This window comes from Triticum urartu, chromosome 5A, assembly GCF_056163025.1.
Source record: "Triticum urartu cultivar PI428250 chromosome 5A, HENAU_Tu73, whole genome shotgun sequence".
NCBI lineage: Eukaryota > Viridiplantae > Streptophyta > Magnoliopsida > Poales > Poaceae > Triticum > Triticum urartu.
In genome coordinates this window covers 600223409-600295497 of record NC_141877.1, presented here as the reverse complement: position 1 = coordinate 600295497, position 72089 = coordinate 600223409, and the positions used below count along the sequence as shown (strand labels likewise).

The window sequence follows — 72089 nt, the reverse complement described above, 5'->3', positions numbered from 1 at the left end:
CTTACTGATTTACCGCTATCGTTTTGGGGATACGCTCTAGAGACGGCCGCATTCACGTTAAATAGGGCACCATCAAAATCCGTTGAGACGACGCCTTATGAACTGTGGTTTGGCAAGAAACCAAAGTTGTCGTTTCTAAAAGTTTGGGGCTGCGATGCTTATGTGAAAAAGCTTCAACCTGATAAGCTCGAACCCAAATCGGAGAAATGTGTCTTCATAGGATATCCAAAGGAAACTATTGGATACACCTTCTATCACAGATCCGAAGGCAAGACTTTTGTTGCTAAATTCGGAAACTTTCTGGAGAAGGAGTTTCTCTCGAAAGAAGTAAGTGGGAGGAAAGTAGAACTTGACGAGGTAACTGTACCTGCTCCCTTATTGGAAAGTAGTACATCACAGAAAACTGTTTCTGCGACACCTACACCAGTCAGTGAGGAATCTAATGATGACGATCATGAAACTTTAGAACAAGATACTACTGAACCTCGTAGATCAACCAGAGTAAGATCCGCACCAGAGTGGTACGGTAATCCTGTTCTGGAAGTCATGTTATTAGATCATGATGAACCTACGAACTATGAAGAAGCAATGGTGAGCCCAGATTCCGCAAAATGGCTTGAAGCCATGAAATCTGAGATGGGATCCATGTATGAGAACAAAGTATGGACTTTGGTTGACTTGCCCGATGATCGGCAAGCAATTGAGAATAAATGGATCTTCAAGAAGAAGACTGACGCTGACGGCAATGTTACTGTCTACAAAGCTCGACTTGTCGCAAAAGGTTTTCGGCAAGTTCAAGGGATTGACTACGATGAGACCTTATCACCCGTAGCGATGCTTAAGTCTGTCTGAATCATGTTAGCAATTGCTGCATTTTATGATTATGAAATTTGGCAGATGGATGTCAAAACTGCATTCCTGAATGGATTTCTGGAAGAAGAGTTGTATATGATGCAACCAGAAGGTTTTGTCGATCCAAAGGGAACTAACAAAGTGTGCAAGCTCCAGCGATCCATTTATGGATTGGTGCAAGCCTCTCGGAGTTGGAATAAACGTTTTGATAGTGTGATCAAAGCATTTGGTTTTATACAGACTTATGGAGAAGCCTGTATTTACAAGAAAGTGAGTGGGAGCTCTGTAGCATTTCTGATATTATATGTGGATGACATATTGTTAATTGGAAATGATATAGAATTTCTGGATAGCATAAAGGGATACTTGAATAAGAGTTTTTCAATGAAAGACCTCGGTGAAGCTGCTGACATATTAGGCATTAAGATCTATAGAGATAGACCAAGACGCTTAATTGGACTTTCACAAACAACATACCTTGACAAAATTTTGAAGAAGTTCAAAATGGATCAAGCAAAGAAAGGATTCTTGCCTGTGTTACAAGGTGTGAAATTGAGTAAGACTCAATGCCCGACCACTGCAGAAGATAGAGAGAATATGAAAGATGTTCCCTATGCATCAGCAATAGGATCTATCATGTATGCAATGTTGTGTACCAGACCTGATGTGTGCCTTGCTATAAGTCTAGCAGGGAGGTACCAAAGTAATCCAGGAGTGGATCACTGGACAGCGGTCAAGAACATCCTGAAATACCTGAAAAGGGCTAAGGATATGCTTCTTGTATATGGAGGTGACAAAGAGCTTGTCGTAAAAGGTTACGTTGATGCAAGCTTTGACACTGATCCGGACGATTCTAAATCGCAAATCGGATACGTGTTTACATTAAATGGTGGAGCTGTCAGTTGGTGCAGTTCTAAACAAAGCGTCGTAGCGGGATCTACATGTGAAGCGGAGTACATAGCTGCTTCGGAAGCAGCAAATGAAGGAGTCTGGATGAAGGAGTTCATATCCGATCTAGGTGTCATACCTAGTGCATCGGGTCCAATGAAAATCTTTTGTGACAATACTGGTGCAATTTCCTTGGCAAAGGAATCCAGATTTCACAAGAGAACCAAGCACATCAAGAGACGCTTCAATTCCATCTGGGATCTAGTCCAGGTGGGAGACATAGAGATTTGCAAGATACATACGGATCTGAATGTTGCAGACCCATTGACTAAGCCTCTTCCACGAGCAAAACATGATCAGCACCAAGGCTCCATGGGTGTTAGAATCATTACGGTGTAATCTAGATTATTGACTCTAGTGCAAGTGGGAGATTGAAGGAAATATGCCCTAGAGGCAATAATAAAGTTATTATTTATTTCCTTATAATCATGATAAATGTTTATTATTCATGCTAGAATTGTATTAACCGGAAACATAATACATGTGTGAATACATAGACAAACAAAGTGTCACTAGTATGCCTCTACTTGACTAGCTCGTTAATCAAAGATGGTTATGTTTCCTAACCATGAACAATGAGTTGTTATTTGATTAACGAGGTCACATCATTAGTTGAATGATCTGATTGACATGACCCATTCCATTAGCTTAGCACCCGATCGTTTAGTATGTTGCTATTGCTTTCTTCATGACTTATACATGTTCCTATAACTATGAGATTATGCAACTCCCGTTTGCCGGAGGAACACTTTGGGTGCTACCAAACGTCACAACGTAACTGGGTGATTATAAAGGAGCATTACAGGTGTCTCCAAAGGTAGATGTTGGGTTGGCGTATTTCGAGATTAGGTTTTGTCACTCCGATTGTCGGAGAGGTATCTTTGGGCCCTCTCGGTAATGCACATCACTTAAGCCTTGCAAGTATTGCAACTAAATGAGTTAGTTGTGGGATGATGTATTACAGAACGAGTAAAGAGACTTGCCGGTAACGAGATTGAACTAGGTATTGGAATACCGACGATCGAATCTCGGGCAAGTAACATACCGATGAGAAAGGGAACAACGTATGTTGTTATGCGGTCTGACCGATAAAGATCTTCCTAGAATATGTAGGAGCCAATATGGGCATCCAGGTCCCGCTATTGGTTATTGACCGGAGACGTGTTTCGGCCATGTCTACATTGTTCTCGAACCTGTAGGGTCCGCACGCTTAAGGTTAAGATGACAGTTATATTATGAGTTTATGCATTTTGATGTACCGAAGGTTGTTCGGAGTCCCGGATGTGATCACGGACATGACGAGGAGTCTCGAAATGGTCGAGACATAAAGATTGATATATTGGAAGCCTATGTTTGGATATCGGAAGTGTTCCGGGTGAAATCGGGATTTTACCGGAGTACCGGGAGGTTACCGGAACCCCCCGGGAGCCATATGGGCCTTAATGGGCTTTAGTGGAAAGGAGAAAGGGGCAGCCCAAGGTGGCCGCACGCCTCCCCCCTTCCCCTAGTCCTATTAGGACTAGGAGAGGTGGCTGGCCCCCCTCTCCCTCTTTCCCCCTCGGGGAATCCTAGTCCAACTAGGATTGGGGGGGGAGTCCTACTCCCGGGAGGAGTAGGACTCCTCCTGCGCCCTCCTCTTGACCGGCGGCCCCCTCCCCCTTGGCTCCTTTATATACTGAGGCAGAGGCACCCCAGAAACACACAAGTTGATCCATGTGATCTATTACTTAGCCGTGTGCGGTGCCCCCTGCCACCATATTCCTCGATAATACTGTGCGGAGTTTAGGCGAAGCCCTGCTGCTGTAGTGCATCAAGATCGTCACCACGCCCTCGTGCTGACGGAACTCTTCCCCGACACTTTGCTGGATCGGAGTCCGGGGATCGTCATCGAGCTGAACGTGTGCTCGAACTCAGAGGTGCCGTAGTTTCGGTGCTTGATCGGTTGGATCGTGAAGACGTACGACTACTTCCTCTATGTTGTGTCAGCGCTTCCGCAGTCGGTCTGCGTTGGGTACGTAGACAACACTCTCCCCTCTCGTTGCTATGCATCACATGATCTTGCGTGTGCGTAGGAAATTTTTTGAAATTACTACGAAACCCAACAGAGCCCCTGTCGAGTGCCTTGCCTTCTTCTTCGACTGCTCAGGCCCCTGTCGACCCGCCTTCAGTTATTGCGACCCATCATGTCCCAGAGGACGAGGTGAATGCTGCTAGGGAAGCCATATGCCAGGCGGGCATTATGATGGAGAAGATGAAGATGGTGCGGGACGCCAGCCAAGCCGCCTATGATACCAGCTCGGCTCTCCAGAGCAACGTTCAGGTTAGTCGGCTATCTGAAGATTCTTTCCGAAAATCTTTGCGTCTGTACACCAACTGGGTGCGTCGATTGAAGTTTTGGACTAGTGGAGAGTATGGTGGACTGCTGGCAATCGACTGTAGTCTTTGTATTTTGCCGAATGTATAAACCAAACTGGTAGTTTGTCTCTTCCACTCAACTTCGGCGGGCCGGTCGAGTGGGATCAGAACCGGTGGGGGCACGCTAAGTGCACCCACTGGGTGTAGTCCCCGAGACTATGGTGGACTGCTGGCAGTCGACTGTAGTCTGAGTTCTACTTTCTTTCTCTCTTTTTTTTGAACTCGACTTCGGCGGGCCGGTTGAGTGGGATCAGAACCGGTGGGGGCACGCTAAGTGTACCCGCTGGGTGTAGTCCCCGAGACTATGGTGGACTGCTGGCAGTTGACCGTAGTCTTAGTATTTATTGCCTTTGTTGTTTTTTTGCTGTAACGATAACTTCTCCCCTTTGATTTCAGAAATCTTGCGATCTTGGAGCTCGCTTTGTTGACTTGGAGAAGCAGCAGATTCAATTGAACCTTGATCTGGAGCTGGCCAAGACAGAGCTGCAAAAGGTCAGAGACGGCGCCGCAGGTAAGACGATTTTGTCGACTGGTTAGTTTTTAGGCTTGAGTATCCTTCTGCTATTTCCGAATCAATCACCATTTCTTTGCAGAAAAACTAAGAGAAGCTCTGGCGAAGAAGGATCAGGACTTGGCTGCTGCCCGTAAGGAGGCTGACGACAAGACCGCTCTGGCCGAACAGAAGCTAGCTTCGGTCGGCCAGTTAGAAGAAGAGAATACCAGGCTGAAGACCGCTCTGAATAAAGCCAACAGGGAGTGTACACGTTGGAAGAAGGATAACCTCAACCTGAACGAAAAGATGGAAGGCATCGCTCGTAGGAGGGACGATCTGGAGAGCTACTTGAGGAGCCTCGCCAAGAACTTGTACATCAAGCTTGAAGGTGCACATTCAGTTCCGACTGGTGTTTTTTTTGTGTCGACTCAGTGTATGAAAATTGACTTATCCTTGGATCGTGAATGCAGAGTTTTGCCAGAACTTTGAAGAGGAGACTGGGCGGATTGAACCAGGTTTGGATCCAATCAACTCTCCCGTGAAAGATGAAACTGCCATGAATCTGCTCCGACTGGAATCTCGCATCGACGGTGCCGTGGACTACTTGGCTCGACTGAAGGTCGCCATGTCATGGATCGACCCGGCACTTTGGCCAGAGGCTACGCTCCAAAACGATCTTGAGTCTCTGATGACTCGACTTAACGGAATCCCTGACCGAGTGCAGGAGTGGAAGAAGTCTTCTGCTTGGTGTGGCGCTGATGTGGCTCTGTCCTTGGTTCGTGTCCACTGCAAGGAGGTGCGACAAGACAAGCTGGCAGCAATCAAGGTCGCAAACACCCAGAAGCATGACTTCCGAACCTTTATGGAGACTTTCATTGTTGCAGCCACTCGGATAGCCGACGGCGTCGACCTGGATGAGCTCGTCGAGCCTGCCAGCCCTCCTCCCGCGGAGTGAACAAACTCTTATGTCCCACCTTAAATTTGCCTCAGAATGCCGAGTGGTTTTTGTAACCGTTAAACTTTTTCAGGTTGCATGCCTGAGTACTTCGATCTGTGATCTAGGACCTTTGGATCTTATCTGAACTTGATTTATCGTTGAATATCTTCATGAATTATCTGTCGAGTGGAACGTGTTCTTCACTCGAAATAACTTTGTATTTGTGGTGCAGCTCCGAAGGAGAAGGTAGTAGTCAATTTGCACCTCGTCGTCCTTGCGGATTGGGATGTGTTCCGTACTTAGGCGAGCACTGGGCTGCAGCTAAGCCTCCGAGTGGAAGGTCTGCTCTCCACTCGGTAGGATTTTAAAAACTTAGGCGAGTACTGGACTACAGCTAAGCCCCCGAGTGGGAGGTCTGCTCTCCACTCGGTAGGATTTTTTCAAACTTAGGCGAGTACTGGACTGCAGCTAAGCCCCCGAGTGGGAGGTCTGCTCTCCACTCGGTAGGATTTTTTCAAACTTAGGCCAGTAATGGACTGCAGCTAAGCCCTCGAGTGGGAGGTCTGCTCTCCACTCGGTAGGATTTTTTCAAACTTAGGCGAGTACTGGACTGTAGCTAAGCCCCCGAGTGGGAGGTCTTCTCTCCACTCGGTAAGATTTTTTTCAAACTTAGGCGAGTACTGGACTACAGCTAAGCCCCCGAGTGGGAGGTCTGCTTTCCACTCAGTAGGATTTTTTCAAACTTAGGCGAGCACTGGGCTGCAGCTAAGCCTCCGAGTGGAAGGTCTGCTCTCCACTCGGTAGGATTTTTAAACACTTAGGCGAGCACTGGGCTGCAGCTAGGCCTCCGAGTGGGAGTCTGGCTCACCACTCGGTAGGATTTTTAAACACTTAGGCGAGCACTGAGCTGCAACTAAGCCTCCGAGTGGGAGTCTGGCTCGCCACTCGGTAGGATTTTTTTACAAACTTAGGTGAAAACGGATTCGCAGCTAAGCCACCCACTGGGGGATTTCACATGCAAACAAAAGCAACAACAATTATAGGAAAAAATTTAACACTCTTGTCTTTGATAAATAGACTACAGAAGTTTTTCTTATTACATCTCATCCGAGTGAGAATTCAAGTGTGAAAGGGGCGGAGCAGTTCTGCATTCCAAGCTCGTGGCTCATCGATCTGGCGATCGACATTGTAAAGGTGATACGCTCCATTGTGGAGGACTCTGGTGACGATGAAGGGACCTTCCCAAGTAGGAGCGAGCTTGTGTGGTTTCTGTTGATCCACTCGGAGGACCAAATCTCCTTCTTGGAAGGCTCGACCCTTCACATTTCTGGCATAGAATCGACGCAAGTCTTGCTGATAAATGGTCGATCGGATCATAGCCATTTCTCTTTCTTGTTCCAGGAGGTTGACTGCGTCTTGCCGGGCTTGTTCTGCTTCATCTTCGGTATAAAGCTCGACTCGGGGTGCATTGTGAAGTAGATCACTCGGCGGGACTGCTTCCGCTCCGTAAACCAGAAAGAACGGAGTTCTTCCAGTCGACCGATTCGGGGTAGTCCTCAATCCCCACAGAACCGACGGAAGCTCGTCGACCCAAGCGCCTGCTGCGTGCTTGAGATCACGCATCAGCCGAGGCTTTAGTCCTTTGAGAATCAGACCATTTGCCCTTTCTGCTTGTCCATTTGACTGGGGGTGGGCGATCGATGCGTAGTCGACTCGTGTGCCTTGAGAGGCGCAAAAAGCTCTGAACTTGTCTGAATCAAAGTTTGACCCATTGTCGGTGATGATGCTATGCGGGACTCCATATCTGAATGTTAACTCTCTGACGAAACTGATAGCAGTGCAAGCATCAAGATTCTTGATAGGCTTAGCTTCAATCCATTTGGTAAACTTGTCGACTGCCACAAGCACATGTGTGAAACCGCTCCTGCCTGTTCTCAATGGGCCAACCATGTCTAGTCCCCAAACAGCGAAGGGCCAGACGAGTGGAATGGTCTTCAGGGCTGATGCAGGCTTGTGCGACATGTTGGAGTAGAACTGTCACCCTTCACACTTGTCGACTATCTCTTTTGCCATTTCATTCGCTCTTGGCCAGTAAAATCCCGCTCGGTATGCTTTAGCCACAATGGTCCGAGAGGACGCATGATGACCACAGGTCCCCGAGTGGATATCATCAAGGATTATCTGACCTTCTTCTGGTGTTATACACTTCTGACTGACTCCAGTCGCGCTTTCTCTATACAACTATCCCTTTATGACTGTAAAGGCCTTGGATCGACGGACGATCTGTCGAGCCTCTTCTTCGTCCTCCGGGAGTTCCTTTCTCAGGATATACGCGAGGTACGGTATCATCCAGTCAGGGGTGATTTCCCAAAACTTCCATGATTAGGTCGACCACTGCCAGAATTTCAACTTCAGTCGGATCTGTGGCACTCTTTGGCTGCGGGGCTTCATCTGTAAAAGGATCTTCTCGGACCGATGGCGAGTGGATGTGTTCCAAAAACACATTGTTGGGGATGGCTTGTCTCTTGGAGCCTATCTTTGCCAAATCATCAGCCGCTTGATTTTTCAGTCGGGGGATGTGATGAAGCTCTAACCCCTCGAATTTCTTCTCTAACTTTCTCACTGCATTGCAATAACCAGTCATAGCTGGACTTCTGATGTCCCATTCTTTCATCACCTGATTAACCACCAAATCTAAGTCGCCATAGACCATGAGGCGACTGACGCTGAGTGAAATGGCCATGCGCAACCCATACAAAAGTGCTTCATATTCTGCTTCGTTATTGGAGGAATCGAAGTGAATCTGGAGAACATATCTGAGCTTATCTCCTCGGGGGGAAACCAATACTACCCCAGCACCGGAACCATTCAGCATCTTAGATCCATCGAAGAACATGGTCCAGTGCTCCGAGTGAACTTGAGTCGGAAGTTGCTGTTCGATCCACTCGGCGACGAAATCTGCAATTGCTTGGGACTTGATAGCTTTCTTTGCCTCAAACTTGATATCTAGGGGAAGAAGTTCAATCGCCCATTTGGCCACTCGACCAGTTGCATCTCTGTTGTGCAAAATCTCTGATAGTGGAGCGTCGCTGACGACTGTAATGGAATGATCAGAGAAGTAATGTGCAACCTTCTTCGTGGTCATATAAATCCCATATACAAGCTTCTGGTAATGAGGATATCTTTGCTTTGAAAGAGTCAAAACTTCAGAAACATAATATACTGGGCGCTGAACTTTGAAGGCCTTTCCTTCTTCTTCCCGCTCGACCGTAAGTACTGTACTGACAACTTGTCCTGTGGCTGCAATGTAAATCAGCAAAGGCTCCTTGCTGATTGGGGCAGCAAGCACCGGCTGGGTGGAGAGCAGAGCTTTGAGCTCTGTAAACGCTGCATCAGCTTCTGGAGTCCACTCGAACTTGTCAGACTTCTTCATCAGTCGGTAAAGAGGCAATGCCTTTTCACCGAGGCGAGAGATGAATCGACTTAAAGCGGCCAAGCATCCTGTAAGCTTCTGGAGGTCATGCACACGCACAGGACGTTCCATCCGGAGTATAGTACCAATTTTTTCAGGATTGGCGTCGATTCCCCGTTCGGAAACGAGAAAACCGAGTAACTTCCCACCTGGAACTCCGAACATGCACTTTGACGGATTGAGCTTGATATCATACCTCCTGAGGTTGGCAAAGGTTTCAGCAAGGTCAGTCAGCAGGTCGGAACCCTTCCGTGACTTGACCACAATATCATCCATGTATGCCTCCACACTCCGACTGATTTGAGTGAGCAAACACTTCTGAATCATCCTCATGAACGTGGCTCCGGCATTCTTGAGGCCGAACGGCATGGTGACATAACAGAAGCACCCGAATGGAGTGATGAAAGCTGTTTTGATCTCGTCGGGCCCGTACAGACGGATCTGATGGTACCCGGAATAGGCGTCTAGGAAAGACAAACGCTCACATCCCGCAGTCGAGTCGACTATCTGGTCGATGCGGGGGAGAGGAAAATGATCTTTCGGGCAGGCCCGATTGACATGCTTGAAATCAATGCACATGCGAAGTGACTTGTCCTTCTTGGGGACCATGACAACATTGGCGAGCCACTCGGAGTGGTAAATTTCTCGGATGAACTCCACTGCTAAGAGCCGAGCCACCTCCTCGCCAATGGCCTTCCTCTTCTGGACGGCGGACCGTCGAAGATGTCGTTTCACAGGTTTAAATTTTGGGTCGACTCATAGACGGTGCTCAGCCAGCCCCTTGGGAACTCCAGGCATGTCAGCAGGCTTCCATGCGAAGATGTCCCAGTTCTCACGGAGGAACTGGATGAGCGCTTCTTCCTATTTGGAGTCGACCGTCATTGAGATGTGAGTCGGAGCAGCGTTTGGATCGGTCAGGTGAATGTGAACTGCCTTCGTTTCACCGGAAGACTAAAAAGCTAATTCTGAAGCAGGCTTCTTAGCTCGTAGCAACTCACTCGGATCTGCAGCCTTCTGATACTCTTGCAACTCGACCACCGCCATCTGAGCGTCAGCAATCTTTGAGCCTTTCTGAAAACACTCTTCTGCTTTCTTCCGATTGCCTGTAACAGTGATCACACCTTTGGGACCAGGCATCTTCAATTTGAGATACACATAACATGGTCGAGCCATGAAGCGTGCATAAGCTGGCCTGCCCAAAATAGCGTGATAAGCACTTTGGAAATCCACAACTTCGAATGTCAACTTTTCCTTGCGGTAATTCTTGGAATCACCAAAAACCACATCAAGAGCAAGTTGGCCGAGTGACTCGGCTTTATTCCTAGGAATGACTCCATGGAAACTCATGTTACTGGTGCTGAGCCTGGACATCGGAATGCCCATCCCTTTCAATGTTTCTGCATACAGTATGTTCAAACCGCTGCCTCCATCCATCAGGACTTTGGTCAGTCGAGTGCCTTCAACAACTGGGTCGACCACCAGAGCTTGCCTCCCAGGGGTGGCAATGTGCGTAGGGTGATCAGACTGGTCGAATGTGATGGCAGTCTGGGACCACTTCAGATAATTGGGTGTTGCCGGAGCAACCATATTTACCTCACGGTTAATAACCTTCAGTCAACTTTTGCTCTCAACATCAGCAAAAATCATCAGGGTGGAATTGACCTGGGGGTACCCATCATCACTATCTTCCTTGTCCTCAACTTTGTCCGACTCCTTTTCCTTATCTTTGGACTGCTTGCCCTGAAACTGCTGGATCAGAAGCCGACACTGTCGAGTGGTATGCTTTGGGTAAATGAGTTTACCCTCTTCATCTTTCTTGGTGTGGATGTGACACGGTAGATCTAAAACATCATTTCCATCTTGGTCTTTAACTTTCTTGGGGTTCCAAGGTCCTTTGGGTTTTCCCTTAAATTTTCCCTGGGCTACGGCCAGGGCCTCCCCAGGAGCAGCTGGCTCGGCTTTCCGCTTCTGTTTCCGACTGGAATTTCCTCCGGTTTCCTGGGCAACTGCTTTATGCTTGGCACTCCGGAGTCGATCCTCATCTTCACCATTAGTGTATTTGGTGGCAATCTCCATCATCCGATTCAGAGACATCTCTCCGGTTCGACCGAACTTCAGATTCAATTCTCTGTACTTAACGCCTTCTTTAAAGGCACAAACTGCTTGATGATCTGGTACATTTTCAACTATGTGATGCAATGTGATCCACCTCTGGATGTAATCCCTCAGAGTTTCATTCGGTTTCTGCACACAAGACCGCAATTCCGTAAGGCCTGCAGGTCGCTTGCATGTTCCTTCAAGTGTGGTGACAAACACTCGGAAGAGATCCTCCCAAGTGTAAATGCTGCTGGGTGCTAACTGATTCAGCCACGCTCTGGCCGAGCCTTCTAACATGAGAGGCAGGTGCTTCATGGCTACCTCATCGTTCCCACCGCCAATCTGGACAGCCACTCGGTAATCTTCGAGCCAAGTATCGGGCTTGGACTCACCGGTGAACTTACTAACTCTGGTCGCCAACCTGAAGTTGGGAGGAATTACAGCGGCTCTGATGGCTCGACTGAAACACTCCGGCCCTGAAACATGTACTCTGCTACTGGTAGGCACATCTCTGTCGTGGCCTTCTCGGTGAGCTCTATACCTGTCGACCAAACCTTGAACGAGAATGGATCTCGCATCAAAGCCTGGTTCCCTGGGGTCGACTGGAATTCTCCGCCCAACACTATGAGGGCGTCTGTCCACCTGCTGTCGAGGCACATATGATCCACTCCTCGGGGGAGGGGTTGGCACTTGACGTTGATCATCATGATCGAATCGGTGATCATACTGCTCATTCCTTCTGTACTGATCACGCTGGTCTCCATGTCCCTCATGCCTCGGAGGCGATCTTGGGCTGTGAGCCGACTGTACTGTATCCGCTGCAACGGATCGACTGTGGATCCTGTTCCGCGACTGAGAAACAGCGGAATTCTGGTCTCCCGCTGCCCGGAGCAACGCTCTGATTTGCAACAAGCCTCTGCCAGCCTCTGACTGGGAGGGCTGAATCGACTCTGCTATATGGGCCGCAGCCGCCAAATTTTGAATCGGAGTACGATATACCTGCAGGGGCGGAAAGATTTGACGTCGACTGGATTCTGGAGCCCGTTGACGTGCTCGCTCGTCGAGTATTCGCTGGAGATTCCCCAGTCGAGTGCGCTCAGCCAAGTTAGCCAAGCGTGCGTCCTCCAAGGCTCGGGCCTCGGGGGTTTCTCCAACGATAGGAGTGTGGAGTGCATCCATGTTTCGGCGGCGAAGTTCCTCCCGCTGCAACGATGTGAGAGGCTCGGGGAGATACTCCTCGTGAGGACGCGATGGGTCGCCCCCATCCGCGCCTCCGTCAGCGCGGGGGAAACTGGGAGAACTGTGTGTCCCATCGATCACCAAAACCTCTGCAGCTGGGTCACTGCTGTCGCATTCGGATGCGGTCTCTGCGGAGCCAGTCGACAGGTCGAACAGGCTGTAGAGGGATTCGTCGGGCTCGATTGCCGCGACTTGTGGGGTGGCCGACTGGCGGGCCACCGCATGCCTCACCCACCTCTGAAGCCTCGACCGACCGGAGCGCTTGCGCCGGTGAGAAACAGGGCGGGGAGATGCCACGGGAGCCGACCGATACTGGGTCGACGGCTGCTGCAAGAGGACACCACGGACGCATGCGCGAAAGTGCGTTGCCCCACAGACGGGGAGCGCGTCGACGTCGAGTGGAGCCTCCTGAAGCCAAGCGGAGTCGTCGGCGATGAACGTGAGCGCGCAGAGATGGATCTCGCGGCCCTCCACCAAAGCTCTGCCCGAAACCATGATCAAGGAGATCAGAAAAAATCGCAACTTCTCAAACTAGGCGCTAAGACTCCTAGCCCCAAGGTGGGCGCCAACTGTCGTGGTTCTAACTCTGACAGTGATGTAGGGGGGTAAGTATGGAGAGGCGAGGTCTTAGCTATGGAGAGGTTGTAAGGACGCAAGGTTTACGAGTTCAGGCCCTTCTCGGAAGAAGTAAAAGCCCTACGTCTTGGAGCCCGGAGGCGGTCGACTGGATTATGTGTGTATGAGTTACAGAGGTCCGAACCCTTGTCTCGGAGGAGATAGAGTGCGCCAGGACCCCGGCCAGCCCACGTTACGAAGGGTTCAATGTACATTAAGGTAGGGCGTTACTGATAACGCTGGTAATAAAGTGCTATGATGACCATAAAAGCTACTTAATGACCGACCGTTAGCGTGCGGAGTGACTTTAGGTCTCCTGGCCGTCAAGTGGTTGGATCTTGGTCGAGTGATTGCTTCGTGGTCGAGTGTCTTGAATCTGTCGAGTGGGATACCTCCAAGTCGATTGAAAGGTGATTTATTGTAGAGGTGTCGTTGGGTAGGGCAGTTACGACAGGTCCGTGACCCTACCCTAGGTACATAGCTTCATCAGATCACACTCTCCCCTCTCGTTGCTATGCATCACCATGATCTTGCGTGTGCGTAGGAAAATTTTGAAATTACTACGTTCCCCAACAGTGGCATCCGAGCCTAGGTTTTATGTGTTGATGTTATATGCACGAGTAGAACACAAGTGAGTTGTGGGCGATATAAGTCATACTGCTTACCAGCATGTCATACTTTGGTTGGGCGGTATTGTTGGACGAAGCGGCCCGGACCGACATTACGCGTACGCTTACGCGAGACCGGTTCTCCCGACGTGCTTTGCACAAAGGTGGCTCGCGGGTGTCAGTTTCTCCAACTTTAGTTGAACCGGGTATGGCTACGCCCGGTCCTTGCGAAGGTTAAAACATCACCAACTTGACAAACTATCGTTGTGGTTTTGATGCGTAGGTAAGATTGGTTCTTGCTTAAGCCCGTAGCAGCCACGTAAAACTTGCAACAACAAAGTAGAGGACGTCTAACTTGTTTTTGCAGGGCATGTTGTGATGTGATATGGTCAAGACATGATGCTAAATTTTATTGTATGAGATGACCATGTTTTGTAACCGAGTTATCGGCAACTGGCAGGAGCCATATAGTTGTCGCTTTATTGTATGCAATGCAACTGCGCTGTAATGCTTTACTTTATCACTAAGCGGTAGCGATAGTCGTGGAAGCATAAGATTGGCGAGACGACAATGATGCTACGATGGTGATCAAGGTGTCGCGCCGGTGACGATGGTGATCATGACGGTGCTCCGAAGATGGAGATCACAAGCACAAGATGATGATGGCCATATCATATCACTTATATTGATGATGGACATGATCACACCTTAGTACTCTTTGGGTGTTAATCACATAGCGATGTGAACTAGATTACTGACTCTAGTAAACCCTTTGGGTGTTGGTCACATATCGATGTGAACTATGGGTGTTAACCACATAAAGATGTGAACTATTGATGTTAGATCACATGGCGATGTGAACTAGATTATTGACTCTAGTGCAAGTGGGAGACTGAAGGAAATATGCCCTAGAGGCAATAATAAAGTTATTATTTATTTCCTTATTTCATGATAAATGTTTATTATTCATGCTAGAATTGTATTAGCCAGAAACATAATACTTGTGTGAATACATAGACAAACTAAACGTCACTAGTATGCCTCTACTTGACTAGCTCGTTAATCAAAGATGGTTATGTTTCCTAACCATAGACATGTGTTGTCATTTGATTAACGGGATCACATTATTAGGAGAATGATGTGATTGACATGACCCATTCCATTAGCTTAGCACCCGATCGTTTAGTATGTTGCTATTGCTTTCTTCATGACTTATACATGTTCCTATGACTATGAGATTATGCAACTCCCGCTTGCCGGAGGAACACTTTTTGTGCTACCAAACATCACAACGTAACTGGGTGATTATAAAGGAGCTCTACAGGTGTCTCCAAAGGTACATGTTGGGTTGGCGTATTTCGAGATTAGGATTTGTCACTCCGATTGTCGGAGAGGTATCTCTGGGCCCTCTCGGTAATGCACATCACATAAGCCTTGCAAGCATTTCAACTAAATGAGTTAGTTGCGAGATGATGTATTATGAAACGAGTAAAGAGACTTGCCGGTAAAGAGATTGAACTAGGTATTGAGATACCGACGATCGAATCTCGGGCAAGTAAAATACCGATGACAAAGGGAACAACGTATGTTGTTATGCGGTCTGACCGATAAAGATCTTCGTAGAATATGTAGGAGCCAATATGAGCATCCAGGTTCCGCTATTGGTTATTGACCGGAGACGTGTCTCGGTCATGTCTACATTGTTCTCGAACCCGTAGGGTCCGCACGCTTAAGGTTTCGATGACAGTTATATTATGAGTTTATGAGTTTTGATGTACCGAAGTTAGTTCGGAGTCCCGGATGTGATCACGGACATAACGAGGAGTCTCTAAATGGTCGAGACATAAAGATTGATATATTAGATGGCTATATTCGGACACCGGAAGTGTTCCGGGTGATTTCGGAGAAAACCGGAGAGCCGGAGGGTTACCGGAACCCTACCAGGAGAAGTAATGGGCCATATGGGCCTTAGTGGAGAGAGAGAGGGGCAGCCAGGGTGGGCCGCGCGCCTCCTCCCCCCTGGTCCGAATTGGACTAGGAGAGGGGGGGGCGGCGCCCCCCTTTCCTTCTCCCTCCCCACTTCCTTCCCCCTCCTAGTAGGAGTCCTACTCCTACTAGGAGGAGGACTCCTCCTGGCGCGCCAATAGGGGCCGGCCGGCCTCCTCCCCTTGCTCCTTTATATACGGGGGCAGGGGGCACCCCTAGACACACAAGTTGATCCACGTGATCATATTCTTAGCCGTGTGCGGTGCCCCCTTCCACCATAATCCTCGATAATATTGTAGCGGTGCTTAGGCGGAGCCCTGCGACGGTAGTACATCAAGATCGTGACCACATCGTCGTGCTGATGGAACTCTACCCCGACACTTTGCTGGATCGGAGTCCGGGGATCGTCATCGAGCTGAACGTGTGCTAAAACTCGAAGGTGCCGTAGTTTCGGTGCTTGATCGGTCGGGCCGTGAAGACGTACGACTACATCAACCGCGTTGTGCTAACGCTTCCGCTGTCGGTCTACAAGGGTACGTAGATCACACTCTCCCCTCTCGTTGCTATGCATCACCATGATCTTGCACGTGCGTAGGAAAATTTTGAAATTACTACATTCCCCAACAGTGGCATCCGAGCCTAGGTTTTATGTGTTGATGTTATATGCACGAGTAGAACACAAGTGAGTTGTGGGCGATATAAGTCATACTGCTTACCAGCATGTCATACTTTGGTTCGGCGGTATTGTTGGACGAAGCGGCCCGGACCGACATTACGCGAACGCTTACGCGAGACCGGTTCTCCCGACGTGCTTTGCACAAAGGTGGCTGGCGGGTGTCAGTTTCTCCAACTTTAGTTGAACCGAGTATGGCTACGCCCGGTCCTTGCGAAGGTTAAAACAGCACCAACTTGACAAACTATAGTTGTGGTTTTGATGCGTAGGTAAGATTGGTTCTTGCTTAAGCCCGTGGCAGCCACGTAAAACTTGCAACAACAAAGTAGAGGACGTCTAACTTGTTTTTGCAGGGCATGTTGTGATGTGATATGGTCAAGACATGATGCTAAATTTTATTGTATGAGATGATCATGTTTTGTAACCGAGTTATCGGCAACTGGCAGGAGCCATATAGTTGTCGCTTTATTGTATGCAATGCAACTGCGCTGTAATGCTTTACTTTATCACTAAGCGGTAGCGATAGTCGTGGAAGCATAAGATTGGCGAGACGACAACGATGCTACGATGGTGATCAAGGTGTTGCGCCGGTGACGATGGTGATCATGACGGTGCTTCGAAGATGGAGATCACAAGCACAAGATGATGATGGCCATATCATATCACTTATATTGATTGCATGTGATGTTTATCTTTTATGCATCTTATCTTGCTTTGATTGACGGTAGCATTTTAAGATGATATCTCACTAATTATCAAGAAGTGTTCTCCCTGAGTATGCACCGTTGCGAAAGTTCTTCGTGCTGAGACACCACGTGATGATCGGGTGTGATAGGCTCTACGTTCAAATACAACGGGTGCAAAACAGTTGCACACGCGGAATACTCAGGTTATACTTGACGAGCCAAGCATATACAGATATGGCCTTGGAACACGGAGACCGAAAGGTCGAGCGTGAATCATATAGTAGATATGATCAACATAGTAATGTTCACCAATGAAACTACTCCATCTCACGTGATGATCGGACATGGTTTAGTTGATTTGGATCACGTGATCACTTAGAGGATTAGAGGGATGTCTATCTAAGTGGGAGTTCTTAAGTAATATGATTAAATTGAACTTAAATTTATCATGAACTTAGTCCTGATAGTATTTTGCAAATTATGTTGTAGATCAATAGCTCGCATTGTTGCTTCCCTGTGTTTATTTTGATATGTTCCTAGAGAAAACTAAGTTGAAATATGATGGTAGCAATTACACGGACTGGGTCCGTAACTTGAGGATTATCCTCATTGCTGCACAGAAGAATTATGTCCTTGATGCACCGCTAGGTGACAGACCTATTGTAGGAGCAGATGCAGACGTTATGAACGTTTGGCTAGCTCAATATGATGACTACTTGATAGTTTTGTGCACCATGCTTAACGGCTTAGAATCGGGACTTCAAAGACGTTTTGAACGTCATGGACCATATGAGATGTTCCAGGAGTTGAAGTTAATATTTCAAGCAAATACCCGAGTTGAGAGATATGAAGTCTCCAACAAGTTCTATAGCTAAAAGATGGAGGAGAATCGCTCAACTAGTGAGCATGTGCTCAGATTGTCTGGGTACTACAATCGCTTGAATCAAGTGGGAGTTAATCTTCTAGATAAGATAGTGATTGACAGAATTCTCTAGTCACCATCACCAAGTTAGTAGAACTTCGTGATGAACTATAGTATGCCAGGGATGACGAAAACGACTCCCGAGCTTTTCATGATGATGAAATCGATGAAGGTAGAAATCAAGAAAGAGCATCAAGTGTTGATGGTTGACAAGATCACTAGTTTCAAGAAAAGGGCAAAGGAAAAAAAAGGGGAACTTCAAGAAGAACAGCAAGCAAGTTGCTGATCAAGTGAAGAAGCCCAAGTCTGGTCCTAAGCCTGAGACTAAGTGCTTCTACTGCAAAGGGACTGGTCACTGGAAGCGGAACTACCCCAAGTGATTGGCGGATAAGAAGGATGGCAAAGTGAACATAAGTATATTTGATATAGATGTTATTGATGTATACTTTACTAGTGTTTATAGCAACCCCTCAGTATTTGATACTAGTTCAGTTGCTGATTAGTAACTCGAAACGGGAGTTGCAGAATAAACGAGACTAGTTAAGGGTGAAGTGATGATGTGTGTTGGAATTGGTTCCAAGATTGATATGATCATCATCGCACACTCCCTATACTTTCGGGATTAGTGTTGAAACTAAATAAGTGTTATTTGGTGTTTGCATTGAGCATGTATATGATTTGATCATGTTTATTGTAATACGGTTATTCATTTAAGTTAGAGAACAATTGTTGTTCTGTTTACATGAATAAAACCTTCTATGGTCATACACACCAACGAAAATGGTTTGTTGGATCTCGATCGTAGTGATACACATATTCATAATATTGAAGCCAAAAGGATGCAAAGTTAATAATGATAGTGCAACTTATTTGTGGCACTACCGTTTTAAGTCATACTGGTGTAAAGCGCATGAAGAAACTCCATGCTGATGGAATTTTGGAATCACTTGATTATGAATCACTTGATGCTTGAGAACCATGCCTTATGGGCAAGATGACTAAAGACTCCGTTCTCCGGAACAATGGAGCGAGCAACTGACTTATTGGAAATAATACATACTGATGTATGCGATCCGATGAGTGTTGAGGCTCGCGGCAGGTATCGTTATTTTCTGACCTTCACAGATGATTTGAGAAGATATGGGTATATCTACTTGATAAAACATAAGTCTGAAACATTTGAAAAGTTCAAAGAATTTCAGAGTGAAGTGGAAAATCATCATGACAAGAAAATATGGTTTCTACAATCTGATCCCGGAGACAAATATTTGAGTTACGAGTTTGGTCTTCAATTAAAACAATGTGAAATAGTTTCACAAATTCATGCCACCTGGAACACCATAGCATAATGGTGTGTCCGAACGTCATAACCGTACTTTATTAGATATAGTACAATATATGATGTTTCTTACCGATTTACCACTATCGTTTTGGGGTTATGCATTAGAGACAGCTACACTCACATTAAATAGGGCACCATCTAAATCCGTTGAGACGACACCGTATGAACTATGGTTTGGCAAGAACCTAAGCTGTCGTTTCTTAAAGTTTGAGGTTGCAATGCTTATGTGAAAAAGTTTCAACCTGATAAGCTCAAACCCAAATCGGAGAAGTGCATCTTCATAGGATACCCAAAAGAAAATGTTGGGTACACCTTCTATCACAGATCCTAAGGCAAGACATTCGTTGCTAAGAATGGATCCTTTCTAGAGAAGGAGTTTCTCTCAAAAGAAGTGAGTGGGAGGAAAGTAGAACTTGATGAGGTAACTGTACCTGCTCCCTTATTGGAAAGTAGTACATCACAGAAACCGGTTTCTGTGACACCTACACCAATTAGTGAGGAAGCTAATGATGATGATCATGAAACTTCAAAACAAGATACTACTGAACCTCGTAGATCAACCAGAGTAAGATTTGCACCAGAGTGGTACGGTAATCCTATTCTGGAAGTCATGCTGCTAGATCATGATGAACCTACGAACTATGAGGAAGCGATGATGAGCCCAGATTCCGCGAAATGGTTTGATGCCATGTATGAGAACAAAGTATGGACTTTGGTTGACTTGCCCGATGATCAGCAAGCCATTGAGATTAAATGGATCTTCAAGAGGAAGACGGACGCTGATAGTAGTGTTACTATCTACAAAGCTAGACTTGTCGAAAAAGGTTTTTGACAAAGTTCAAGGTGTTGACCACGATGAGATTTTCTCACTCGTATCAATGCTTAAAGTCTGTCCGAATCATGTTAGCAATTGCCACATTTTATGAAATCTGGCAAATGGATAACAAAACTGCAATCCTTAATGGATTTCTTAAAGAAGAGTTGTATATGATGCAACCAGAAGGTTTTGTCAATCCGAAAAGTGTTAACAAAATGTGCAAGCTCCAGCGATCCATCTATGGACTGGTGCAAGCATCTCGGAGTTGGAATATACGCTTTGATGAGTTGATCAAAGCATATAGTTTTATACAGACTTGCGGTGAAGCCTGTATTTACAAGAAAGTGAGTGGGAGCACTACAACATTTCTGATAAGTATATGTGAATGACATATTGTTGATCAGAAATAATGTAGAATTATTCTGCAAAGCATAAAGGAGTGTTTGAAAGGAGTTTTTCAAAGAAAGACCTCGGTGAAGCTGCTTACATATTGAGCATCAAGATCTATAGAGATAGATCAAGACGCTTGATAAGTTTTTTCAATGAGTACATACCTTGACAAGATTTTGAAGTAGTTCAAAATGGAACAGTCAAAGAAAGAGTTCTTGCCTGTGTAACAAGGTGTGAAATTGAGTAAGACTCAAAGCCCGACCACGGCAGAAGATAGAAAGAGAGTGAAAGTCATTCCCTATGCCTCAATCATAGGTTCTATAAAGTATGCCATGTTGTGTACCTATTGTATACCCTACACTGTTTTTTGGCAAGGGAGTACAATAGTGATCTAGGAGTAGACCACTGGACAGCGGTCAAAATTATCCTTAGTGGAATAAGGAAATATTTCTCAATTATGGTGGTGACAAAAGGTTCGTCATAAAGAGTTACGTCGATGCAAGCTTTGACACGGATCTGGATGACTCTAAGTCTCGATCTAGATACATATTGAAAGTGGGAGCAATTAGCTAGAGTAGCTCCGTGCAGAGCATTGTTGACATAGATATTTGCAAAATACTTACGGATCTAAATATGACAGACCCGTTGACTAAAATTATCTCACAAGCAAAACATGATCACACCTTAGTACTCTTTGGGTGTTAATCACATAGCGATGTGAACTAGATTACTGACTCTAGTAAACCCTTTGGGTGTTGGTCACATATCGATGTGAACTATGGGTGTTAACCACATAAAGATGTGAACTATTGATGTTAGATCACATGGCGATGTGAACTAGATTATTGACTCTAGTGCAAGTGGGAGACTGAAGGAAATATGCCCTAGAGGCAATAATAAAGTTATTATTTATTTCCTTATTTCATGATAAATGTTTATTATTCATGCTAGAATTGTATTAGCCGGAAACATAATACTTGTGTGAATACATAGACAAACTAAACGTCACTAGTATGCCTCTACTAGACTAGCTCGTTAATCAAAGATGGTTATGTTTCCTAACCATAGACATGTGTTGTCATTTGATTAACGGGATCACATTATTAGGAGAATGATGTGATTGACATGACCCATTCCATTAGCTTAGCACCCGATTGTTTAGTATGTTGCTATTGCTTTCTTCATGACTTATACATGTTCCTATGACTACGAGATTATGCAACTCCTGTTTGCCGGAGGAACAATTTGTGTGCTACCAAACGTCACAACGTAACTGGGTGATTATAAAGGAGCTCTACAGGTGTCTCCAAAGGTACATGTTGGGTTGGCGTATTTCGAGATTAGGATTTGTCACTCCGATTGTCGGAGAGGTATCTCTGGGCCCTCTTGGTAATGCACATCACATAAGCCTTGCAAGCATTTCAACTAAATGAGTTAGTTGCGAGATGATGTATTACGAAACGAGTAAAGAGACTTGCCGGTAACGAGATTGAACTAGGTATTGAGATACCGACGATCGAATCTCGGGCAAGTAAAATACCGATGACAAAGGGAACAATGTATGTTGTTATGCGGTCTGACCGATAAAGATCTTCGTAGAATATGTAGGAGCCAATATGAGCATCCAGGTTCCGCTATTGGTTATTGACCGGAGACGTGTCTCGGTCATGTCTACATTGTTCTCGAACCCATAGGGTCCGCACGCTTAAGGTTTCGATGACAGTTATATTATGAGTTTATGAGTTTTGATGTACCGAAGTTAGTTCAGAGTCCCGGATGTGATCACGGACATAACGAGGAGTCTCGAAATGGTCGAGACATAAATATTTATATATTAGATGGTATATTCGGACACCGGAAGTGTTCCGGGTGATTTTGGAGAAAACCGGAGAGCCGGAGGGTTACCGGAACCCTACCGGGAGAAGTAATGGGCCATATGGGCCTTAGTGGAGAGAGAGAGAGGGGCAGCCAGGGTGGGCCGCGCGCCTGCTCCCCCCTTGGTCCGAATTGGACTAGGAGAGGGGGGCGGCGCCCCCCTTTCCTTCTCCCTCCCCACTTCCTTCCCCCTCCTATTAGGAGTCCTACTCCTACTAGGAGGAGGACTCCTGGCGCGCCAATAGGGGCCAGCCGGCCTCCTCCCCTTGCTCCTTTATATACGGGGGCAGGGGGCACCCCTAGACACACAAGTTGATCCACGTGATCATATTCTTAGCCGTGTGCGGTGCCCCCTTCCACCATAATCCTCGATAATATTGTAGCGGTGCTTAGGCGAAGCCCTGCGACGGTAGTACATCAAGATCGTCACCACACCGTTGTGCTGACGGAACTCTACCCCGACACTTTGCTGGATCGGAGTCCGGGGATCGTCATCGAGCTGAACGTGTGATAAAACTCAAAGGTGCCGTAGTTTCGGTGCTTGATCGGTCGGGCCGTGAAGACGTACGACTACATCAACCACGTTGTGCTAACGCTTCCGTTGTCGGTCTACAAGGGTACGTAGATCACACTCTCCCCTCTCGTTGTTATGCATCACCATGATCTTGCGTGTGCGTAGGAAAATTTTGAAATTACTACGTTCCCCAACAATTACATGATAGATCCCATCCAACCCATCACCGTCCAGCAAGCCTACGATGGAATTACTCACGCACGGCGGTGAGCATCATGAAATTGGTGATGGAGGATGGTTGGTGATGACGATGGCGACGGATTCCCCTCTCCGGAGCCCCGAACGGACTCCAGATCAGCCCTCCCGGGAGGTTTTAGGGCTTGGCGGCGGCTTCGTATCGTAAAACGCGATGATTTCTTCTCACTGATTTTTTTCTCCCCGAAACTCAATATATGGAGGTGGAGTTGGAGTCGGAGAGGCAACATGGGGCCCGCGAGGTAGGGGGGCGCGCCCCCCACCCTCGTGGAGAGACGGTGGGCCCCCTGGCCTTCATCTTTGGCAGGTATTTTTCTTATTTTCTGAAAAGTGTCTCCGTGAAGTTTCAGGTCATTCTGAGAACGTTTGCTCCTGCACATAAATAACACCATGGTAATTCTGCTGAAAACAGCGTCAATCCGGGTTAGTTCCATTCAAATCATGCAAGTTAGAGTCCAAAACAAGGGCAAAAGTGTTTGGAAAAGTAGATATGTTGGAGACGTATCAGAACGCATTAAAATTCAACGGAACAACAGCACGGGCCATCTATCTACAATAACATAGACATGCAAAATACTATCAAATACTAAGTTCATGATAAATTAGAGTTCAACTAATCAAATTATTTAAGAACTCCCACTTAAATAGACATCTCTCTAATCATCTAAGTGATCACGTGATCCATATCAACTAAACCATGTCCGATCATCACGTGAGATGGAGTAGTTTTAAATGGTGAACATCACTATGTTGATCATATCTACTATATGATTCACGCTCGACCTTTCGGTCTCAGTGTTCCGAGGCCATATCTGCATATGCTAGGCTCATCAAGTTTAACCCGAGTATTGTGCGTGTGCAAAACTGGCTTGCACCCGTTGTATGTGAACGTAGAGCTTATCAATCATCACGTGGTGTCTTGGCACGACGAACTGTAGCAACAGTGCATACTCAGGGTGAACACTTATACCTTGAAATTTAGTGAGAGATCATCTTATAATGCTACCGCCGAGCTAAGCAAAATAAGATGCATAAAGGATAAACATCACATGCAATCAATATAAGTGATATGATATGGCCATCATCATCTTGTGCCTTTGATCTCCATCTTCAAAGCACCGTCACGATCACCATCGTCACCGGCTTGACACATTGATCTCCATCGAAGCATCATTGTCGTCTCGCCAACTATTGCTTCTACGACTATCGCTACCGCTTAGTGATAAAGTAAAGCAATTACATGGCGATTGCATTTCATACAATAAAGCGACAACCATATGGCTCCTGCCAGTTGCCGATAACTGTGTTACAAAACATGATCATCTCATCAAATAAAATTTAGCATCATGTCTTGACCATATCACATCACAACATGCCCTGCGAAAACAAGTTAGACGTCCTCTACTTTGTTGTTGCAAGTTTTACGTGGCTGCTACAGGCTGAGCAAGAACCATTCTTACCTACGCATCAAAGACCACAACGCGGTATAGTGATTGCTTTTTGATCTTCAGAAAGAATCATGTTCATTGAATCCGATTCAACTAAAGTTGGAGAAACAGACACCCACTAGCCACCTGTGTGCGAAGCACGTCGGTAGAACCAGTCTCGCGTAAGCGTACGCGTAATGTTGGTCTGGGCCGCTTCATCCAAAAATGCCGCTGAATCAAGAATCGACTAGTGACGGCAAGCAATATGTATATACCCACGCCCACAACTCCTTTGTGTTCTACTCGTGCATATAGCATCTACGCATAGACTTCACTCTAATGCCATTGTTGGGGAACACAGTAATTTTAAAAAAAAATCCTACGCACACGCAAGATCATGGTGATGCATAGCAACGAGAGGGGAGAGTATCGTCTACGTACCCTTGTAGACCGTAAGTGGAAGCGTTATGACAGCGCGGTTGATGTAGTCGTACGTCTTCACGATCGACCGATATAGCACCGAAGGTACGGCACCTCCGCGATCTGCACACGTTCGGCTCGGTGACGTCCCGCGAACTCACGATCCAGTAGAGCTTCGAGGGAGAGCTTCGTCAGCACGACAGCGTGATGACGGTGATGATGTTGCTACCGGAACAGGGCTTCGCCTAAGCACCGCTACAATATTACCGAGGTGGATTATGGTGGAGGGTGGCACCGCACACGGCTAAAAGATCAATGATCAACTTGTGTCTCTATGGGGTGCCCCCCTCCCTCGTATATAAAGGAGTGGAGGAGGGGGGCCTCTCTAGGCGCGCCCCAAGGGAGTCCTACTCCCACCGGGAGTAGGATTCCCCCCCCCCTTCCCTATGTTGGTTCTAGGAGAGAAGGAAGGAGGAGGAAGAAGGAAGGAAAGGGGGGCCGGCCCCCTCTCTCCCACTAAGGCCCAATAAGGCCGATATACCTCCCGGGGGGTTTCGGTAACCTCCCGGTGCTCCGGTATACTCTCGATTTCACCCGGAACCACTCCGATGTCCAAACATAGGCTTCCAATATATCGATATTTACATCTCGACCATTTCAAGACTCCTCGTCATGTCCGTGATCAAATCCGGGACTCCGAACTACCTTCGGTACATCAAAACACATAAACTCGTAATACCGATCGTCACCGAACGTTAAGCATGCGGACCCTACGGGTCCGAGAACTATGTAGATATGACTGAGACATGTCTCTGGTCAATAACCAATAGCGGAACCTAGATGCTCATATTGGTTCCTACATATTCTACGAAGATCTTTATCGGTCAAACCGCGTAACCGTATACGTTGTTCCCTTTTGTCATCGGTATGTTACTTGCCCGAGATTCGATCGTTGGTATCTCAATACCTAGTTCAATCTCGTTACCGGCAAGTCTCTTTACTCGTTCCGTAATGATACATCCCATAACTAACTCATTAGCTACATTGCTTGCAAGGCTTATTGTGATGTACATTACTGTGAGGGCCCAGAGATACCTCTCCAACAATCGGAGTGACAAATCCTAATCTTGATCCATGCCAACTCAACAAACACCATCAGAGACACCTGTAGAGCACCTTTATAATCACCCAGTTATGTTGTGACGTTTGGTAGCACACAAAGTGTTCCTCCGGTATTCGTGAGTTGCATGATCTCATAGTCATAGGAACATGTATAGTTATGGAGAAAGCAATAGCAACAAACTAAACGATCATCATGTTAAGCTAACGGATGGGTCAAGTCAATCACATCATTCTCTAATGATGTGATCCCGTTAATCAAATGACAACTCATGTCTATGGTCAGGAAACATAACCATCATTGATTCAACGAGCTAGTCAAGTAGAGGCAAACTAGTGACACTCTGTTTGTCTATGTATTCACACATGTACTAAGTTTCCGGTTAATACAATTCTAGCATGAATAATAAACATTTATCATGATATAAGGAAATATAAATAACAACTTTATTATTGCCTCTAGGGCATATTTCCTCCACTTTACGCCGCGCCAGCGTCCGTTTTTGTCATCCCTCTCTCCGTGTTGTCATGATGATGGCCTACCTGTAGCCCTGCGACGGGCTACACACGGTAGGCTGACCGGTCATTAAATGTCTGGTCGGTGGAGTGCTCTACAAGGCCACCCTTCCTGGTTGATGCGTGTCCCGTCTGCTCGGGGGCTCAGCCCCCGTGTGCGTCATGGCTGGCATCATGGGCCTCTTCAGGGGTCTTCTGTGACTTATTTTACCACGTGTGACCCACAATTTGCAGTTCCTGCACAAAGTAAATGCACCAAGGTATATTTTTTTCATGGTTATTCTTTTCCCAGCGTTAGATATTTCCGAGGAAACTTGGATACCTAACTTTTGTGTATACCCTGGTATCCATTGTTTCGTCAATAGCCTCCAGGCCCGCCTGCAACAGTCTGGTGATGGTCAAAGAGGCGAGCGTGCGCTCTTATAATTATGCGGGTGGGGCCTAGAGCCGAATAACTGCGCTGGCCTTGTAGTTCCAAAATGCCTTGCTACTAGTGGGAAAAGGAAGTAGCTTCTGCATGGACATAAGGCCTCTCCCAATGCTCCACCGTGTACAGGTGCTAAGCCTTCCACGTAGGCAAAAATTCTGATATGGTAAGTTATTTAAAAGGAGAGAGATATGTGTGGTGACCCCAGAAAGAAACAATGCTAAGCACGTGAACCTAGGCAAAACATTTAAATGAAGGAATCCCACCAATACATGAAGAGCTTTAGTTGCTAAAACGTTAAATGAAGCAAGCTTAGCTACCAAAGCTAAGCACCTATGCATTGGGGAGTATAGTTGCTAAGCTATTTAATGTGCTTAGCACCTCATCTAAGCACCCATGCATTGACAGCAGCCTAAGAAATACGACTCTGTGCTTGGGGGGGAGGTTTTGATGTGACCATTCGGTAGCTACTAATGACTATAGTTTTGATTCTTATTCCAAGGTTGACTACCCCGAGGCCCAAGGAGGTCTCATTAAATGGAGGCCTCGGGGTTTTTGCTGCTCTTACCCGTGATCTCCCTTCTCCTTTAGGCGATAAAAGGCGCTTCCCGGGGCGGATATGGGCTCCACTACCTCCATAACCATCGCCATCCCCCCTCCCATTGTTTATGTTGTCGCCATGTTCCGGCATCGTCCTTCTCCTCGCAACTCCGCCCCTCTTTCTTCCACCTTCCTCCGCCCCGTCCACCGTACTCGGCTAGAGATGAGTGCGCTTAGTTTAGTACCAGCCCCAAGTGGTGAGGGCCCCGCCGCCTCCCCCTGTCCTCTCCTAGGGTTGCGCCGCCCCCTAATCCTTCAGGGGTTCGGGCGGTTTTTCCCTCTCCCGTCCCCCTGCAGACTCAGGCTCCGCCTAGGGTTAGCATGGAGGCGGCCATGCCAGCACCGGCGGTTCCTGTCGTCCACAAGTTCCTCTTCGAGCACCCAGGAGGGATGGCCGTGGTGGCCTCCGCACAAATACATGCCCGTTGCGCTTAGGCGATCCACCTAAGGGATGCTATATGGCATTTTGGCTCAAGGCGTCCCGTATCGCTCCGAAGTTGAGAGAACGCATCCAATCAGATCCCATCCAACTAGTGACGTTTAGTTATGAAATACATTAATCATTATGTTTATGTTAAAGTTATACACCTAAGTTATTTTTCTCTCTAGCTTCACCCCTGGTAATAAAACTTTATTTTCATTCATAAGCACTGCATAGCAGGCACCTATAATACAACTTCCATGAATCGCAACACATACCTTGAATCTCTCCTGCTATAGTCACACATCTTATCACGACTGTGATCTCAACTTTATTCTTTATGCAATATACGCGCTGCTACGTACATGCACGCATGCATGCATACCCTAGTATGGGCTCTGCCCCACGTAGTTGCCCGGCGGGTTGTAGCTGCAGATGATGAACACGTCGTCGCTGCTGTCGCAGACGACGCGGGCGCAGCCGATGGCCGTCGAGTCACGCCACACCACCTGCGTGTAGTGCCCGCACGAGTCGCCCTCCGGGGCCGAGCAGCTGTTGCTGCCGTGGTCGTAGTACTGCTTCTCCGACACCCACGAGTTCACGGCGTCCGCCGCCGTCCACTGGGTCCCGCTGCCTCCGAAGAGGTTCTCCCCGTACGGCCGGCCATCGGGAGTATGTATCAGCTGGCAGTCGCCGCGGCGCTGCTCCGCGTAGTTCTGCGCGTACGCCGCCACGTTGTCGTCCCAGGTCACCGGCCCGACGCCGACGTCGGCGCGCGCCGCGTTGTGGGGGTCCACGAAGTCCTGCGGCGAGTTCTGGGCCGCGACCGCCATGGCGGACGCGAGAGCTAAGAGCAGTACTACTGCCAGCTTCGGCGAGTACTCCATCGCTAAGGCTTACAAAAGTGAGGGAATATGTACAATCTTTTTTCCTTTTTGAGGGAAAGGAAATATGCACTATCTGTGAATGTATCTGTGATGATGAGATAGGGTGCTGCGACCATGAGTAGTGTATTTATACTGCATAAGTTCCATGGTAAGTAGGGAAGCTTGGAAAGTTGAGGAAGGTTATGTTCCTTGCACCGTGTTTCTTAAAGGGAAGTTTAACAAAAAAAATCTTGACTGGTCAAATTCGAGAAATTCAATCCAAGTACGTAATATTTTTCATGAGACAGCAGGAATTCCATGCACCTGCGCTGAGGGTAAACTCTAGTACGACTAGAATGAAAATTGAAAAGGAATTAGTACGATATTGTGGAATAGTATAATGAAGGCTTTTCAATTCTTGTGGTTCTCAATCGAGTCCTGACGTTCTAGATCACTTGTTTGCCCGTGATTACCGGAGTAATATTGCCATCCAAAGTACGTGTTGGAGTAGGTGCTCTGGAAACGCAAGTGCAAACTGTGGAAAAAGGTGCGTTGTCCGGATCGTTGCGTCAATTAGTCATGTCATCTTTCCAAGATTACCTCTGTGTGCCGATGTGTAGTAATCTTCGACTTGTCTTGCTCGTTGTCCGGTGGAAAAAAGTGTAATGTATTATTTCTTCTGAGATTACCTCTGCGCGCAGATGGTGTAGTACGACGTATCTTCATCATTTTTTTTCATAACAATTGTAGGTGTTCACACGCATGCGCATACACTTAACCTTATGAGCACATATGCATACTTCCTTATTAGCATCATTGAGATATTGAGCCGCCATAACATTTTGAGATTGACGAATTCGCCTGTTCGTAGTCGACAGGAACGTCTCCTCCCATTGAACGAACATTACCAGAAAGGCTAAAATATATTTAGAAAAATACAAGCACCAGTGTTAAATCTAAAACTTAAACCCTGGGGATAGTTATATGACAAGAAACCTAACTAACCAAGCTACGCTCAGTTCACATGCATCTTCGCCATTCGATTTTATGGTACATATGTACATGTCGCCTTCATTGTACGAGATCAGGTCAGGCCTTCTCAGTTGTGACGTAAGTACTTGGGCTTGGTTGGTACATAGTATGATCGGTACTAGCTAGATTTCAGTTGACTGAGATTTAGCCAAGTCTTAATCGAGTCGAATGATGTTATCATATTTACGTACAAATAACATATAAAAATAAACTAAAAATAGCGTTGATGTCTTTGTATGATCTCATATAGAGTTTGAGTCAGCTGAGATTTAGCAAGTCCATAGAAAAGAAGACCTAAAATTGTGAGTGGCTAAACGAATCTTTACCTAATATTAGAAAGAGGGACCTAGGAAGACTTTGATTCATAGGAATTTTATAGGATTTGTGGAGAATTAAAATTCTTAGGAATTTTTTCTACATTGGTCGTTTGATTCGTATTTTTCCAAAGGAATCACTTGTACTACATTCCATAAGAAATCTAACAACCACTCCAACCTCTTAGAAAAAAACTTTGTTTTTCCTGTGATGAAATCAAACAAACTAAAATTCGGTAGAATTCAAATGAGCATGACATTTCAATTCTATGATTTCCCTATTTCTGCTTTTTACAAAACTACGAATCAAAGAAGCCCTGAAGGGAGGATTTCTTTTCCTTTATAGTTTAGAGACTTTATTAAATCATTGTCATATCCTTTAGAACAATTGGAGCCAAGAAATCAAGCGATGGTCTCTCCAGACCTCACATGCCATCTTAATAAAACCAAAATGAGCAAGTTCATGTGAAGCTACATTTGCTTTTCACCGGCGGTGTATAATTGTCGCCCAGCTGAAGCTTGTCATTAAACTTTGACAATTATCAGTGACAATCGCCCCCGAAGGGCAGTACTCCAACGGGTTCTTCCAGGCTTGAACAATTTTCATCAAGTCATTCACCATCACAAGGGCAGTGAATACCCAATTCTGCTATTAGCTGTAGACCCTCAATAAATCTTCAGCCTCTATCGATGGAACATCCAACCTTTGAATGCTTGTACCTACATGAAGCAACAATGAATCCCTAATTTTTTTTAGGGGTAATGAAGCCCCAAATGAGTCATGAAGAAGAGTCCCGAGGCCACGTTGTCGCCAGAGCTATAAGCATTGAGGAAATCGTTGACTGGTAGATGCTCTGTTGGCTGGCGGGTAGGGGACTAATAGGATAACTGGTAAGTTAATCGGTCATTTAATCAGTTAATCTAATGATTTATCAGTTTATCGACTAATCGGTGACCCTACGAGTAGGGATTAATCGGCAAGTTAACTGGTTAATCGGGCGAATTCGTGAACAGGGGCTATAAGTGAGATATAGCCCTAGGACGTGGACCGACCCAACACTGTACCATGACTTTTTATGTTTCCATTGTTTTGTGCAGCTTTCTTCGGGTTATTTTTCATCTTACTTTTTTCCTTTGTATTTCTTCGTTTCTTCATTGGTTTTCCATGGTTTTTTTGTTTCCTGTTTTTCTTCGTTTCTTCATGGTTACCACTAGAATGTTTCTTCATGGTTTTTTTTCTTTCCTTCTCTTTTTCTTGTTTTTTTTCTTTTTCTCTACACATGTTTGCTTCTATACAATGCACAATTAAGTGTACACGTACAACATTTTCTTGATACACGTTGACAATTTTTCAAATACATGATGCACTCCCTCCGTTCCTAAATATAAGACCTTTTAGAGATTCCAATATGGACTACATATGGAGCAAAATGAGTGAATCTACACTCTAAAATATGTCTATATACATACTTATGTAGTCCATTTTGAAATTTCTAAAAGGGCTTATATTTAGAAATGGAAGGTATTATTAAATGCATGTTTTGAACATTTTGTATACACATTAACAATTTTTTAAATACATGATGTATATTTTTTAATGCATGTTTTAAACTTTTTTTTGAATACATGGTAAAAAAATCATATACACGTTTGAACAATTTTAATGGCAATATACATTTTTGAAAACTATGCGACATTTTTTCCTATTTTCCTTATTTTATTTACTTCTCTCTACACATGTCTACATTTTCGTAAATATTGTACATTTTTTGTATACAGCAAGAACATTTTCTTCTACATGTTTAACATTTTTTCAATATTGATTAACATTTTTCAAATATATGTTTTGATGTCTATTTTTTCATACACATTGTATACTTTTGGTATATACATCTAAAACATTTTTTATACACGTTTAACATTTTTAAAATACATGATTAACATTTTTCAAACACATTTTTTGACTATGTGTTATAAGTTTTTCAAATACACATTGAAACAGTTTTGAATGATATGAAACATTTTTTAAAACTACACGGACATTATTGTAGATTGTATAAACATGTTTTAAATGTCATGAACATATTTTTGAAATGCATGAACATTTTTTAAAATGTAACATATATTTTTGAATGGTAAAATATAATTATTTCGAATTGAAATAATAAATAAATTGTATAATAATTTTTTAGATGTCACATACATTGTTTTCATGGCCCAGCGTCTGTTCCTTTATTTTCCTTCATATACATCCCTCTGAAATCAACGTTTTGCTCAGCAAGGCCCAAGACAAAAGGACCGCTTCTCACGATGACATATTTTAGAGTGTACCTCATTTGTACAATAATGTCTGTGTATTTTTATACAGTTGTATCTCATTTGTGCATTTATATCTATACCAATATAAAAAGACCCAAATAGGCATATCCAAATCATCTCAATCGTCAAAATTATGTTACCTAGCGGTTCAAATCGCTCCAATGTTGAGCAGCAAACATGTTTAACGCTCTAATTACCCAACACTACTATTGGTTATAAACACATTTTGACTCAACGCTATCCCTTAAAATCTGTCATGTAATTAATATCCTACCATTCCCGCGAAAAAGTAATTGATATCTTACCAAATACCAACATACAACAAATATATCTTACCTAATATTACATACAACTAATATCCTACCTAATATAGACATGCATTGCACGTCCATTATTACTAGTTGTCCTAGAGAGAGACTAATTTTGTTGCTCATGAATTAGAAAATTTGGCTCAGGGCCTCTTTAGCCTCTTCTTTTTTTTTTGCTGAGCCTCCTAGTCTCCTAGCGAGTTCAACCATCTCTTATTAAGTGATGTAATGCTGTTTGAAGATTACCTCTATAACCCAATTGCTATAACCGTCCGGTGCCAAAGACTGGCGCGAAGCACGTACGTATCGAAGCTCGGAACTGAGCAGGCAAGCCTCGTCCATTGCGGCATTGCGTATCTCTTCCTTCTTGGCGCCCTTGACGTATCCTTGAATTAAAAAGAAAATGTCACGCCGGGGCAAATGCAAAGCGCACGAATCTTAACGGAAATTTTGGTAGGGTTTACAAACTCCTAGACTCCGGAGACCCAGCACTCCCACGCCCAGCTCCGCCAGAACCAACCCTAGCCGCCGGGGCGCAGCGCAATGGCCGCCTCCCGCAATCGTGCCTTCGCCTCCGTCGTTTTCACGGCGATCGCTTCCTGCGCAGCAGCGCAGACGCCGGGAGGCCCGGGATCGGACAACTCTATGGATTTCTCGGACGTGATGGCCATCTCCTTCTTCATGGCCATTTTCTTCCCCGTCTTCGTCGTCCTCCTCGCGTTTGCCTGCCTCCGCCTGTACCGGCCGCCAGACGAACCCCCGGCCACCGAGAACTCTTCGTCGGAGTGGCCACACTCGCACCACAAGGAGGGCCTAGACGCCGCCGAGATCGCGGCGCTGCCGCTAGTGTCCTACCGCGACGTCAAGCAGCACCGGATCAGCGACGGCCGGATCGACCCGCTGGAGTGCGCGGTTTGCCTCCTGGAGTTCGATGACGACGACAGCCTGCGCCTCCTCCCGACGTGCCCGCACGCGTTTCACCCGCAGTGCATCGGCCTCTGGCTCGAGAAGCACGTCACGTGCCCGCTCTGCCGCGCCAGCGTCCTCGACCCGCCGCCGCCACTAGGGCCAGATCAGGAGCTGGAAACGCCGGCGCCACCTGGCTCGCCGCCTGTTCACGATCACCATACGGTGGTGCTAATCGAAGACGACCCCAGCCGCAGCGAGGAGGAGGAGGACAGTGCCAGGATCCTCGCGAGGACGCGGCGCGAGGCCGGGCGTGAGGCGCTGCCGCGGTCGAACTCGACGGGGCACGAGCGCGCCGGCCGGATGGAGCGCTTCGCGCTGCGGCTGCCGGAGCACGTGCGCCTCGAGATCCTCATGTCGCACAGGCTGAGGCACGTGACGAGCGCGGTTGCGTCCGTGCGCGTGAGGGAGGGGAGCGCCCACGACCCATCTGCCGGCGGGAATTCGGTACGGAGCGCCGTGGCGAGGCTCTTCTCACTTTTCGCGCCCGGGGATGGGTGGAGTGGCGACGTCGAGGACAAGTCCGGGGGGTCGTCTCGCTGGCGGCGCGATGACTCTACGCGGGGAGCAGGGGAAGACAAGAGAAACGATTGATGGAAATGAGAGCGGAGCATTGACCCATTGAGGTAGAAAATGATTTGGTAGTTGTGTTGGTTTGGTTGTGAACCTGTGAATCTGTGATCAGAGAATTGGGTCAATTTTCCTTCAGATTTTCAAGAAACAGAGCGTGAGTGATGGCATTCTATTTACTCCGTAGTAGTAACTGTTCCAGGATTCAGTATTGAACTGCCAGAGTGAAGATTTATGTAATGTCACATACTCCGGGAACCGTCAGAGTATTTTGTTACCGGGAACCACTATTATATAGGGATCAGATTACTGATTCCAAGCGATCCATCGCCGTAAGATTAGAAGCTTCCCGAGGTCTGATTGCATATGGTATATATAGGAGACGTGCGCCAGCCAGGCCAGGCAAAATATGCCCCTACATTCTTTTTCTTCTTTTTTGGATCATGTGCTCGACCACTTCCTCCTTTGACAGAGCTGTGAGCAGTTTGGAGTGGGACCCACATCTGCGATGTTGAGACCGTAGGTGGGGAAAAACTTTCAGCTTAGCAGGGACCTCAATCCGCCACAAATTTTTTCGAGCAACATCCGCCACAAATTTGACCACCCCTTCTCCTCGGCTATGTTACAAGAACCAACCGTCCCGAAACGCCAGCTTTCACATCGCACTTTTGTCCCGACGAGCATGAGATAAGCAGAACGCAATGTAAAACGAAAACTGTTTGGGCGCGCCGGCGAACTTTAGGCCGGACGTGTCCACGCGCACTTCGCCCCAGCCATACACCAAACGACACGTAGGACACGGGGCCACCCACACACTGCCTTCAACTTTGCGCGGATCTCGGCTCCTTGACGTAGCATCTCTACCACCCCTCCCCCTCTCCCGCAGATCTTCTCAATTGCAGCGCGTGGTGCAGCTCGCCGTCGGCCATGGATGTACGTTGCAGCCCCGCTCATCTTCCCACCTCCCTTTTTTTCCCTTCCCTCTCTTTTTTTTCCTCCTCCTCTCTTCCTTTTTTGCTGCGACCGCCGACAGGCCAAACGCCAGGGCGACCGAGGTGCCCATGCTACAACCATGGTACCCATGCCCGTGCTACAACCATGGGGAGAGTTTTCCCGTGTTACAACCATGGACACAAAAAGTTACATCCAGTAGATAAAAAAGGTTCAATCAGACAACGGAATACAAGTAAAATTACAACCGTTTGACAAAAAGCTTCACCCCGCAAATGAAAACGCTGCAACAAGAGATTGAGAAATCTTCCTCGACGACGGCCATGGCGTCTCTCCTTTTTTTTTTGCTGCAATCGCAGAGTTAAAAGTTGCAACCCCGGTGGTGTAGAAAGCTTCAGCTGGCCTTGCTAAAAGCTTCAACTGCGAAGCTACGACGAGCGGCGACGGCAGAGCTGTATCCGCGCACGGTGGTCGGGATGCTACAACTGGCGTTTGGTTTTGCTACAACCAAGGAAAACAAAGCTGCAACAGGTGGCCACGGGAGCTGCATGCTAGCGGCGACGGGCGACATCGAACTACAACTAGCGACAACGAGAGCACCGTCCACCGGGCTGCGAGGAGCGGAGGACCAGTCGCCAAGAGGTAGGGGCTGTGGGGGAGATGCAGGTGAGGGGGGGAGGGGGTGGAGGGATGCGAACGCGGTGGAGGAAGACGATGTACCTGCGGGAGGAAGATCCAATGATGGTACTGCGCGCAATTGTGTGGCTGTGGGCCGACCGGCCCAAATTTGGGCCGACGCGCCGGCACAGATCGTTGCCCTGTAAAATTCCCTTTTCTTTCAAAATTCCACAACCAAAAATCCAGGATGCTACGGAGGGATACTCAACATAGTTGCAGTGTTCATAGGGAAAAAAGTGTACCGGATAACCTCATCGTTCGACGATGCATACGTACCGTCTACGAGCCCTTGACTAACAGAGGAGGATTGTCGGTTAGAGCATCTGCAACATATGACGCAAAACAACGATCGTGCCCAAAAAATTATTGTTTGGGGCATTTTGGGCCCAAGTCCAGCTGCCTTATCTCTATTTGGTGCCCAAAAAGCTTTTGCAAATGCCCTAAATGTTTTTGGCTATAAGTGATGTATATTTGCAGCAACACTGATTGTTGCCGAAAAACAAAAATGGCTGTCACCGTGAACCCAGCCGCTAGTGTAAACTTTCATAGCCGCCACCCCACTTCACAGTCCTACGTGCCGGTCGATTCCGGCCACCGGCTACAGTCACCACCACCCCGCCGACCATTGTGAACCTTGTTGTCTCATCCCGCCCCTCGATGACCTCCAACCCGACTTCCCCAACCGTGTGGCGCTCGCTAAATGGACACCCCGTCCCTGCGGCGTCCTAAGCGCTGTTTGTCACGAACCCTTCCCCACCGAGCTCGCAACGCGGTTGCCCCATCCCACTGACATCCCCTAGCTCATGTCGTCGTCCTTGAGCACCTCGCTACAGCTCCTGAGCTCTTGCCACTGTTTCCGAACTTTCCCGCCATTGGATTCTGCCATCACCATTGGTGTCCCCGTCGAGCTCGTCCTTGCCATCGGATACGCCGTGCAGCCATCGAAAGGTCATATTTCATGTGGTTTTCAGTTTTTTTGGCACCAGTATTTTGGTAACTCCACCTCAAATTGGCTTTTACTCGTTTGTTTCAACTGCTTTAGATTGATATGATGTTTGTCCTCTATTGTATTCACTCATTGTTATCTCTTATGTTTGGTTTTTCTTTTGAGTATTGCTTCGGACCCTCTATTCTTCTTCACATCCAATCTACTATAAGTCTCCGCAAAGTGTGCTAACTGAAACAGCTCATGTTCAAACAAGTGTCGTTGACTGCGTCTTACCACGACCAACACTAAAATTGTTTTGGCACCGGCTTAAACTCCCACTCCACCTTATCGTATCAACAGTACACGTGGTGTGCGGAGCCGAAGCGACAACCTTACACCAAAATGAAAACCGAAACACTTGACAGATCATGCGTCATCTGCTCCTTTAAAAGCAAACTTATGTTTGTGACCTTTAAAAAAATGTTGATAGAATTCAAATAAAGTGTTTGTGACCTTTGTAAATTGTTCAGGCATTTCAAAAAATATGAATGTGCCATTATTAAAAAAAATTACAATGTAAAAATATATTTGAATAATTCAAAAAACAAATCATACCATTCAACAAAATTACTTACATTAAAAAATGTTCATGCTTTTCATAAAAATATCCGTGCCATTTAAAAAAAGTATTATATACAATGTAAAAAAATTCCATAATTTAAAAATAATTTTCCGTATAATTTGAAAATATATTTAACATTTATTGAAAAAATGTTCAAAACATGTATTTCAAAAGAAATTTTAATCATGTAAAAAACTCAATGTGGGTAAAATATGTTTAAGCTGTAAAAAATGTACAACAGCTGTTGAAAAAGTAGACATGTATTGACAGAAAAAATATTTTAAAACTAAAAACGATAAAAAATACATAGAACCGAAAGAAGAAGAAAACACACAAAAGATTCCAAAACTGATCATACCGGTCCCAACAGATTATAAAACCGATCAGACCGGTCTGATTGGTTTTTTTGAAGGGTCTGTTTAGGATACATCTAGATGTGACATAACTAAGTTGATGTCCACTCTGTTTGGAGTCTTAAAGTGTGCTAACTGAAATAGCTCATGTTCAAACCAGTGTCGTTGACTGCGTCTTACCACGACCAACACTACAATTGTTTTGGCGCCCGCTTAAACTCCCACTCCACCTTATCGTATCAACAGTACACATGGTGTGCGGAGCCGAAGCGACAACCTTACACTAAAATGGAAACCGAACCACTTGACAGATCATGCGTCATCTGCTCCTTTAAAAGCAAACTTATGTTTGTGACCTTTAAAAAAATGCTGATAGAATTCAAATAAAATGTTTCTGACCTTTGTAAAATGTTCAGGCGTTTCAAAAAAATATGAACGTGCCATTATTAAAAATGTTTTACAATGTAAAAATATATTTGAATAATTCAAAAAACAAATCATACAATTCAAAAAAATTACTTACATTAAAAATGTTCATGATTTTCATAAAAATATCCGTGCCATTTAAAAAATTATTATATACTCCCTCCATTCCTAAATATTTGTCTTTCTAGACATTTCAAATGACTACTACATATGGATGCATGTAGACATATTTTAGAGTGTAGATTCACTCATTTTGCTTCGTATGTAGTCACTTGTTAAAATGCCTAGAAAGACAAGTATTTAGGAACGGAGGGAGTACAATGTAAAAAAGAATTGCATAATTTAAAAATAAATTTTCGTATAATTTGAAAATATATTTAACACGTATTGAAAAAATGTTCAAAACATGTATTTCAAAAGAAATTTTAATCATGTAAAGAACTCAATGTGGGTAAAATATGTTTAAGCTGTAAAAAATGTACAACAGCTGTTGAAAAAGTAGACATGTATTGAAATAAAAAAGATTTTAAAAATAGAAATCTCTCCGTAATAATAAAGTACGGATTGAGTCTCCGGGTTCACCGTCACGGAGCTTTTACCAAAAAGTCCCTGAAATTTATAACGATCAACCCGCACTCCACCCCTGACGTTCGCTCGATCGTGCCACCCTCGTGTTCGATCGATCGTGCCTTATGTCGCACGCTGATTGGGCCTATTTTTTTTTAGGGGCGCTGATTGGGCCTATTGGCACCTGGGCCTTAGCCTATGTTGTTTCTTCTTTAAGCTTTTGCCAATAGCTGGCGTAGGAACATTGTCTCAAAAAAAAAACTGGCACACGAACAGGAAACCCACTAGGGCACGAAAAGGAACTCCCACGAAACGATCTAGAATTCAAACCGTAGAGCCAAGCCGATCGCCATAGGAGTCTTCTTTCCCTACATACTATAATTTCCAAGTTGTTTTCCCTGTTTGTTCTCTCCCATCTCACGTGGACAGGATCTTGAATAGCGAGACCCCGACGGCCACGGCAGACAGATATTGATGGAAACGAGGAGCACGCCGAATAATGCGGCGATGAACGCCAGCAAATCATCTTGTCTACCTTCCACAAGTTGGCAGCGCCACAGACGTCGATTAGCCTGGCCATGGCGGTGAAGTTGATGCCGGAGAGGATCACGTTGGGGCTGTTGTGTAAGAGTGGCTTAAGAAAAAGGAGCGTGACCAACACTGTCGCCGCCACGTCGAGGAGAGACGCCAAGCTGCCATGGTGATGACGCGGCGACACAGAGAAAGCTTTCGTCTCTTGATTGCTTTCGTCTCCTCAACTTGGCGAAGCCGAGTGCAATATTTTTCTTCCTATGCAGATACACGCGACAATCAGATGGGTTGGCGTACGTCCAATCTTCTCCATTCAATTCATCGTGAACTTTTGGTGAGACTGTAGGATTTGCCAACCGCAGGGACACCACTGGCTAGGAGTAGCGGCTGGCCCAATCCGGCTCATCCACTTTTCTCAGCTCGTCGAGCGAGACGCCAAGAAGGCTTAGAAGAACATGGCTGATGACATTGCGCAACAGGCCTGCCCTGGCGAGGCCTTCACAAGAGGCTGCAGGAGGCGCAAGATGAGGTGAGCCGCGCGAAGCACCAGCGAAGGATGCCGGCGGCAGTGGGTAGCCAGGTAGAGGTCGATGGGGTCGATGAGATAGCGGATGATGGGAACAGGAGCATGAAGCCAAGACGTACATGCACACTTGGCTCAGATGGTTGATGCTTGAGGTGGTTCTTACATATGGTGCTGTTCTGATGAAGTGGACATGGAGGTAGGAAGGAACTAGCTAAAATTTTCAATGTGAGTACATATGGTGCAAACGTTGTTGTCCTTTAGCCATTGCGTTGAGGAAATCCAGAAGCCCTCCCTCCCATTGCTCTACCCCTTGCATTAGTCCATCATGAAAACTGTGACGTGATATTCTTTCAAAATTTGGTGAAGCTGCATCTGAACATGGTATTCTTCTAGGAGTGTGTCCCATTTTTTTTGTGTGAATGTACTATTGGTTGAGCAAAGCAAGACAGAAGATGATGAACTTGAAGATGTGCATAAAAGGAATTCCGGTATTTTTATTGCTATAGAAGTACAAAAAAGAGAGGGCTAGACTGTATATTTCTGGCATCAAGTAGGATGAGTATGATATTGTCGTGTAGTGCACGTCCGAGTAGCTAGGAGATGGCACACACGGCTATTGTCGTGTAGTGCACACCAATATACCTAAGGAGGTGACGCGATCCAGCAAAGTAGAGGTGTTCCAATGGCGTTTCGGCGTCGGCTCACCTTGATATGGGCTGGTAGATGGAGTGGCCGAGGAGCCCAGATGTCGGGACATCCAAGAACGACGATGCCAAGGACGACCATTTTGGTGTGCATTACTGTGCTATCATACCCATGTCCAGTTGCATCACGTTGTCAACCAGGCGAAGCGGTAGAAAACTCACGGAGCAATAACTATGACTAATCTCTATTTTTTTATCCTTTGCAACACACGTATTATTCTGCAAATGGCTATTTTGCATTATTTGAGCATGGCACAAACACAAGCATTTCACATACACAACATGCATGCTCTTTCTATCTCAAATTTCTTCTTACGCCGCTGTCTCTCTTTGCCTCTCTCTGAGTAAACCCTGATGTCGACCGACATTCCCGACCGACGCCGTTTGTCCTCCACAAAGCTCTCCACTGGTGTAAATCCGTCATTTTATTTTACGGAGAATCCTCTCGCCTTCGCTGTATGCGGCCTTGTGACTAACTCTATCCGCTCAGGTTTTCAGGAGTTGTGTTCCCCTAGATGCCGGCACGGTGTCTCCGGCTGGGCTACCTTGACGCCCTCTACGCGGTTTAGACCATGCTTATTGTGGTACGATGTATCTTTTTTTTCCGTTGCAACGCATGGACATATTTGCTACTGGGCTACCTTGATGTATCTTTTTTCCCGTTGCAACGCACGGGTATATTTGCATAATTTTAAAATATTTTTTCGTATAATTTGATAATATATTTAACATGTATTGAAAAAATGTTCAAAACATGTATTTCAAAAGAAATTTTAATCATGTAAAGAACTCAATGTGGGTAAAATATGTTTAAGCTGTAAAAAATGTACAACAGCTGTTGAAAAAGTAGACATGTATTGAAATAAAAAAGATTTTAAAAATAGAAATCGATAAAAATGCATAGAACCGAAAGAAGAAAAACCACACAAAAGATTCTAAAACTGATCATACCGGTCCCAACAGATTATAAAACTGATCAGACCGGTCTGATTGGTTTGTTTCAAGAGTCTGTCTAGGACACATCTAGATGTGACATAGTTATGTCATATCTAAGCTGATGTCCACTCTGTTCGTGGTCTATTTTTTTTTCTTAGTTTTTTTTTGTTTCTTATTGTCGCATTATATATTTGTGGGAGTTTAGATGTGACATCCTTAAAAAACATCTAGACGTGAATTAGACAAGCTGATGTTTCAACTACTACTGTAGTATTGGGCCGGCCCGTTTGTGGAGCGCCGAGGTAGAAGAGACCGTGGCGCAACAGGGGAGAAATATCCGTGGCGGAAAGATAGAGCCACCTCGACGTGCGGCATCGCTACTCCATCTCCGCCGCCTTGGCATTGACATCGGACATCGGCCGGACTCGCCGTCTTCGAGATCGTCGAAGCGACACTACAGAAGTTGGAACAACAGGGGAGGATGCCAAAGCGACCCTCGATCGGACGGGCGCGTCGGCCAGAAGCGCCGCCGCCGGCGCCTATACCTCGTCACGAACGACGGGGAGGCGATATACGGCATCCGCAAGTTCGATCTACCGTCGGACCCTCCGTCCTCCGCCGATGACGACGGCCACGCGACGGCGCAGCGCCTTCCGAGGGCCGTCGTCCGCCTTGAGGCTCCGGCGAGCAGGTTCTTCGCGGCTAAAGGCAACAAGATCATGGTCATGGATACCAGCCAGTGCGAGCGCATCGTCCCCGTCTTCGGCGTCCGCACGCGGTGCATCGCCCTCGTCCCTCGCAACGGCTCGCGACCCACCTGGCCCATGTATCTGCCCGTCGGCGGGAAGCTCGCCGCCCTTGACGACGACTCCTCGGAGCTGCTCCGTCCGTGTCTGTGGGGATGGGGGACCCAGGATAGGCTCCCGAACCCTCCGTTCGATCTGGAGGACATGACCGCCCACTGCGCGCACCCGGACGGCCGGACCGTCTTCGTCAGCTCCAAGGCCGCCACTTTCTCCCTCGACACAGCGTCTAGGGGTGCTGCGTGGAGGCGCCATGGCGAGTGGAAGCTGCCCTTCGCTGGCCGTGCGCACTTTGACCCCAGGCTCGACGCCTGGGTCGGGCTCTCCGGCGACTCCCCGGACACGCTCGGCTACCTCTGCTCCTGCGACGTCGTGCCCACCGACCCCAGCAGCAACATGGAGTCCCCGCCGGCGTGGAAGCTTAGCAAGGAGAAGCTCTTCTGCGAGGACCCAGCCGAGCAACACGTCGGAGCCAGCCTCGTCTACGTGGGAGTCGCACGCTTCTGCCTTGTGCAGTACTTCTCCGTTGTTGAAGACGATGCCGCCAGCAGCTCTGGTAATGACGAGCCGGAGATGGAGGAGGCCATGCCACCGTCGTCTCCTCGCTATAGGCTTCGATTGACGGCGTTCTCTCTCCTGTATGACAAGAAAGGAGACCTGCGGGCTGAGACACCAGTCACACCACGCCGGGTTGGATGCTACCAGCTGCCTGCGCCGTCAGAGATCCACGAGTTGCGGGATCCTGTGGCGTTCTGGTTGTAATGGAAGCCATGAGCATATTTAATACTCGATGATTACAAGTGCGTGTACTGGCATTATGAATCTGTTTGCTGCATTTCATGAAGGCTCCCTAGACGTTGAAAGACTGAATTATGGGGTGATCACCCTAATTCCTAAAGTCAATGGGGCCAAAAAAATCCAAGAATTTCGGCTTATCTGTTTGTTGCGGTGCCCTTACAAACTCATTACCAAAGTGTTGGATAATCGAGTGGCGATGTTTGCTGATAAGCTCATCAGCCGGCACCAAAACGCTTTTATCAAAAAACGTAACATTATGGATGGAATACTTACTTTGCATGAAGTGTTACACCACACACATATAAAAAAGAAATGTGGGATAGTCCTAAAACTTGATTTTGAAAAGGCATATGACAAAGTGAATTGGGATTTCCTCTTAGAATGTCATAGAATGAGAGGCTTCAATGAGAAGTGGTGCGGCTGGATTAGCCAAGTTCTACGAAATGGCACTATTAGTGTCAAGATCAATAACACTGTAGGCCCCTATTTCCAAAGTAGTAAGGGGGTGAGGCAAGGAGATTCCATATCTCCCTTTCTCTTTAATCTAGCGGCTGAATTCCTTTCGAAAATGATTTTCAATGCCCAAAAAAATAATTTGTTTAAAGGGCTGGCAGCAGACCTCATTCCAAATGGAGTTGCTGTCTTGCAGTACGCAGATGATACTGTTCTCTGCATTGAGGATGATATAGATATACTTGTTTGAACTTATGTCTGGCTTGAAAATCAATTTTCTTAAAAGTGAAGTGTTTGGGGGGGGGGGGGGGGGTGATATGACTCTCCAAAAGTATGCTGATTTGTTTGGGTGTCAAATAGGGCATTTTCCTATGAAATATCTGGGCGTACCGGTTATTCTTCCTTGAGAAATTCTGACTGGGAGTATATAGCAATTCGATATCTTAAATGTTGTGACTCATGGATTGGTAATTCTGCCTCGTCTGGTGGGAGATTAACTTTGTTGAATTCATCCCTCTCGAGCATTGCTTATTATTGTATGTCAATGTTCCTACTTTCTAAGACATTTATCGAGAGACTCGATAAATATCGTCGTAAGTTTTTTTGGTGTGGAGGGAGGGGTAAAAAGCGTTATTATCTGGTTAAATGGACCAGGGTGTGCCGATCTAAGAATAAGGGTGGGCTGGGTGTGAAAGATCTTCACAAACAGAATATCTCACTATTAGCAAAATGGTTGTGGAAGTTAGATACAGGGGAGAGGCTGTGGCAAGATGTGGTGAGGGCAAAATACCTTAAGAACAATTCACTAGCTGCTGTGAAAGCGAAATTTCATGATTCCCCTGTATGGAAAGCACTGCTTAAAATAAAAGAGATGTATATGGCTTGAAGGAAGGTGCTTGTCAATAATGGCAATGTTGCCAGGTTGTGGCATGATCCCATTGGCACTCACCAGCCTTTGGGTGTCACTTATCCGACCCTGTTCAGTATCACTAATTATCAGGACGATACTATTGCTCAATTTATCAAGCGTGCTAGTGGAGATATATTCAGACGCAGGCTGAATGCAGACCTGAGCTGTCAGTTTGGTGAGGTTAAGAAAATTATTGATGGCATTGACACCTCGGCTGGTCCAGATAAGATTGTGTGGGGTGCTGGGCTCAACGGCAAATATACCACTAAATCCATGTATTCTTACCTGGAGAAAGATCTTACTGGTTGTGACTATAGATGGATTTGGAGGGCTAGATTACCTACCAAAATCTAGATTTTCCTTTGGCAACTCTTCCAGGATGCTGTTCTGACTAGGGATGTTATGAAGCGTCGAAACTGGGCCGGCAATCTCAGGTGTTCTTTCTGTGATTGCAGAGAAACCTATTTACATATGTTCTTTCTTTGCCCAGTGGCAAGGGTTGTCTGGCGCACGGTTGGGGCGATGTTTGGGACTGATTTATGTCCCAATAATCTATGTCAATTTTATTCTTGGTGCTATGCTTTTCTTCCTCAAGGGAAATGGTGCTTCACTATGGGGCTGGCGGCTATATGTTGGGCCATTTGGAATCGTAGAAACCAGACTACCTTTGAATTCAAGAAAATGGCGTCTTCTTTCGAGATTGTCTTCAACGCTTGTATGCACTTATCTTATTGGGCAGGTCTCCTGAAGGGCGAAAGGCGAGTGGAGCTAGAGCATGGTGCGATGATTCTGAAGGAGAATGCTAAAGAGATGATGAGAATCTGCGCGACTGCACACGCGGGCGATGCCGTGGAGTGATCAGTTGCTGGGATGCTGAGTCATTTTGGAAAACCTTTTGGAGTGCATGGGTCGAGATACCAAGACTTTGGAGAGCGTTTTGTGGAGCTTTGTTTCTTATATTCTGCATAACTATGATGCTTTGGTGCGGGATTGTAATGTGATCTGAACTTTAGTTTGGTTCGCGGCGTGTTGATGGTGCTTCAGGGTTTTCGCCTCGTAGTGGGCGTTTCGATTGCGAGCGCTCACAGCGGGTTTCACTGAAGTGCTTGATCTCGCTTTTTCCCTTTCCCTTGTTTGAACTCGGAACTGGCTGTATTTCCGTTATATTTTTAATGGAAAGGGGATTAGCCCGGGTCAAAAAAAAGTGCGTGTACTGGCTGTGTGCTGTGGGAGTGGGACTCTTGACGCAAGTTAGCATGTCTGTTATAACTTATAAACCTTCTCTAGTTGAGTGTTATAAACTTTGTCGCAATAGTTAAATGTAAGTTGTTTGAATTTTGATTTTGTGTCAGTCAATGTGTGGCAAAAAGAAGGGGAAATGAGGCGCATCACCAAGGCTGCAGATGGCCGCGCCGAGGCAAGCATAGCAAGGACCAGGGATGTCGGCAAGGCCTCGGCCGAGAATGAGCCGTAAGTGGAGGCTACTAGGTGGTTGACGTACGGGCCCGGCGAAGAAATCTGGTGCTTGGGAGGTTTATAAGGATGGACCGGGGGCGGCGGATGCATGGCGGTAGGCGGAGATGAGGGGAGGGCGGGGCGGAGAGGCTGGCGTGGAGCGCCACTGCCCACGGGTGATGGAGGCACGCAGATCGGCCGGTGGTCGTGGCAGGTTCAGATCGTTGGGGAAGACGATTACGATGATTTGTGTGAGGTGGAACAAAGTAATTCAGAATCTAACGGTTCTGGAAAATTCGATCGACCCAAATCCGTTTTTCAGGCAACTTTGTTCCTCGAAAATGCTAAATGCACGAGCCAGTCGTAGCCATTTTACAGGGTCCTTCCTCTAAGGGCATGTACAATGGTTGATAAGATGTCTTATCTTAAATCTTGCATGTAATTTAGATTTGACAAAAAACAAAAAAAGATGTCTACAATGGGCCATCTCTTAGCTTTATCTTTAATAATTAGCTATTCTTATATACGTGGTGAAACATATTGTGCTAAGAGATCATCTCTTGTCTTCTCTTAAATAAGAGAAGACAAACCTTTTTCTTGTAAGTTCTCTCTTCTCCATCTCATCATTTATCTTGCGTGGCACTCTTAAGATAGCACCATTGTACATGCCCTAATTCTCTTGACAACATCCCCCCACCCACCTCCTTAGATTTCAGCGGGTGGGGGCCCTCCCTCTCCTTTAATCCAATCAAAACCTGCAAGTGTAAACCACCCCATAAGGGCATCTCCAATAGTTTGTATGTTAGCTTGTTGGTAAAATATGCCATGTCATCAATCAACACCTTAACATACAACAACTCCAATGGGTTGTATCTAGTTTGGCCAATAGGATGTGAGATAATAAATGGGGTGCTCTCTCATTCTACATTGGAGCTTGTGCAATGGGTGTTGGTTCATGTACATACAACCTTCCTCTCTTTCCTCATTTATTGTATGACACATCATCAAAAATCCTATGTGGCAAACTCTACCAACAACCATCTTACGACCATTGGAGATGCCCTAATGATCCATGGATGTAGCATTAATACTTGTTCCTAGTCAGGCCCAAACTTTGTAGCACTAGTTCCTGAGCAAGTATAATAAAATACAGTCAGCAGGCTATAAGGATTAAACAATTATATATGTGATGAGTTGGATGAGAGAGAAGAGGAGAGAAAAGGGAAACGGGCTATAGATTAACATCCGGCTGCAGCACAGACTCCAAGAAACATTGTGAAAGTGTATGATGGGTCATGCATAGCTACTATACATGTTGCCTATAAGGTTGACTATACGTGACATGACAACATCATATAGTCGGTTGTTGGCTATATTATTAACCATGCTCTAATCCACCTGAATCACAGAAACTAATTTACATATCTACCTATCACTCTATCACTATGGATATTGCCTAAAAAAACTATCAGTATGGATATTGCCTACAAAAGAACCTATCAGTATGGATATAGTATTTCTGTTTTTTCTTTAAATACTATCTGGCGCTATCGAGGTACCGACTAATATTTCGGTATCGATTGTGTCTCAAATATGTTTGGCTCGAGTGACGCCACCTTCTCCAAACCAAGTCCTAAAATGTTATTTTCATACACTGTGATTGATACAGAGCGACTGATATGACCGAATGAGAGTATACACTTATGTCGTCATCAAAATATTGAAGCGATGCATAATACAAGCTATGACACATGTAGGATGTACTTTCTTAGTTTAGATTGAGAATTTAGCGAGTGTTTATCTATGTACTGTATTTCATAACAAAATGGTGAAAAACCTAAAATGCATAATACTGTATTCCATAGTTGGCTTGGAGAAGGTGGAAAACCTAAAACCTAAAATGGTGAAAAACCTAAAATGCATAATACAGTATTATATAGTATTATTTTCAATGGTGAAAAACAAAATGGTGAAAAACCTAAAATGCATAACAAAAATGTTATTTTCAATGTTTTCTATGTATTGTATTCCATAACAAAATGGTGAAAACCCTAAAATGCATAATACAGTATTATACATTTTTCGAGCATGGAAACAGCGCAGTTCCACTTCCTGGGTCCGTAAAGTGTCTTGTTGGAACTGGATTCGAATGCCAAACAACTTCAAATTCCAGGGTTTATGTACTTTGTAGCCAAACGCGGCGTAAAGATTATTTGTACAAAATACTCTTAAGATCATTTCATTCAAGTACTAATGGGAAGAGTATTCCGGTAGAAAGCTACGATCGCTCTAACAAAGTAGCGTGAGATCTTTAGTTCGACACAAAGCTCAATCTTCGGCCCTGTTCGTCAACCCACCCAGTACAGGAATCTCGGGAGCGAGGAAAGCGCAGCTCCCTGATTTCCAACTACAGCTCCACCCGCTCCAGGAGCTGTGTTGCGGAGCGGAGCGATTCCGAACAGGGCGTTCATATAAGAATTCGACGAGGCAAAACTACATACATGCCCTCAACGCCTAAGAATTCTACGAGACAAAACTACATACATGCCCTCGACGCCTCAAATGATCCACAAAACTTGTTCTTCATCACATCAAGCATCCTGAGAAAAGAGGTAACAACGAATCGACCATTCACTATTTTTTACAAACATCAACACATGGCCCTCAGTGAGGGTCACTACAAGTCGAGCACAACTGAAGAAACCTTCCGAGTCTGGCATACAACATATTTGGAACAACTGCAGATTACCACATACAAATTTGGAGCAATAGAAAAAGACCACCAAAGACTTAGCTGCGATTGGCATTCACTGCATTATATAGCGCTTCCATTTGCTTGGCCCGTTTTTGTCTGAACCACTTCTGCTTACTTCTGTGGGTAAGTTTCCACACCAGATTATAAAATAAGCACACTCCAGCAACCAAACCGCAAACTAAGCAGATCATTTCTGTCAATCGACAAGTAGCAAGATCCGAGGCCAACATCAAACACACTCGTTAAGGTACGCTGGCACCACCTCGGGTTGAAGGTTACCGTCCAACCACTCTGACAAACTAAGGTTTGACACCCGATTCGCTTCGCGGCTAATTGAGGTTTAACTGTTGGTTTCCTGCAGGGCTTTTCATAGGCTGGCTGGGACTGGCAACACGAGGATCACAACAGCAGCAACCTACCATACGGGATAATCCGGCAGATAACCGTCAACTCTTATTGGGTGGTTCGTTCGGTCGAGGCGCGGGACATACCTATCCGTAACGGAACCTGCAGCAAAAGCCCTATCCTCTGCATTCATGCTGCTGCTTCGTGGATAATCTGACCTCACTCCATGATCACCGAAACGCCCACCACGGAATGTGGTTTCTTCGCCCATGCCGGCATCTGTTCCAGGACCATATGCACCAGGAGATTCCCCTCGGAGAGAGTACGTATTAACGGGAGCAATGCCTTCTGGTAGCACCATATTCAGTGGTCGACCGGTGTACTCCTCGACATTGGGCGCATCATGGTGAAGGGGAACACTTCTCTTTTCCATTTCATAGTCTGCAGGGCCTGATCCTCGTGGGTTCATATAGGGGCCACGGCTTCCACTAGCAGCATGTTCAGATCTCTGATATGGAGGGGAACCATGCCTTCTGCTAGCACCATATTCAGTGGTCGGATGTGAAGGGGGGCTGAGACTAGTACCAAAATTACCAGAAGGAAGTGCTGACTGCTGGGGACTCAACCTCCTTCCACCAATATCACCATCACTGGAATGATCCTCACGATGACTCGACCTCCTCCTACCACCATCACTGGAATGATCCTCACGATGACTCGACCTCCTCCTACCACCATCACTGGAATGATCCTCACGATGACTCGACCTCCTCCTACCACCATCACTGGAATGATCCTCACGATGGCTCGACCTCCTCCTACCACCATCACTGGAATGATCCTCACGATGACTCGACCTCCTCCTACCACCATCACTGGAATGATCCTCACGGTGACTCGACCTCCTCCTATCACCATCACTGGAATAATCCTCACGATGACTCGACCTCCTCCTACCACCATCAGTGGAATGATCCTCACGATGACTCGACCTCCTCCTACCACCATCTCTAGAATGATCCTCATGACGACTCGACCTCCTTCCACCAGTATCAACATCACGGCGTTTGGAATAATCATCACGACATTTGAAATAATCATCGTGTCGATGTTGCTCATATCTGTGTTGGTTGTTGCTTCTATGATGACTGTTACGATACTCCGCCCTTCGCCCTTCCGGAGAATGTCTGCTTGATCTATTTTGAGAATTTCTTCTCCCCGAGGGTGACCCACCCCTATAAGAATTTTCCCTCATATTATTTCTCCACTCTTCTCTACTTGATCCTCTTCCCTCTCTGGATTTGTATTCGGAAGTCATTGAAGATCTCTGATCATCATTACACCGAGGATGATCTTTTGATGAGGAACAAGAACTTTGACGAGCATCTGTTTTTTTGTGATTATGAAGATGCTGAGGACTTTGATGAGCATCTCTTCCAGTTTCCATGTGAAACTTCTTATTGTTCCTTTCCAAGTCCAACATGTTACCATCAGTTGCCTGTTCCTCCTGTCTCTGTCTCTTTTCTGACTTGTCACTTGAAGTATCAATTTCTGTTGCTTTGTTATTATCATTGCAGTGAGGGCTCTTCAGCTCCTGCTGGCAGGCATGGCTTCCATCAACTTCTCGGTCACCATCAGATCCGGAGGTTAACCGCCCGTCAGGTAATCCAAATTTATTACTGTTGTTCCCAGGAGTCTTCTCCTTTTCCCCATATGTATTTTCTCTCCTACGAGTTTCTCTCTCTTCTCCAGATTTGGTGTTGCTTTCATCCTCTTCAGCCTGTTCCTCCCCAATAAGTTTTTCTAGCTCATCATTGTGTGCTTGATTCAAACGGATGGTCTCTTTCTCAAGGACACCTCTCCCTTTTGGAATCTTATCTTCTGTTAAGTCATTCATATCTACTGTTTGGATCTGGTCGGCTTCTTCTCGACATACCTTGTTTGACAGCTCCACAGTTCCTGATGAACCTTGATCGGTGTTCATATTCCTTTTACCAGTCACTTCTGTTTTCTTAGCAAGATTTCTTGTCCTATAAATTTTTGGAACGGGAGTTAACTTTATCTGGTCGGCTTCTTCTCGACATACCTTGTTTGACAGCTCCGCAGTTCCTGTTGAACCCTGATCAGTGTTCATTTTCCTTCTACCAGTCACTTTTGTTTTCTTCTTGGCAAGATTTCTTGTTCTATAAATTTTTCGAACGGGAGTTGACTTTATTTGGTCAATGCAATGTGTTCCAACAGTATCCATTTCTGTACTAGATGGTAACTTTATATGGTCTCTGCTAGGTGCTCCAAGCTCAGCTTCTAGTTTATGGCTTCTGCAAGATTTCAACAGAAGTTAGTTGCTCTGAGAAGGAAGTACAGAGAAACTTTGGGAAACAAACGAGTAAGAACTAACATACCCACAGTAAATGATAATTCTATCACCCAGGTGCCAAGCGCGTACACTTGTGCCACGCTTTCTCTCAAAGGAAATGCTTCTGTGGTAAACCATTAAATGTAATGAGAACGAGACAATCACATAAGCTACAAGCAACTATATCTGGATACCAGAATACCTTGGGAAACATTTTTTGTGATATGACACCGGACAGCGTCTGCAGGCCGCAAGCCAAAGTTCTGGTTGAGTACTGTCTTCCATCGTTCTACATTCTGAGCACCAATGTGCAGGACATGTAAATGACATCCCAGCAGCAATCCTCCTCTCCAACTCGCAAGCTCCATCAGTATCATCAGGCTCAAGTAATTTGGCAATACAACTGGGGTGGTAGAAGTGCCCACAAGATGCTTTGTAGCATTGGAACACCTAAAAGAATGCACACTTTAAAATGGAAGAACTAGAATCACGAAGATATTAATATTAAAAAAGGACAGAGATGGTGAGAGGGCACTTCGAATCATATCTAAACATACTCGAGGATCATAGCCACGAGCATCAATCACATGCACGAAATATCAACAGGCCTCAGTTGCCCACAATTCAAAATACATGTGAATGAAGACATCAAGGAACTGGATTTAAATGTTGTCACTTAGTAAGACACAGGATGGACACAAGCAAGTTTAGAGTATGATGATGCATGAAAGGTGCTACATAAACAAGAAATAAGCAACAAGCATACTCATTGGAGGAAGTGAATAATTATCATTGAATGGGAACCGCAGAACTACAAAGGGCACCATTATCTCAACAAACCACATGCCACATTCTTGTAAGAAAGATATAACAAGTTACCTTAGCATTTGGTCCATCAGATGGCTCAAGATCTCCACAACTGAAACATTGGTGTTGCTTATATTCACAGTTCTTGCATAGATAATGATCAATTTCCTGTAAATATGCAAAACAAAACAAATCACAAATTTGAGCCAGGAAAATTATAATGCTGCTGGACCAGTCAATGAGAACTTTGTAACTACCTGTAGTTGTGCAGAAGTTAAACCAAGAGTTTCACAATTAGATTCCCTTCCATCTTTTTCTCTGGGATGGAAGGACCTTTTACATTGTCCTTCACAGCTACATAAAATAAGACAGGATCAAATTATTAACTCAATAATAAATCTACCTATGTGCCAGAAGTTTATAACTGGCCCGAAATGGATTCTCTGTGAAAATACTGGAGAATGTCTTATTTGTTCAATTTACTGGATTTTTGGCAAATCCCCAAAACACAGCACGTTGAATTCCAGTAAGAAGACTTCTTTTTTCCTTTTGCTTTCTCTTTCATGTTAATCTCAAGTTCTTAACCTCCCCCAACCACGCAAGCAAACATTAGTTCTTGAATTCTTTTGAAAGAGTTTCCAAAACAAGTTTAAAAAAAGGCTGGTATTACAAATGCCGGTACCTACCACTACCAGGACATCTGGGAAGCTGGTTACAATTGGTTACGACAGTAGTAACCGGCATGAAACAAAAATTGCTCCAAAGATACCATAGCACAGAGCTTGTTCTTGAAATCATCAGATGATCAAAGCAAAGAATGAAGGCTAAACCATGAGAGTAGGTATATGATCTATTGTGAAATGTCAACAAAAAATGATCCATTGTGAAATGTCAACAAATAGAAATTGATAGCCCTCAAGCTATCAGTGGCCAGTTTTCTTCAAGGAAAATAGTAGAGCAATTTACGTTTACAATTGCCAACAGAAATGATATCTTCTAGTGTCTTTAACATGACATCTCAGAGATCAGTATACATAACATTTCCTTTGCGTCCACATGAAATCTTGTCCTATGAATCTGTAGCTCACTCACTCCTACAGTATTATTTATTTTGGACGAAGTGCCACAATCATCCCATATGCATAGCCCGACTGAATGACATGTCTTCAAGACTTTTGAACTAGCCAAATAAAACAATGTTACCCCCCCCCCCCACCGGTTGACTAACACTCCTCTCTTCATTTTTGGTTAGTTGGAAAACTAACACTAATTAATACCACTTGACTAAGACAAATCAAAAGCTTTAAATTGTTTTCTAAAGAAATTCCCGAATTTGGCTTTCAAGGTTCTACATTCACATTCTTTCAAATACTTCACAAATACAAAACCATATTAATTTTTGTCTGAAACATGGACGGAGTTTATGGCATTACAAAGATTACTCAATGTTGTATTTGAAATATTTGACTATATTGGTGATGTTTGCAAATTCAATTCTTTTACAGAAAAAAAGAGAAATCACAAATTCAATTCAGTAGTGTTTGCGGTCAACGACTGATTAGGAAGCACAACTTACCATAGCAATTTCCCTCCATTGTCACATATTGCACATAAATTATCAGTAGCATCACCACCACCACCATCATCATTGTCAATATCATCACCATCATCGTTGCTATCATCATCAGTGCAGCTGTAATCATCACTGCTCTTGTCATCACCACTACCATGATTGTGGCTAGCGTCATATTTGCAGATATAATCATAATCGTTTTGATCACTGTAATCATCATCACCATCATCGTCAAAATCTTCTTCGTCACCACTACGCATTGCAACAGTCGGCCGTCTGGTACGTAAACCCTGTAAAATGGGATTCAAATGAGAAGTGAAAACAATGATACAGCAGCAAGACTTCACAATATTTTATAGGTCTCTAAGATGCATATCTAAGGTCATTCTCAATCTACCTCTCTGATGTTCCTGGAGGTATTCTCAATAAACCTTTCAGGAATTTGTGAGTGCAAAAAAAAAGTCATGGTCATGGCACAACCCCCCATTGAATTAAGTAAATACTAGCAGAGTTCCTAGTCATTGAAAATAATAACAATGTAATTCCTTGCAATAATAACTATGAGTAAAGCAGATTGGATTCAAAGGTTGTTGTAGCTTCGCTTGACAAGAACGGGGTACTAACCCCGTCAACCAGAGCAAAGGGAGGTCAGGGAATTATCTGCTTTACTCATAGTGCTCCATGCCCGTATGTAAGCCATGTAAACAAACCCTACAAAGGCACAAACTGGGCTAATCCCCGGGTTCAGGGAAACATACCCAAGTGAAAGGGAAACTAATCCATTGCAAGAAAGGCCTGTCTTTTGTACATTGAACCCTAGTGCTAACTTTACTGTCTTAAAAACAAACCAATCACATCCTAAACAAGTACAGTACTGCAATCCACAAGAGGTCAGTGAAGAAAACATGTCCAAAATACTCCAAGGTTCCAACTTCCAACAGGTAATTTGCACATAACAACGAAACAACAGTACAATTGCAAAAGGAACGATGATCTTGACAGGATTATTATCTGGGGAATTTGATGAAATGCGATCTAGCACTTGGGCATTGGATCATATAACGCCGCAACTCCCCCCTTCCCCCGACGTGCGGCCCTAAATTGGCAAGGAGAAGCATGATGTGAAGCAACAGATGATAGGGGACTCACCATATCTCCCGGCGCCTGACCGGAGCGCCGCCGTCAGTCGTCCGGGTTCGGGAAGGGCTAGGGCAGGGCGAAGGCGCTCGGCGGAGGTTGGGGAACGCCGGTGAAGTTTCGGGAAAGGGCGCGGTGGAGGCAGGCACGGGCGGCGGACGGCGGGATTGAAGCGGTGGCCGGCGGGAGAGGCGGCGGGCGGGCGGCGGCGCTGGGCGAGGCGGCGAGAGCGCAAGGTGACAGTTCCTTTTTTTTCCTCCCTATTACAGTACTGAAATTTAGGCAGACTTCAGGGCTTTTCTTTCTGGGGTATTGCTTAATTATTCTTTTTTTAGGAGCAGTTTTTTTTAGGCCCTGATGGGCTGGGCTGCGTTCGCAGGTGGCGGGCTTGTTTGGGGCCCAATCTGGGCAAGCGGCCTGCCAGGTCGCAGTCGATAGCCCTAAAATCTCTCCAAACCCCCCGCTGTGCCACCGCCGCCGTCACCGTCGACACCCCAACCCCCCACTCCCCTCCCCAATCACCACGGCCTCTCCCGCCGCCGCCGCCGCCGCCGCCACCCCGTCCGCAGTCTTTCGCCGCTGACTTCCGAGGTACGAAGCTCGCTATCCTGTTTTCTTCCAGCGATTCGTCCAATCCCGCTGGCCTTCACAGCTCGCGGATCCGCCCCTGGTTCAAAACTGCGCATTTGTCGCTGGGATTGGTAGCGCCGTCTAATCCGCCGGTGTTCTCCGCAGGGTTCCCCGCGCCATGACGAGCCTGATATCCCAGAACGCGCTCCCGAAGCGCCGGCTGGAGAAGGACGACAGCAGCAGCAGCGATGAAGAGACCATGGATTCCCCCGTCGCCTCGGATGCAGAGGCTGGGAAGAAGCCCAGGCCGGAGGATCGCAGGAAGGACCGGAGGAAGAAGAAGAAGGCGCTGGAGGCCAGGCAGGGCCAGGAGGCCGATGAGATGAGGCGGCTGGAGAGCTCTCTGTTCGGCAACATCTACACCCCGCTCGAGTTCGGCACCGAGGCTGTGCCGGCTCGTGGCCAGGATGATGCTAAGTTGTTCTTCGTGGACCGGTCTGCCGACGACGACCTGCCTGTTTATGAGGAGGACCTGGGCAGTGAGGATGAGGTGCTTGATAAGGGGAGGAAGCCCGCCTGGGTGGATGAGGAGGAGGATAGCACCCAGGTGGACATCCTCAAGGTTGCGAGGCTGAGGAAGCTGAGGAAGGAGGCTGATGAGCGCGTGATCTCGGGCAAGGAGTATGAGGCTAGGCTGCGCGGTCACCACGCCAAGCTGAACCCTTTCACTGGCTGGGCGGATATGGACCGGAAGGCTCCTCTCCGTGATGGTGACTCCGATGAGGAAGAAGGTGGAGTCGACAATATGCTTCGGAACAATGATGAGCTTGTCGTCAAGGGTACTGCTAAGCTCCTGCCTGGCATGCTGGACTACTCGAGGCTTGTTGATGCGAATGCCCAGGATCCTTCCAGTGGTCCTATCAATTCAGTGCAGTTTCATAGGAATGGTCAGCTGATGCTTGTTGCTGGCCTGGACAAACATCTGAGGTTTTTCCAGATTGATGGCAAGAGAAACCCCAAGATCCAGAGCATATTTGTCGAGGACTGTCCAATTCAGAAGGCAGCCTTTCTACCTGATGGCTCTGAGGTGATCCTTTCCGGCAGGAGGAAGTTCTTCTACTCATTTGATCTGGTGAAAGCTGCTGTTAGTAAGATTGGACCCTTGACTGGGCGTGAAGAGAAAAGCCTGGAGAGCTTTGAGATATCACCTGATTCGAGAACCATTGCGTTTATCGGTAACGAGGGGTACATCCTCCTGATATCTTCCAAAACCAAGCAGCTCATTGGAACCCTCAAGATGAATGGTAACGTGCGTTCGCTGGCCTTTGCGGATGGTGGGAACCAGCTACTGAGCAGCGGCGGGGATGGCCATGTTTACCACTGGGATCTCAGAACAAGGAAGTGTATGCACAAGTCTGTCGACGAGGGCTCCCTGTCAGGCCTTTCCCTCTGCACCTCGCAGGACAGCTCTTACTTCGCCACAGGCTCCAGCAGCGGCATCGTGAACGTGTACAAGAGGGACGAGTTCCTCGGGGGGAAGAGGAAGCCGCTGAAGACGATCGAGAACCTCACGACCGAGACGGGCCAGATGAAGTTCAACCATGACGCCCAGATCCTGGCGATAAGCTCGGGCAAGGATAGGAATGGGATGAGGCTCGTACACGTCCCATCCTTCACCGTGTACCAAAACTGGCCAGGGCCACGGTTCAGCCTTCAGTACCCGAGGTGCCTGGACTTCAGCCCTGGGAGCGGGTTCCTCTCCGTCGGGCACGCCGGCGGAAAAGTTTTGCTCTACAAGCTGCACCACTATCAGAACGCTTAGGGCTCCCACAGTCCAGTTTTGACACTGTATTTTTCTGCTTCCAGAGAAAACCCTTGATGTTATCTGTAACGTGATTCTTCTTAAACCCTCTTGCCTTGTGAGTGCCGTTGTCACAGATATTTTGATGGTAAATGCAATACCCTTCTGGTGCCCGTTGTTTGAGCAAAGAATTTCATCTTACTGTTTAAGAAGTTGATTGGTGTGGCTCTAGAAAAGTTGGAGCGTTTAGAAGGTTTGATTGCAGCTCTAAATGTTTGTTTCACCATTTTTAACAGGTGACCGTGATTCTGTGTATGATCTGGTGAGTTGCATCCTGTATTTGTGTTGTTGCAGTAGCATACGACATCAGCCAAGTAATGTAAGTATGTAAATGTAAGCATGCAACTCTTCAGGCAAAGGATGCTTTCTGTTGTAGGATTTCAAAGCGTAGAATTTCTTTTCGATTTTATAAAAAGAGTTTGGGAGCTAACTGCATCGCTGAAACATCAACTTGGCGTTGTTAGTTATTTATGTAGCAGTGTTATGTTCTTAGCATGCAGGAGCCAGATGGTTCCTTTGATCCTTTCCAATCCAGGATAGCTATGCATAATATGTAAAAGACTATTCCTGCGCGTGATCATATCTTATGGAACAAACCATAGCTTTTATGACCAATAAGGAAAAGGAGCATGGAGTGGTCGAGGTATCTTATGTAGAGAAGATTTGATATTAGCTTATACTCGCTCCATCAATAATATAAGAGCGTTTATATCACTAAAGTAGTGATCTAAATGCTTTTATATTTCTTTATCAGAGGGAGTAGTTGGTAGCTTGAAAACACAAAGGGTTTACATTTACCCAATCGTGCTCGGTTTATAGGATGCTGCCGGAACAGAGTTGCCTTGTGCGGTTGTGCCTGCACAAGCTTGCACTCTGCTCTGTAACTTCACCACCTATGTTCTCTTCATGTAGGCCCCTAAAGGTGCACCTTTCGAATGTCCATAGCCATGGCTTATACTCCCTCCGTCTGAAAAAACTTCAAATTTGTCCCTCAAATGAATATATCTAGCACTAATTTGGTGCTAGATACATCCAATGTGTCGATATTGGTATACTGCTGAAACACAGCTGCCTTGCCGCTTTGTGTCATCCTCTTTACCTCACTGCCAATGTATGTACTTTTTTCATTACTTTTTGCCGGAGGCACTACGCTACTTGAGATGATTTGTACTATCACCATGCCCCCGCCCCTGTGGCCCCTATTTGGAGCATAGGTCCCTGTGTAGTAACGTAGCGTGCCCCCGCCCCTGTGGCCCCTATTTGGAGCATAGGTCCCTGTGTAGTAACGTAGCGTGCCCCCCCCCCCCCTCCCCCCTTGTTTTGGCAAGGTTCGAACCTTCCTTGAACCAGTTATCCTTTTTCTTGCCTGGTGGTTTATTTATTTTCCTTTTTCCTTCTCTTTTTTGCTTTTCCTTTTTTTCATCTTATTTTTCTTTTTCCATTTCCTCATTTATTTTTCTTTTGCCATTAAGTTTTTTCTTTTCTTTTTCACATTGCAAACATCTTCCAAATTCATGAACATTGTTTGAAATAATGAACATATTTTACAAATTCATGAACATTTTTCAAAAATTCATGATTTTTTTTTGGAAACTTGTGAACATTTTTTTGACTGGGCAAACATTTTTCACAATCATAGAAACTCATGGATTTTTTTAAAAAAACATTTTCCAAATCCATGGACGTTTTTTACTCAGCGAACAATTTTCAAATTGATGAACTGTTTTTTGGCATTTGGGAGTATTTTTTTAAATTCATGATTTTTTTTTATTTTTGTGAAAATATCTCAAAAATTTCATGAAAATATCTTCAATTCGCGTACATTTTTCCAAATTCACGAAAATTTTCTGAATAAGCAAATATTTTTTGATTCCCTGAACATTTTTTCTAGATCTTAATTGTTTTTTAAAACATGTGCGGACATTATTTGCGGGCTTTTTATGATTTTCCAACATTTTATGATTTCTTGAAAAAAATCGTAATTTGTTTGAATTTTGAAACTTTTTTGAAATCTTAAAATACTTTAAAGAAAAAAACAAAAACAGAATTTAAAAGCAAGAAAAAACGAAATGAACAAACAGGGGAGTCCCGCCCACACGTGGCCCAGTCCAAAAACACGCGCGGGCTGTATTTATCTGTCGAACTTTGGTCATGACGTTTTAGGGGATTATACTAACAACACAATGTAATTACCTCAATTCATTAGAACAACTTCCATTGACTCTCTATATCTATCCTTTTCATTTGTATTCTAGTTCAAGAATCGCTTGCTTTCTCAAATCAGAGATTTGGCTCACGATTGCCCTTTTTTAATTCCAGAATAAAGTTACATGTATTTATAAAGAAAAGAATGCAAGTTTTTTTCTTAAAAGGCATAATACCACGGTAATTAGTGAACCTTTTTAAATTTCGCTATATTTCTGGAATTAGTGAACCTTTTCAAATTCTATGAATTTTTTTTTCTCTAAATAGCAACTTTTTAAAAAAAATCGTTAGCTTTCTTCAATATGTGAACCTTTTCTTTTTGAAACAAATTTGTGAACCTTTTTTTAATCTATGAACATGTAAATTTTGGAACAGCGCGGCTGCAATTATCCTTAAACAGTTGACGGTATTATTATTGATCAGTGTTATGATGCGGCTCTAGTGTTAAGCGAACTGCGTACTGCAAAGCAGCGACGCATTTGGTTAAGCGGTGCTGAACGCGCTGAATATCAGGTCCTCCGTGTGTTCACCATCACCTGTCTCTTCATCAGCGCGGTGACTATATCTCGCTTAATGCAAGTGCTCCTTCCGTCTCGTTTAATAATTCCCTCCCATCTGTAGCAAAGTGGGTTCGGCCATATTTGCTGTTTTTTTTGTTCGCTGATTTCGATTGTCTTCGCTGGTTTGGTTTCCCCCTGATTTTTTCTTTTGTCTTTCTTTACGATTTTTCTTTGGTTTTCTGTTTTCTTTGTTTCTCGAACATTTCTCTAAAAAAAATAATGGGTCTTATGGTTTTATTTGTTTGTTCAAGGATTGGTTTGTTTTTTGTCTTCTTTGTTTTTTCCCTTGATTTTCAATACGTTTTTTCTATTATTTCTTCTTTTCTTCAGTTTTTTGGTTCTTTCCCAAGTTTCTTTGGTTTTTTCATGTTTTTATGTTTCCTTTTCCGGGTTTTTTCTGTTTTCAGTACAAATTCATCATTTATCGTAAACATTAGAAACATTTTTCATATACACGTTTAACTCTTTGCAATGCATGATTAATATTTCATTGAAATCTGATTTATATATCTCTACTTTTTTCATCAATGTTTTACATTTTTGGAATATATCTAATACACATTATAATTTTTCATGTACATGTTAAACATTTTTAATACATGGTCGCCATTTTTCCTATACACTTATAAAAAAATCAAACGCTTGATTCATATTTTTCAAATACAAGATTAACATCTTTTGATTACATGGTCAACATTTTCTCTATAAGAAATTAACTTTTTTACAAATGCTTTATTAAAAATTTTGAAGTATAATTGTCGTGGTTTTATCACGGCAGATGTCCTAGTGAAAGGACTTAGTCGTGGAGCCATCGCGACGGGTTAGCTTGAAGGGGTTAAAGCGGAACAAGGGACGCAAGGAATTATACTGGTTCGATCCCTTACGGTGAAGGTAAAAGCCTGCTCCAGTTGTGATGGAATTGCTAGGGTTTCGATGACCAGGGAGCGAATCCGCTTTGCCTGGCTCTCGAGTTATTGTCTATTGTCCCTAAACCGCCGCCGAGTCGTCCCTTTATATGCACAGGTTGACGCCCGGCGGTTTACAGAATCCCGAGGCCGACTCACAAACGTGCCCGGCTCGGTTTCTACCTTTCCTTGTCTTACAACATAAGTTACATATCATACGGTGGTTTATATCTACGGGTCTTAATCCGCCTTTGGGCCATGGGCCTTCATGTTAGACCTCTTCCGTAAAGCGCCATACTTCTTGTCTTCATGGGCTTCAAACATGACTAACTCATTGTGAACATAACCCGGCCCCTCATGGCCGGATTATACTTAATAGTAATATCCCCAACAATAATGTTAATTTTTTAGTAGGTAGTGAATAGTTTTTTATACACATTTAACTTTCAAATGCTTGATTTACATTATTTCCAGACACAAGATTGACATGTTTTTAATACATAGTCAATATTTTTTCTATACATATTTATCTTTTATCAAATACTTGTTTAACTTTTTTTATATGCTTAAGTAAAATTTTCAAAATACAAGCTCAAATTTCACATTATATTTTTTTGTATGCATAACAAACATTTTCTCTATACACATCTAACATTTTTCGAATGCTTGATTGACATTTTTATGTGAAGTGTTTTATGTAATATATATTTTTATAGTAACGGAAAGTATAAAGAAAAGTAAGGAAATAGTGCAAAAAACGAATACAAAAATGGGAGAAAATAAGAAAGCAAAAAAATGATGAACTTTCTTTGAGAATTGATGAACTTTTTTTCCAAAATTGATAAACTTTTCCAAAAAAATTGATTTTTTTTAAAAAAAAATGGTGAACTATGTTGAAATTCGTTGAACTTTTGAGAGACGATGGACTTTCTTTTAGAATCGATGAACTTATTTTCAAAATTGATGATATTTTTCTTATTTTATGAACATTTTTAAAAATAGATGATATTTTTCAGTTTTCATTAACTTTTTGAATTTGTGAACTTTTTTGAATACATGAACTGTTTTTCTAATTCGTGATTCTTTTTTAAATTTGTTGACTTCAAATTTTGTTCATGTTTTTGCAAAAGAAATCATGTTTTCGTAAAATGTTTTCAGATAAATAAAAAATCTACATGACAATGTACGCGAAATAAATAGCGCCAACATTTTTATTTTGTTACTAGGAGTCCTTGACATGTCATACCTATATTTATTTTATATTAGCAAAAATACCCGTGCGTTGCAACGGGCGAAAAAATTAACGTGAATTTAGTAAGGATTGTATGTGTAAACATAACGTCTAGTGTGTTACAATGAGAGAAATTAAAATTGACCCAAATTTGGTAAGGACAGTAAGTGCAAGCAACACATCACTTGTCATCTGTTGTAACTCAAGAGAAAATTAGGGCTAGTTTTGTAAGAATTGAATATGCATATACAATGAGGAAAAAATGGCACAATTAAAATCCATGCCCGCTGCTGCTAAAAATCCATGCAGCCCCACACTGTTGGGGTTAATTAATCCTCAAATTTTTGTCTCCTCCTTTAGTTAGTTCCTCCTATGCGATTAGTGCGATTCATATTTCCTTTAATTTTTTCGTGTGATCAGTGCCCAATCAATCGGGTGCAGCTTTCTTCTTTAGGAATGCATGGCAGCCCCTCAATCCCGGGAATATATCATATTTCCTTTAATTTCTTCATGTGTTTTTTAAAGATCCGTTCTCATTCTTTATTTGTTGACTCCCGATTCCGCTCGTGGATCCAGAGCAACTTGGAACGTATATGAATTGATGAAATTCAATGTAAAAAAACGAGGTGAGACTATTTAAGTGCAAAATGAACCAGAACTTCTCGTGAAGTTATATGTTACCTCAGTTTTTTGGGGTATATGTTACCTGAGTTGGTTGTGGCCCTTGCAAGTTAGGGCACTGATCATGATCGATTCCTTCACAGTACAAATCATTTTTTGGATTATTTAGCTGGCCCAATTCGATCGGACAGGCAGGCCTCCAACGGCGTGCCATTTCGCCTGTATTTTCTGTTGAAAAGGGGCAGTGCTTTTGGCCCAAGTCCTGTCAAACACAGATCCATGCCCCGCTTAAATTACGTAGAATCTATATCTATGCATGATCCTTAGCAGGCTTAGTTGGTTTGCGAGCTTATTATTGGGGCCGACTTATAAACATTACCTGAGGGTTAATTACATAAAATAGCCGGGTCTTTTTCATAAAATAGTATGACGGTGAACTCGACGAAGTCAATCCGTGCTTTATTATTACTAGCACATATGCCCGTGCGTTGCAACGGGAGAGATAATTGATATGTCCGTCAAAATATTCATCACCACAGCCCAACAACATTCGAATGGTGCCACCCGCCCACGACAGAGAGCTGCACACTAAGGTCTAGCATTTGGTATATTTGGTATGGGTTTTCTATGACGATTCTAATCCTAAAGAGCCTAATTTTCAAATGTTTTATACCAAGGCATTATTTGGAGGTTGAAGCCATGTTTGAAATCTGCATCAAATCATGAAAAAATAACAATAAAATGGTTATTGTAAATGCGTTTTAGGCCATCTCTGCAAACACTTGAAGATTAATTAAAAGAAATGTTTGTGTATGAGGGAAACAAACCTAGTTTTTTGCATTCAACTCGACGCTTACGTAGTGCCTCTCACCTTCCTAGTTGCATTATTTTTGTTGCACATCACGGTCGCACGCTCCGCAGCAACACTTATATGTCTGCCCCTTTCACATCTCTCGATATCAATTCCTTTTTGTCATTTTATGTATGCCACGCCCTTGGTATTAGTACCAATTCCTTTATATTATCCTCTCCTTCATATTTTTTTAATCTCCCTTTTTTTTATGTCCATTGATCACACCCTTTATTCTCTCGTATTTTTATTACATATGCCATTCGAAACCGGTATTTCATACTTAATTTAGCGCCACGACATCCCATGAAATATAAGCCACATGTAAGCCCACCTTTGTTTCCTTATTTTCGAGGTGTTTTTTTTGGAGGACCGGTTTGCTTATTTTCCTGACAACTTATGCATGTACATAATGCAGAAAAATCGAGGTGGGACTATTTTATTGGGTAGTGAACCCGAAAGCATAGCCCAGCTCCATTGGTTGCCACCTTCTAAACGGTGGTGGATGACTCTGGATCAAGACCACATGAATAAATTAATTTTTTCTGCGGCAGAATTCTTTGTCGCACAATAACCTTGGGTCGGCCCCTACAGGAAAATACACAATCGCACTGGGGTGGAGGACCAGGCTCATTTCCCATGTGCAAGCTGGGACCGATGAGCCACAAAAATCGAAGTCGAATGACGGATAATTTTTTATTTTTTTTGTTTTTATTTTATATACAAATGGATGAACCAAACCACATGTCAAAAATCTGGTAATAAGCGAGGTACAAAAAAAAAGAGTAAGAAACGTTCCGACCTTTAATTGTATGTAAGAAAAGTACTAATTAAGGGTATAACATAAAATAATTTTAAAAATAATTAACATGCAAGTTATTGAGAATGTACAAAATTTTGCATATATAACATACAAAATTTGGAGTTGGGGCTTGAAAGATATGAATATTTTAAAAAACTTGAATCTGAAAAGAAAGTAGAAGAATAGTTCGGCAAAAATTGTACTGTGCAGGCCTGCTAAGCGACACCCGGTGAGATAGCTCTATGTGTTACGCCAATCGAAATTCGTGAAAAAAAAGGCTGAGACAGATGCTTTAGCCAGCACAGTGGCATGTGTACTTGTGTTTTGTGTGGGCATCTCCCTACCTGAACCAATCGCTACCGGCGGCTGTTTTAAAAAACGAAATGTTTTCCTACTTACGGGTGGCATTGGTGTGTAAATTTGACCAACTTCAAGGGCAATGTTATGACCGATGACCAGAAGCATTATTTGCTTTATTATTATTAGGGGAAGATTAGGGAAAGAGAGGGAAAGATATCTTGCCGCACTACATTATTTTCACAAGGGCCAATTTGCTCTAGTGGTTAGATAATCATGGACAGGATGTAAGGGGCGCGAGTTCGATTCCACACCAGGACAATATTTCACTGTAATATTTCTCGCGCTATATAAATACATTGCAGTGATGTGTGTTCGTGGGCCGTCCCACCAGGGTGCTTCGGCGCCGAGTAGGCTCTCTCCTTTGTCTAAAAAAAAGAGTAGGCGCTCTCCAAAGAGGCTCCCACTCAACCAATTCCCCACTGCGCATAATGGGCCAGCCCACATGAGGATTTTATTTGTTTCATCTTCTAGTTTTAGAACGCTCCGGTCTGATCACTCAAAAATAAAATAAAAATGTTCCAGTATGTATTATTTGCTCTTATCATTTTCCTTCAGGGTTAATTTTATAATTTGTTTTCTTATTATTTTAATTTTATTTTTTTGTGAAGAATCTTCAAATTCACAAAACTAAAAAAATGGAACTTTTTCATGAATAGATTTAAAATCACGAATTTCTAAAAAATGGAACTTTTTAAAAATTTATTAATATTTCCCAAAGGTTATTAACATTCTTTTATTTTGAACATTTCTTGAAAAAATTGGAACATTTGTAAAATTTCGTGGACATATTTAGAGGAAAAAAACATCAACCGGTATAGAAGGAAAAACCGGTTGATCGATTAACGGCTGGCCCAAGGGAGAGTGAGATGTGCGTTTGCTCAAGAAATTAACGAGATTGATAAACGGTGGTCAAGCCAAACGTTCATACACTGGCGGTCACAGGCATCAAAGGATTCTGTTTACTCGGGGCTTATATAGGTTCTTTAATATGAATAGTATCAATACTCCTATCCGCTAGCGGTCATGGATTTTCCTGGATCCTGCCACCTACAGGCTGGGTAAAATGCAATGTGGATGTTGCGACTGGGAAGAACGATGATAAAAAAGGCCATGACAGACGTTACTTGCAGTAGCAACAAGATCTTGAAATAGCCTCCACAATTACATTTGAAGGCATCATGGATCCTAAAACACTGGAGTCACTTGTCTATGGAGAGGCACTGTCACTTGCAAACGACCTTCCTGTGAGCCGAGCACGCGTGGCTAGTGATTGCCTCGGAGCAATCACCTCAATTCAAGATGGTACTAGAGGATCATATACTCAATTGGAACTTTTTAATTTTAATTTTTTGTGAAGAATCTTCAAATTCACAAAACTAAAAAATGGAACTTTTTCATGAATAGATTTAAAATCATGAATTTCTAAAAAATGGAACTTTTTAAAAATTTATTAATATTTCCCAAAGGTTATTAACATTCTTTTATTTTGAACATTTCTTGAAAAAATTGGAACATTTGTAAAATTTCGTGGACATATTTAGAGGAAAAAACATCAACCGGTATAGAAGGAAAAACCGGTTGATCGATTAACGGCTGGCCCAAGGGAGAGTGAGATGTGCGTTTGCTCAAGAAATTAACGAGATTGATAAAAGGTGGTCAAGCCAAACGTTCATACACTGGCGGTCACGGGCATCAAAGGATTCTGTTTACTCGGGGCTTATATAGGTTCTTTAATATGAATAGTATCAATACTCCTATCCGCTAGCGGTCATGGATTTTCCTGGATCCTGCCACCTACAGGCTGGGTAAAATGCAATGTGGATGTTGCGACTGTGAAGAACGATGATAAAAAAGGCCATGACAGACGTTACTTGCAGTAGCAACAAGATCTTGAAGTAGCCTCCACAATTACATTTGAAGGCATCATGGATCCTAAAACACTGGAGTCACTTGTCTACGGAGAGGCACTGTCACTTGCAAACGACCTTCCTGTGAGCCGAGCACGCGTGGCTAGTGATTGCCTCGGAGCAATCACCTCAATTCAAGATGGTACTAGAGGATCATATACTCAATTGAAACTTTTTAATTTTAATTTTTTGTGAAGAATCTTCAAATTCACGAAACTAAAAGATGGAACTTTTTCATGAATAGATTTAAAATCATGAATTTCTAAAAAATGGAACTTTTTAAAAATTTATTAATATTTCCCAAAGGTTATTAACATTCTTTTATTTTGAACATTTCTTGAAAAAATTGGAACATTTGTAAAATTTCATGGACATATTTAGAGGAAAAAAATCAACCGGTATAGAAGGAAAAACCGGTTGATCGATTAATGGCTGGCCCAAGGGAGAGTGAGATGTGCGTTTGCTCAAGAAATTAATGAGATTGATAAACGGTGGTCAAGCCAAACGTTCATACACTGGCGGTCACGGGCATCAAAGGATTCTGTTTACTCGGGGCTTATATAGGTTCTTTAATATGAATAGTATCAATACTCCTATCCGCTAGCGGTCATGGATTTTCCTGGATCCTGCCACCTACAGGCTGGGTAAAATGCAATGTGGATGTTGCGACTGGAAAGAACGATGATAAAAAAGGCCATGACAGACGTTACTTGCAGTAGCAACAAGATCTTGAAGTAGCCTCCACAATTACATTTGAAGGCATCATGGATCCTAAAACACTGGAGTCACTTGTCTACGGAGAGGCACTGTCACTTGCAAACGACCTTCCTGTGAGCCGAGCACGCGTGGCTAGTGATTGCCTCGGAGCAATCACCTCAATTCAAGATTGTACTAGAGGATCATATACTCAATTGGAACTTTTTAATTTTAATTTTTTGTGAAGAATCTTCAAATTCACAAAACTAAAAAATGGAACTTTTTCATGAGTAGATTTAAAATCATGAATTTCTAAAAAATGGAACTTTTTAAAAATTTATTAATATTTCCCAAAGGTTATTAACATTCTTTTATTTTGAACATTTCTTGAAAAAATTGGAACATTTGTAAAATTTCGTGGACATATTTAGAGGAAAAAACATCAACCGGTATAGAAGGAAAAACCGGTTGATCGATTAACGGCTGGCCCAAGGGAGAGTGAGATGTGCGTTTGCTCAAGAAATTAACGAGATTGATAAACGGTGGTCAAGCCAAACGTTCATACACTGGCGGTCACGGGCATCAAAGGATTCTGTTTACTCGGGGCTTATATAGGTTCTTTAATATGAATAGTATCAATACTCCTATCCGCTAGCGGTCATGGATTTTCCTGGATCCGGCCACCTACAGGCTGGGTAAAATGCAATGTGGATGTTGCGACTGGGAAGAACGATGATAAAAAAGGCCATGACAGACGTTACTTGCAGTAGCAACAAGATCTTGAAGTAGCCTCCACAATTACATTTGAAGGCATCATGGATCCTAAAACACTGGAGTCACTTGTCTACGGAGAGGCACTGTCACTTGCAAACGACCTTCTTGTGAGCCGAGCACGCGTGGCTAGTGATTGCCTCGGAGCAATCACCTCAATTCAAGATGGTACTAGAGGATCATATACTCAATTGGAACTTTTTAATTTTAATTTTTTGTGAAGAATCTTCAAATTCACAAAACTAAAAAATGGAACTTTTTCATGAATAGATTTAAAATCATGAATTTCTAAAAAATGGAACTTTTTAAAAATTTATTAATATTTCCCAAAGGTTATTAACATTCTTTTATTTTGAACATTTCTTGAAAAAAATGGAACATTTGTAAAATTTCGTGGACATATTTAGAGGAAAAAACATCAACCGGTATAGAAGGAAAAACCGGTTGATCGATTAACGGCTGGCCCAAGGGAGAGTGAGATGTGCGTTTGCTCAAGAAATTAACGAGATTGATAAACGGTGGTCAAGCCAAACGTTCATACACCAGCGGTCACGGGCATCAAAGGATTCTGTTTACTCGGGGCTTATATAGGTTCTTTAATATGAATAGTATCAATACTCCTATCCGCTAGCGGTCATGGATTTTCCTGGATCCTGCCACCTACAGGCTGGGTAAAATGCAATGTGGATGTTGCGACTGGGAAGAACGATGATAAAAAAGGCCATGACAGACGTTACTTGCAGTAGCAACAAGATCTTGAAGTAGCCTCCACAATTACATTTGAAGGCATCATGGATCCTAAAACACTGGAGTCACTTGTCTACGGAGAGGCACTGTCACTTGCAAACGACCTTCCTGTGAGCCGAGCACGCGTGGCTAGTGATTGCCTCGGAGCAATCACCTCAATTCAAGATGGTACTAGAGGATCATATACTCAATTGGAACTTTTTAATTTTAATTTTTTGTGAAGAATCTTCAAATTCACAAAACTAAAAAATGGAACTTTTTCATGAATAGATTTAAAATCATGAATTTCTAAAAAATGGAACTTTTTAAAAATTTATTAATATTTCCCAAAGGTTATTAACATTCTTTTATTTTGAACATTGTTGAAAAAATTGGAACATTTATAAAATTTCGTGGACATATTTAGAGGAAAAAACATCAACCGGTATAGAAGGAAAAACCGGTTGATCGATTAACGGCTGGCCCAAGGGAGAGTGAGATGTGCGTTTGCTCAAGAAATTAACGAGATTGATAAACGGTGGTCAAGCCAAACGTTCATACACTGGCGGTCACGGGCATCAAAGGATTCTGTTTACTCGGGGCTTATATAGGTTCTTTAATATGAATAGTATCAATACTCCTATCCGCTAGCGGTCATGGATTTTCCTGGATCCTGCCACCTACAGGCTGGGTAAAATGCAATGTGGATGTTGAGACTGGGAAGAATGATGATAAAAAAGGCCATGACAGACGTTACTTGCAGTAGCAACAAGGTCTTGAAGTAGCCTCCACAATTACATTTGAAGGCATCATGGATCCTAAAACACTGGAGTCACTTGTCTACGGAGAGGCACTGTCACTTGCAAACGATCTTCCTGTGAGCCGAGCACGCGTGGCTAGTGATTGCCTCGGGGCAATCACCTCAATTCAAGATGGTACTAGAGGATCATATACTCAATTTGTACATGAAAAATCGGCTTGTAATAATGCATTTGAGGAAACTAGCTTCAAGCACGAAAGAAGAGGATCGAACATGGAAGCTCATAGTCTAGCTTGGAGTGTTATTCGTTCTTGGAAGAGTTATCTGGTTTCCTCTAGGCTTCGACAAACAGCGACCGCCGCCAGGAAACCTTCGATCCCTTTGCCTTCGGCTGTCATCTTGGCGCTAAGAGATGAGGGGACCTCACATCGTCAAGAATTTTATGATCTTCATCAACATCTAGTGGTTCTTGTAGGTCTTTTGTGAATAAAGTTACTCCGGTTCTTTCTTTGGCGGTGCCATAGAGCCACGGAGGTTTTTGTCCATGCAGAGTCGATTATTCGTATATGATTAGTTTATGTTATTGTAACCTCTTGGTTTGACTCTTTGTAGAGTTGGAATCTTTCCTCAACACCATAGTGACGATCTTGTGGTTCGACAACATGCACTTCTGGGGGACCATCCCCAATCTAAGTATGTACATCACTTATGGTTTCCCATCTTCTTTTGATGGGTGACTCAATGGGCTTTCGATAACCTTTACTAGTAATCAACCTTGTTTGGGTAAAAGAATTGAAGCATCATTGCTCTAGTTCAATTGCAATCAATTAGCGGAAGTCTTGGCAGTCTTCACAGTATTTTATCTTGCAATATTGATACCAGAGAATAAGATATCTTCAAAATATTTTATTGTGATTCTTATTTGTAGGAGTTACCTTGTAGTTTCTTATATCTTGGATTCAAAGCATTGTACATGTAATATTACAAACAACCCCTAGCATGGCTCTATTTTATTGATATCTTACGAGAAAACATCACACGATTGTATAATTCCTCTTTACCGGAGAGCATGGGCTTATTTGGTCAAAATGTATCTAGTCTTTATCTGTTTCGTCTTGTGTAGGCAACAATGGTGACTAGTGTAAGTAGGGATGATGGATCTAATGTTAGTCTGCCGATCCTAAAATGGTGAACAATTTTTTTTGATTGAAAGCTTTAAAACTGTGACATTTCCCTACGCCAATGAGGGCGTTAGTCCCACGTATTTATCTGTCGAACTTTGGTCATGACGTTTTAGGGGATTATACTAACAACACAATGTAATTACCTCAATTCATTAGAACAACTTCCATTGACTCTCTATATCTATCCTTTTCATTTGTATTCTAGTTCAAGAATCGCTTGCTTTCTCAAATCAGAGATTTGGCTCACGATTGCCCTTTTGAATTCCAGAATAAAGTTACATGTATTTATAAAGAAAAGAATGCAAGTTTTTTTTTCTTAAAAGGCATAATACCACGGTAAGCGCGTAAGAGCATCTCCAGCGGAGTCGCCATAATAAATGTCAATGTTGATTTTGGGCTAAATGGCACTCTAGCAGAGTTGCTATATGCCTTCCGAGCTCTATAATTTATGGAGAGCCCTCCATATTTGGCTAATACATCCATTTTGCATCACTATTTTCTTTATAATTTATCCTATTTCACGGATGTAATTCACATTATGATGAAATTTTAATGTCTTTTTCCTTCTAAATGCAAGGAATACACAGAGAAGGAAACCGCGGGATAGCTGGAAATCCGCACCTAATTTACAATGGAAGAAAAAAATAATTTCCCGAAGCTCCAAAAATACCAGGGAGTTTGGTGAATTGTTTCTATGACATATGAAAATTGGAGAGACCGAAGATGGGACACACTGGTGCCACAGGGGCATGAGATGGTCTGGCCGCGTGGGGTAGCCGTCTGGAGTCCTGGAAGACCTCCTTTCCCGGTCCTCTTTGGCCCTAAATTTAGAAATTCCCTAGAAAAAACACAGAAAATTATCGGGACTTTATACCGCCGTTTGCGAGGTGGAACTGAGACAGAGCACTTTTTCTCTCCGAGAGAGCGCTAGCACGACAGAAAATGGTGTATAGCAAGCCTTCCTAAGGAGGAAATATGTGGGCTCAAAGTCAGTGCCCCAAGTATATTGAAAGCCCGGGCACTCA

At 44.3% G+C, this 72089-nt stretch overlaps 4 protein-coding genes and 1 pseudogene across 4 annotated transcripts; 3 read left to right on the top strand and 2 right to left on the bottom strand.

Annotated features, from left to right (window-relative positions):
• Positions 1 to 28266: 28266 nt before the first annotated feature.
• Positions 28267 to 29069, bottom strand: LOC125506145 (pathogenesis-related protein 1 pseudogene; annotated as a pseudogene).
• A 4379-nt stretch (positions 29070 to 33448) lies between these two features.
• Positions 33449 to 34465, top strand: LOC125507467 (RING-H2 finger protein ATL38-like). Its single transcript, XM_048672041.2, has one exon. The coding sequence runs from the start codon at positions 33449 to 33451 to the stop codon at positions 34463 to 34465; it is 1017 nt and encodes a 338-aa protein (XP_048527998.2).
• Positions 34466 to 39952: 5487 nt separating this feature from the next.
• LOC147973226 (uncharacterized) lies at positions 39953 to 43228 on the top strand. Its single transcript, XM_087524612.1, has 2 exons — positions 39953 to 40026; positions 41935 to 43228. The coding sequence occupies exons 1-2, from the start codon at positions 39953 to 39955 to the stop codon at positions 43226 to 43228; spliced, it is 1368 nt and encodes a 455-aa protein (XP_087380738.1).
• Positions 43229 to 48405: 5177 nt separating this feature from the next.
• LOC125527119 (uncharacterized) lies at positions 48406 to 55350 on the bottom strand. The gene is made up of 7 exons (XM_087521979.1): positions 55068 to 55350; positions 53922 to 54208; positions 52603 to 52699; positions 52418 to 52513; positions 51741 to 51988; positions 51585 to 51662; positions 48406 to 51500 (listed from the first exon to the last, which is right to left on the bottom strand). The coding sequence occupies exons 1-7, from the start codon at positions 55068 to 55070 to the stop codon at positions 49253 to 49255; spliced, it is 3057 nt and encodes a 1018-aa protein (XP_087378105.1). The 5' UTR covers positions 55071 to 55350; the 3' UTR covers positions 48406 to 49252.
• A 158-nt stretch (positions 55351 to 55508) lies between these two features.
• LOC125527120 (Transducin/WD40 repeat-like superfamily protein) lies at positions 55509 to 57604 on the top strand. The gene is made up of 2 exons (XM_048691687.2): positions 55509 to 55646; positions 55791 to 57604. Exon 2 carries the CDS (start codon positions 55804 to 55806, stop codon positions 57445 to 57447), a length of 1644 nt encoding a protein of 547 aa, XP_048547644.2. The 5' UTR covers positions 55509 to 55646; positions 55791 to 55803; the 3' UTR covers positions 57448 to 57604.
• The last annotated feature ends 14485 nt before the right edge of the window (positions 57605 to 72089 follow it).

Bases quoted from the DNA above. Each gene is read 5' to 3' on its own strand.
- LOC125527119 (XM_087521979.1), bottom strand. The intron at 52,700-53,921 runs GTAAGTTGTGCT...TATTTTATGTAG, and splicing joins AATGGAGGGAAATTGCTATG to CTGTGAAGGACAATGTAAAA. The intron at 51,501-51,584 runs GTATGTTAGTTC...GAAATCTTGCAG, and splicing joins AGAATTATCATTTACTGTGG to AAGCCATAAACTAGAAGCTG.
- LOC125527120 (XM_048691687.2), top strand. From the start codon at position 55,804: ATGACGAGCCTGATATCCCAGAACGCGCTCCCGAAGCGCCGGCTGGAG.
- LOC147973226 (XM_087524612.1), top strand. From the start codon at position 39,953: ATGGCTGATGACATTGCGCAACAGGCCTGCCCTGGCGAGGCCTTCACA. The intron at 40,027-41,934 runs GTGAGCCGCGCG...CTACTACTGTAG, and splicing joins TGCAGGAGGCGCAAGATGAG to TATTGGGCCGGCCCGTTTGT.
- LOC125507467 (XM_048672041.2), top strand. From the start codon at position 33,449: ATGGCCGCCTCCCGCAATCGTGCCTTCGCCTCCGTCGTTTTCACGGCG.